This window comes from Triticum urartu, chromosome 7A (genome assembly GCF_056163025.1).
Source record: "Triticum urartu cultivar PI428250 chromosome 7A, HENAU_Tu73, whole genome shotgun sequence".
NCBI lineage: Eukaryota > Viridiplantae > Streptophyta > Magnoliopsida > Poales > Poaceae > Triticum > Triticum urartu.
The window spans coordinates 7,435,124-7,507,212 of record NC_141879.1 but is presented as its reverse complement, the minus strand read 5'-3'; the positions used below and the strand labels follow the sequence as shown (position 1 = coordinate 7,507,212).

The 72,089-nt window shown below is 46.7% G+C and overlaps 1 protein-coding gene and 1 pseudogene across 1 annotated transcript; both read left to right on the top strand.

Annotated features, from left to right (window-relative positions):
• Window positions 1–30,501: 30,501 nt before the first annotated feature.
• Window positions 30,502–32,989, top strand: LOC125525029 (sucrose:sucrose 1-fructosyltransferase-like). The gene is made up of 4 exons (XM_048690053.2): window positions 30,502–30,793; window positions 30,925–30,933; window positions 31,017–31,861; window positions 32,300–32,989. The coding sequence occupies exons 1-4, from the start codon at window positions 30,508–30,510 to the stop codon at window positions 32,987–32,989; spliced, it is 1,830 nt and encodes a 609-aa protein (XP_048546010.2). The 5' UTR covers window positions 30,502–30,507.
• A 580-nt stretch (window positions 32,990–33,569) lies between these two features.
• LOC125518032 (sucrose:sucrose 1-fructosyltransferase-like) lies at window positions 33,570–56,364 on the top strand (annotated as a pseudogene).
• The last annotated feature ends 15,725 nt before the right edge of the window (window positions 56,365–72,089 follow it).

Below are 72,089 nucleotides of genomic sequence, written 5' to 3'. Positions count from 1 at the left end.
AAAATATGCAAGCTCTAGCGATCCATCTATGGACTGGTGCAAGCATCTCGGAGTTGGAATATACGCTTTGATAAGTTGATCAAAGCATATAGTTTTATATAGACTTGCGATGAAGCCTGTATTTACAAGAAAGTGAGTGGGAGCACTACAACATTTCTGATAAGTATATGTGAATGACATATTGTTGATCGGAAATAATGTAGAATTATTCTGCAAAGCATAAAGGAGTGTTTGAAAGGAATTTTCCAAAGAAAGACCTCGGTGAAGCTACTGACATATTGAACATCAAGATCTATAGAGATAGATCAAGACGCTTGATAAGTTTTTTTCAATGAGTACATACCTTGACAAGATTTTGAAGTAGTTCAAAATAGAACAGTCAAAGAAAGAGTTCTTGTCTGTGTTACAAGGTGTGAAATTGAGTAAGACTCAAAACCCGACCACGACAGAAGATAGAAAGAGAATGAAAGTCATTCCCTATGACTCAGCCATAGGTTCTATAAAGTATGCCATGCTATGTACCAGATCTATTGTATACCCTACACTGATTTTGGCAAGGTAGTACAATAGTGATCTAGGAGTAGATCACTGGACAATGGTCAAAATTATCCTTAGTGGAATAAGGATATGTTTCTCGATTATGGAGGTGACAAAAAGGTTCGTCGTAAAGGGTTACGTCGATGCAAGTTTTGACACTAATCCAGATGACTCTAAGTCTCAATCTGGATACATATTGAAAGTGGGAGCAATTAGCTAGAGTAGCTCTGTGCAGAGCATTGTTGACATAGAAATTTGTAAAATACATAAGGATCTGAATGTGGCAGACCCGTTGACTAAACTTCTCTCACAAGCAAAACATGATCACACCTTAGTACTCTTTGGGTGTTAATCGCATAGCGATGTGAACTAGATTACTGAATCTAGTAAACCCTTTGGGTGTTGGTCACATGAAGATGTGAACTAATCACATAAAGATGTGAACTATTAGCGTTAAATCACATGGTGATGTGAACTAGATTATTGACTCTAGTGCAAGTGGGAGACTGAAGGAAATATGCCCTAGAGGCAATAATAAAGTTATTATTTATTTCCTTATATCATGATAAATGTTTATTATTCATGCTAGAATTGTATTAACCGGAAACATAATACATGTGTGAATACATAGACAAACAGAGTGTCACTAGTATGCCTCTACTTGACTAGCTCGTTAATCAAAGATGGTTATGTTTCCTAACCATGGACAAAGAGTTGTTATTTGATTAACGGGATCACATCATTAGGTGAATGATCTGATTGACATGACCCATTCCATTAGCTTAGCACCCGATCGTTTAGTATGTTGCTATTGCTTTCTTCATGACTTATACATGTTCCTATGACTATGAGATTATGCAACTCCCGTTTGCCAGAGGAACACTTTGTGTGCTACCAAACGTCACAACGTAACTGGGTGATTATAAAGGTGCTCTACAGGTGTCTCCAAAGGTACATGTTGGGTTGGCGTATTTCGAGATTAGGATTTGTCACTCCGATTGTCGGAGAGGTATCTCTGGGCCCTCTCGGTAATGCACATCACATAAGCCTTGCAAGCATTGCAACTAATGAGTTAGTTGTGAGATGATGTATCACGGAACGAGTAAAGAGACTTGCCGGTAACGAGATTGAACTAGGTATTGAGATACCGACGATCGAATCTCGGGCAAGTAACATACCGATGACAAAGGGAACAACGTATGTTGTTATGCGGTCTAACCGATAAAGATCTTCGTAGAATATGTAGGAGCCAATATGAGCATCCAGGTTCCGCTATTGGTTATTGACCGGAGACATGTCTCGGTCATGTCTACATTGTTCTCGAACCGTAGGGTCCGCACGCTTAAGGTTTCGATGACAGTTATATTATGAGTTTATGAGTTTTGATGTACCGAAGGATTTCGGAGTCCCGGATGAGATCGGAGACATGACGAGGAGTCTCAAAATGGTCGAGACGTAAAGATCGATATATTGGACGACTATATTCGGACATCGGAAAGGTTCCGAGTGATTCGGGTATTTTTTAGAGTACCGGAGAGTTACGGGAATTCGCCGGGGAGTATATGGGCCTTATTGGGCCATACGGGAATAGAGGAGAGAGGCCAAAAGGAAGGAGGCCTGTGCCCCCCCTCTGGTCCGAATTGGACAAGGGGCGCAGCCCCCTTTTCCTTCTTCCTCTCCCCCTCTTTCCCCTTCTCCTACTCCAACAAGGAAGGAAGGAGTCCTACTCCCGGTGGGAGTAGGACTCCCCTTGGCGCGCCCCCTTCTAGGCCGGCCGCCCCCTCGCCCTTGCTCCTTTATATACGGAGGCAGGGGGCACCTCTAGACACACAAGTTGATCTTCGTGATTGTTCCTTAGCCGTGTGCGGTGCCCCCCTCCACCATATTCCACCTCGGTCATATTGTAGCGGTGCTTAGGCGAAGCCCTGCGACAGTAGAACATCAAAATCGTCACCACGCCGTCGTGCTGACGGAACTCCTCCCCGACGCTTTGCTGGATCGGAGCCCGTGGATCGTCATCGAGCTGAACATGTGCCAAGAACTCGGAGGTGCCGGAGTAACGGTGCTTGGATCGGTCGGATCGTGAAGACGTACGACTACATCAACCGCGTTGTCACAACGCTTCCGCTGTCGGTCTACAAGGGTACGTAGATCACACTCTCCCCTCTCGTTGCTATGCATCACCATGATCTTGCGTGTGCATAGGAATTTTTTTGAAATTACTATGTTCCCCAACAAGTAAGCACCGTGATTTGTCTTTCGAGATCGGAGATCATGTTTACCTCCGTGTCTCTCCTATGAAAGGTACTCGTCGCTTCGGTATCAAAGGGAAGCTTGCCCCTAGATACGTGGGACCTTTGAAGATTGTCAGCAAGAGAGGCGATCTCGCCTATCAACTCGAGCTTCCTTCAAACTTTGCAAATGTTCATGATGTGTTCCATGTCTCTCAGCTCCGAAAGTTCTTCAAGACTCCTGACCACACCGTCAACTTCGCGGACATTGAGCTCCAAGAAGATCTATCCTATCGTGAGCACCCCGTTGCTATTCTCGAAGAGACTGAACGCAAGACTCGCAACAAGTCAATCAAATTCCTCAAAGTCAAGTGGTCACACCATTCCGACCGTGAAGCTACCTGGGAACGCGAGGATCACCTCCGTTCTGAATACCTGGCATTCTTTCAGTCCTAGATCTCGGGACGAGATCCTTTCGTAGTGGTGGAGTGTTGTAACACCCCGGATATGACTTTCCCTATATGTAATACAACTCTTGCCGTTTCCGGCCTTAAGTTATTTTATTTTCTCGGGTTCGGGTCTTTGTCTCCGTGTGTTGTTATCGTTGTCATGCATCTCATATCATGTCATCATGTGCATTGCATTTGCATACGTGTTCATCTCATGCATTCGAGCATTTTCCCCGTTGTCCGTTTTGCATTCCGGCGCTTCGTTCTCCTCCGATGGTCATTTCTACCTTTCTTTCGTGTGTGGGGATTAAACATTTTCGGATTGGACCGAGACTTGCCAAGCGGCCTTGGTTTACTACCGGTAGACCGCCTGTCAAGTTTCGTACCATTTGGACTTCGTGTGATGCTCCAACGGTTAACCGAGGGACCGAAAAGGCCTCGTGTGTGTTGCAGCCCAACACCCCTCCAAGTTGTCCCAAAACCCACCAAAACCCTCTCCATCATCTAGAGCGTTCGATCATGATCGCGTGGCCGAAAACCCCACTCCATTTGGAGCCCCCTAGCTCCTTCTATGTATAAATAGGCCTTCCCCATCCAAATCTCGGATCAAATCCACCCCTAACCCTAGTCTCCCCTTCCTCCGCGCGCCGGACACGTCCGCCCGACGCCGGACGCGTCCGCGCCGCCGCCCGCGTCCAACCGCTAGCCACTACGTGTCGCCGCCGCCGTCCCCGCGCCGCCGGCCCGCCGCAACCCGCAGCAGGCCCACGGGGCCCGAAGACTGCCGCCCGCGCCCGCCTGCGCCACCGCGTGCCTTGGTCGTCGCCAGGTCACCGCCCGCGCCCGCCTGCGTCGCCGCGCACCTCGGTCGTCGCCGACCACCACGCCTCCTCGCCGCCACCTCGGCGGCCATCGCTGCCTCGCCGCCGCGGGTCTCGGCGACCGCGCCGACCCCGGCCATCGCCGGCCCGCGCCGCCCCGGCGAGCTCCACTGCCGGATCCGGCCTCTCCTTCCTCAACTCCGACCTCCGGCGAGCTTCCTCCCTCCGGTGAGCAGTGATTCCGGCGGACCTCGGGAAACGTGCCCTGGATCTCAGATCTGGAATTCAAACCCTAGGGTTGACCTTTTTTCTCCTAAGTCTGCAGATTATTTGCTCCTGTTCATCGTGTTATAACTTTGCGTCCGTAGCTCCGTTTTGGGCATATAGCATATAAAAATGTTCGTCTCAGAGAGCACATCATTTCATTCCATTGCATCATTTTCATTTGAGTTCATCTTGATGCCCTAAATGCTGTTAGAAGAGTGCTACTTGAGATAATTGTCAGATCTGCTGCTCCATTTAGATATTTGTCATTTTTGCCATGATTATTGTGTGCATGATATGCCCATGAGCTCTACATATGTTTTGTTAAGGGTTTTTCCATCTTACCAGAGGTGCAACCCATGTATTTTTGTGATGTGTGTGGTGACTAGCACAAGCTTGCAAAGTGAGGCACTTGGTAATGCTGATTTCAGGGACTTAGCATTTCCACTAAGTCCTTGAGCTGTTTATCTCATATGGCCATATGTTCATGTTGTTTCCTTGTGATCCGTGCCTCTTTTGAGGATGATCCGTAAGGATGTTTTGTTAATATTGTAGTGCTCTATCCATCCATGTCTTTGTTTGCAATTATGGAGCACCCTAGCTTAAGTCAATCGAGCTCTACTTTTGCTACTTCGTGAATCTGGGCAGATTGTCTACTTGTTAGCGATTTTGCCGAGGATGTTGTAGTTGATCCATGCATACTATGCTATTGTTCTTGCCATGTCTAGCTTGCATTTTGTGTATTCTTGATGGGTGTATGATTAGATTATTATGACTTGCTCCGTAGTGTGTGCATCGAGCTCGTAAACATGCCTACTTGATATCTGTTTCAGCATGCTCCAGTTTTCACCAAGTCTGAGAACTGATTATGTTTTTGCCATGTTCACATGCTTGCAATTGTATTTTCTGATCCCTTTTGGCTCAAAGTCACTAAGGGACTTTTGTTAAGCTCTTTGAGTAGCTCCATGCAATGCTTTACTTTGCCATGTTCAGGTCCTGTAGCATGTAGTTTTGTTGCTCCAAAGAGTGCTACCCGATCTGAAATTCCAGACAAGTGTTAATTTCACCAAGTCTGAAATCTGTTCGTCAAATGCATTTTTGCCATGCTTGTTTGAACCTGTTAATGGATGAATTGGCCATAGCTCAGTGCTACACTTTTGTTAAGCATCTTGAATGCATCCCTGCCATGTATTTTTTTGTCATGTTTGGGTGCTGTAGCATGTTCATCTCATTGCATTTAGATGGCTACTTGCTGTAAATCGCAGAACGTGGTCATATTTGAATCGCTTGCCATTTCCAAACCGTAACTCCGATTCCGGCGTTCTTTATATCGTTTTCAAGAAATTTCATCTCATCGTTTCAGTGGCACACTTGGATTCCCAAGTTGAGGCCAGGTTCATGCATTCCTTGTCACATCTTGCATATGCATCCCGCATCGCATCCCGCATAGCATACCATTCTTGCATCATATTGTTTGAGCTTTGCACATGGTTGATTGTGTTCCGTTTTCTTGTTTTTCTTGTTTGGGTAGAGCCGGGAGACGAGTTCGCTAACGAGGAGCCCGTTGAGTTTGCTTTCGAGGATCCAGTCAACTCTGACAACTTTGCAGGCAAGATGATCATACCCTCGAAATCACTACTATCTTTGCTATGCTAGATGCTCGCTCTTTTGCTATGCCATGCTACGATGCCTACCACTTTCTTTCAAGCCTCCCAAATTGCCATGTCAAACCTCTAACCCACCATGTCATAGCAAACCGTTGATTGGCTATGTTACCGCTTTGCTCAGCCCCTCTTATAGCGTTGCTAGTTGCAGGTGAAGATTGGAGACCGTTCCTTGTTGGATCATTATTTACTTGTTGGGATATCATTATATTGCCATGTTATCTTAATGCATCTATATACTTGGTAAAGGGTGGAAGGCTCAGCCTCTCGCCTAGTGTTTTGTTCCACTCTTGCCGCCCTAGTTTCTGTCATATCGGTGTTATGTTCCCGGATTTTGCGTTCCTTACACGGTTGGGTTATAATGGGAACCCCTTGATAGTTCGCCTTGATTGAAGCTTTTACAGCAATGCCCAACCTTGGTTTTACCATTTGCCACCTAGCCTCTTTTTCCCTTGGGTTTCCGGAGCCCGAGGGTCATCTTATTTTAAACCCCCTGGGCCAGTGCTCCTCTGAGTGTTGGTCCACCTGTCAGCTGCCGGTGGCCACCAGGGGCAACTCTGGGCTGGCCTACCCGTATCTAGGACAATCTGAGTGTGCCCTGAGAAAGAGATATGTGCAGCTCCTATCGGGATTTGTCGGCACATTCGGGCGGTGTTGCTGGATTAGTTTTAACCTGTCGAAGTGTCTTGAAGAACCGAGGTACCGAGTCTGATCGGAACGTCTCGGGAGGAGGTCTATTCCTTCGTTGACCGTGAGAGCTTGTCATGGGCTAAGTTGGGACTCCCCTACAGGGATTTGAACTTTCGAAAGCCATGCCCGCGGTTATGGGAAGATGGGAATTTGTTAATGTCCGGTTGTAGATAACTTGAACCTTAACTTAATTAAAATGAATCAACAGTGTGAGTTACCGTGATGGCCTCTTCTCGGCGGAGTCCGGGAAGTGGACACGGTGTTGGAGTAATGTTTGCGCAGGTTGTCCTCTAGTTTCTCGCTCACGCTTTGCCTTCTCTTCTCGCACTCTTTTGCGAACAGGATAGCCACCATATATGCTAGTCGCTTGCTGTAGCTCCACTTATATTTACCTTGCCTTACCTATAAGCTTAAATAGTCTTGATCGTGAGGGAGCGAGATTGCTGAGTCCCTGTGGCTCACAGATTACTATTACACCAGATGTAGGGCCTGATGATTCCGCTCCAGGTGACGCACTTGAGCTCAAGTGGGAGTTCGACAAGGACTCTCAACGATACTACGTGTCTTTTCCTGATGATCAGTAGTGGTGCCCAGTTGGGGTGATCGGGACCGTGTCGCATGTTGGGTTGTATTTTATTTTGGCGCCGTAGTCGGGCCATGAGTGTTTGGATGATGTAATGCTATTTATGTACTTGATTGACGTGGCGAGTGTAAGCCAACTATGCTATCTCCCCTTTTATTATCTATATTACATGGGATGTTGTGAAGATTGCCTAACTTGCGACATATGCCTTCAATGCGATTATGCCTCTAAGTCGTGCCTCGACATGTGGGAGATATAGTCGCATCGAGGGTGTTACACCGCAGTAATCGGATGGGATAGGGCAGAGCCTCCTTGATCTCCGTGCCACCTTTTTCGCCACATATCGCGTGCGCGACTGTTGCGGGATTTGACAGGATCGTACGGGCCTACCAGTCAGCCACTCGGAAGTAACCTCATATAAGGCGTCGGACCAGGGTTTCTTGAACAGTGCATTCTCATTTCCTCTCCTCCTCTTCAGGCTTCTTCGTCGCGCTCGCTCTCGCCCCGCGCCGCCGCTCCGTACGTGTCTCTCCGGCGATGATGGGGAAGGAGAAGACGCCGGCTCTGGAGCGGGCGAAGAAGGCGACGGCAAGGGCGAAGGGGAAGGCGACCAGTCGGGGTGGATCTTCCTCACGAGCCGGCTTGCCGAAGGGCTGGATCCAGGGCGACTAGATCCGCTCGACGATCCTCCAAGAAGACCTCGACAACCTAGCCGACGGAGGACTGATCCCCCATGGATCGGCGCGGCTTCCGGGGAAGGAATCCGAGCCGCAACCTCGAGAGGGTGAGCGCGTTCTCCTTGCCACTCACGTCGACCGTGGGTTTTCCTTGCCTCCTCACCCTTTCTTTCGGGGATTTCTGAATTTCTTTGGGGCACAACTCCACCACTTCACTCCCAACACAATCGTGTATCTCGCTGCTTTCGTGTCTTTGTGCGAGAATTTCTTGGGTTGTCGGCCTCACTGGGGTCTTTTCAAGCACATTTTCACCTGTCGTTCTCAGACGGTGAAAAAGGCCAATCCGAGTGATGAGAGAACACAAGTGATTCAGATGTGTGGGGGTCTTGGTGTTCAGATGAGAGGGAAAAGTTCCTTCCCGGCCATGATTCTTCCCAACTCGGTCCGCGGATGGCAGTCGACCTGGTTTTACTGCAAAGACTAGCCGACGCCAGGGCAGTCGACTGGCCTCCCTCCTTTTACCATGGACCTAGTGAGGAAACCCTCCTCTTTGAAGGTGATCCCGGAGGAGAAGGCGCAAGTTAGGGTGCTGGTCGAACGAGTGGTCCAGCTTATCCGTGACTGGGTCACTGGTATGGACCTCTTGGAGGTTTTCCTTCGGCGGCGCATCCAGCCTCTTCAAGCTCGAGACCATCCGATGTGGATGTATTCGGGTCTTGACGACACCACTCGGATTCACCCGGAGGAGGTCGATGACAACACACTAGAGGGGTGGCTGTCGGGCATCACCGGAAACAAGGACAACCCCAGGGGAGCCAGGAGAGTTCCTCCATTCGACCAGTCCCATGAACCAGAAAAGGTCCGATTCTGAGCTTTTGATTATAATCTGAATTCACTCGCGCAACTGTCTATACTGCGTCGACTGACTTTATTCTTCATGCTTTCTTTCAGGCCCTTATCGGAATGTGCTTAGTGCCCAACGGAGAGCAAGAGCAAGACCCGGAAGGAGAGGCGAGCGGCGGCGATAGTGGCGAATGGCATTCTGACGGAGAAGGGGACGAAGAAAGCGACGACTTAAGTGACGAAGAAGAAGTCGAGTCGCCTCCTCGCAGGGAGAGGCGATCCAAGCTTGACCAAGAACGACCGAGCGCCCGTGAAAAGGCGATTGCTCAGACTGGTCAGTCTTTAAAGCATCCTCGGACATCTTCACCAACCCCAACTGAAAAAGCGTCAAAGAATCCCAAAGTTGCAGAGCAGAAGCCTCGGAAGGCGCTGCCGAAGATTAAGATTGATATCCCCGTCGCTTTTGCGTGAGTGTCTCCCTTTGTATCCCCTCGATGCTCTGTGCTATTTATTTTTTCTTGATTTAACCAGACGAACTTTGGAACTGGCAGCATTGCTACTTCCAGGACCTCAGATTACAGGGATGAGGATGAGGTAATGGAAGATGCAGTCACTTCCAATCTGGGTATGATTTCTGTCATTCTGTCTTTACTTGCTCGACTCAACTGCAATGTGTACCATTGGGTGATGTGATTTTGGCGATTGATCTTTGAACAACTCCTATCATTATGGACCTCCCCGATGATGATGACGAAGAGCCTGAGAGGCCTTTGACGAGGAAAAATAGGAAAGCTCCTGCCGGCAAGGTGCCATAGTCGACGCCGATGGCGGAACTAGTCGTTCAGGATGCTGGTGATGCCAATCGGGGTTCTGTTACCTTCGTCGTACCATTGTCGAGTGCCCTGCCTTCTTCGTCGACTGCTCAAGCTCCTGCCGACCCACCTTCAGTCTTTGCGATCCATCATGTCCCAGAGGACGAAGTGAATGCTGCCAAGGAAGCCATATGCCAGGCGGGCATTATGATGGAGAAGATAAAGGCGGTGCGGGACGCCAGTCAGGCCGCCTATGACGCCAACTCGGCTCTTCAAAGCAATGTTCAGGTTAGTTGGTCACCGCTTGTTCTGTTAGGATATGCTATCTGAAGACTCTCTTTCCGAAAATCTTTGCATCTGTACACCCACTGGGTGCATCGATTGAATTTTTGGACTAGTGGGGGCACGCTGAGTGCACCCACTGGGTGTAGTCCCCGAGACTACGGTGGACTGCTGGCAGTCGACTGTAGTCTTTGTATTTTGCTGTCGTTTTTGGTAGTTTCGCTCTTCCACTCGGTCTGGGCGAGTGGGATCAGAACCGGTGGGGGCATGCCAAGTGCACCCACTAGGTGTAGTCCCCGAGACCGCGGTCAACTGCTGGTAGTCGACTGTGGTTTGAGTTCTGTGGTCTGAGTTCTTCTTTCTTGATGGCGCAATTGTTCTTTCTCTCTCTTTTTTTTACTCCCTGCACTCGACTCCGGCAGGCCGGTCGAGTGGGATCAGAACCGGTGGGGGCACACAAAGTGCACCCACTGGGTGTAGTCCCCGAGACTATGGTGGGCTGCGGGCAGTCGACCGTAGTCTTAGTATTTATTGTCTTTGTCATTTTTCACTGTAAAATAACTTCTCCTCCCTGATTGCAGAAATCTTGTGATCTTGGAGCTCGCTTTGCTGACTTGGAGAAACATCAGATCCAGCTAAACCTTGACTTGGAATTGGCTTAGCAAAATCTGAAAAAAGCTCAAGACGAGGCCGCTGGTATGGAAGGTAACTGATTGCCGACCGAAATTCAATATATCTCTTTGGTCTCTTTTTTGATTCGATTATTTCTTTTGCAGAGAAAATGAAGTTGGCTCTGGACAAGAAGGACTCGGACCTCGCCGCCGCGCAAAAAGCAGCCCGAGACAAAACAGTTCTCGCAGAAGAGAAGCTTGCTTCAGTCGGAACGCTTGAAGGAGAGGTGACTAGACTGACATCTTGTCTTAATGAAGCTAACCGCGAAGTGACCAGCCTGAAGAAGGATAAGGTCGCCCTGAACGAAAAGTTGGAGTCTGCAATCCGCAAGAGGAACGACACAGAAGCTTATCTGAGGACCCTTGCCAAGAAGCTTTATCTCGTGCTGGGAGGTATTTCTTTTAATCCGACTGTGTTGATGCTTGCCATCGGATTTTGCTCGGTTGATTGAACTGACTTTTGGCTGCAGAACTTTGTCAAGACTTTGATGAAGAAACTGGAAGGGTCGAGACGGGTCTGGACCCTATCGCTTCCCCGGTCTGCGACGAAACTGGGATGAACATGCTCCGACTAGAGTCCCGTATCGCCAGCACCACAAGCTACCTCGCACGCCTGAAGGAGGTTGTCTCTCGGATCGACTCGACGCTTTGGCCGGGGCGACGCTTCAGAACGATCTGGAATCTCTGATGACTCGACTCAACGAGATCCCTGGCCGAGTGCAAGAATGGAATAAATCCTCCGCCCGGTGTGGTGCTGATGTGGCGCTGTCCCTGGTGCGAGTCCATTGCAAGGAGGCTTGTGAGGACAAGCTGGCTGTGATCAAAGTCGCTAACACCAAAAAGCACGACTTCCAGTCCTCCATGGAGACTTTCATTGCTGCCGCTACTCGGATCGCTGATGGGATCGATCTGGACTCGTTCGTGGAGCCTGCCAGCCCTCCTCCGGCCGAGTGAACAATCTTATGAAACTTGGATATGCTTTAAATTTGCCTCGGAATGCCTAGTGGTTTCTGTAACCGTTAAACTCCTTCGGGCATGGTGCCCGAGTACCTTTGATTCGCTGCTTGGAACCATTTAGTATTTATTTGAACTTGGTTTATCGTTGAATATCTTCATGAATTCTCCATCGAGTGGAACTCGTTCTTCACTCGAGACAACTTTTGTATTTGTGGCGCAGCTCCGAAGGAGAAGGTAGCAGTCGTCCTGCACCTCGTCGTCCTTGTGGGTCGGGATGGAGCACACGTTGTATTTGTGGCGAAGCTCCGAAGGAGAAGGTGGCAGTCGACCTGCACCTCGTCGTCCTTGCAGATTGGGATGTGCTTCGTACTTAGGCGAGTACTGGACTGCAGCTAAGCCTCCGAGTGGGAGGGTCGCTGAGGGAGTCCTGGATTAGGGGGTGTCCGGATGGCTGGACTATACCTTCAGCCGGACTCCTGGACTATGAAGATACAAGATTGAAGACTTCGTCCCGTGTCTGGAAGGGACTTTCCTTGGCGTGGAAGGCAAGCTTGGCGATACGGATATACAGATCTCCTACCATTGTAACCGACTTTGTGTAACCCTAACCCTCTCCGGTGTCTATATAAACCGGAGGGTTTTTAGTCCGTAGGACAACATAGACAACAACAATCATACCATTGGCTAGCTTCTAGGGTTTAGCCTCTCCGATCTCGTGGTAGATCTACTCTTGTACTACCCATATCATCAATATTAATCAAGCAGGATGTAGGGTTTTACCTCCATCGAGAGGGCCCGAACCTGGGTAAAACTTCATGTCCCTTGCCTCCTGTTACCATCCGGCCTAGACGGACAGTTCGGGACCCCCTACCCGAGATCCGCCGGTTTTGACACCGACATTGGTGCTTTCATTGAGAGTTCCTCTGTGTCGTCGCCGTCAGGCTCGATGGTGAAGGAAATATGCCCTAGAGGCAATAATAAAGTTATTATTTATTTCCTTATATCATGATAAATGTTTATTATTCATGCTAGAATTGTATTAACCGGAAACATAATACATGTGTGAATACATAGACAAACAAAGTGTCACTAGTATGCCTCTACTTGACTAGCTCGTTAATCAAAGATGGTTATGTTTCCTAACCATGAACAATGAGTTGTTATTTGATTAACGGGATCACATCATTAAGTGAATGATCTAATTGACATGACCCATTCCATTAGCTTAGCACCCAATCGTTTAGTATGTTGCTATTGCTTTCTTCATGACTTATACATGTTCCTATAACTATGAGATTATGCAACTCCCATTTGCCGGAGGAACACTTTGGGTGCTACCAAACGTCACAACGTAACTGGGTGATTATAAAGGAGTACTACAGGTGTCTCCAAAGGTACATGTTGGGTTGGCGTATTTCGAGATTAGGATTTGTCACTCCGATTGTCGGAGAAGTATCTCTGGGCCCTCTCGGTAATACACATCACTTAAGCCTTGCAAGCATTGCAACTAATAAGTTAGTTGTGGGATGATGTATTACAGAACGAGTAAAGAGACTTGCCGGTAACGAGATTGGTTATTGACCGTAGACGTGTCTCGGTCATTTCTACATTGTTCTCGAACCCGTAGGGTCCGCACGCTTAAGGTTACGATGACAGTTATATTATGAGTTTATGCATTTTGATGTACCGAAGGTTGTTCGGGGTCCCGGATGTGATCACGGACATGACGAGGAGTCTCGAAATGGTCGAGACATAAAGATTGATATATTGGAAGCCTATGTTTGGATATCGGAAGTGTTCCGGGTGAAATCGGGATTTTACCGGAGTACCGGGAGGTTACCAGAACCCCCCGGGAGCTATATGGGCCTTAGTGGGCTTTAGTGGAAAAGAGAAGGGGCAGCCCAAGATGGGCCACGCACCTCCCCCCTCCCCTAGTCCTATTAGGACAAGGAGAGGTGGCCAGCCCCCCCTCTCTCTTTTCCCCCTCCGCGAATCCTATTCCAACTAGGATTGGGGGGGGGGATCCTACTCCCAGAGGGAGTAGGACTCTCCTGGCGCACCCTCCTTGGCCGGCCAGCCTCCCCCCCTTAGTCCTTTATATATGGAGGCAGGGGCACCCCAGAGACACACAAGTTGATCCACGTGATCTATTCCTTAGCCGTGTGCGGTGCCCCCAGCCACCATAGTCCTCGATAATATTGTAGCGGAGTTTAGGCGAAGCCCTGCTGCTGTAGTACATCAAGATCGTCACCACGCCGTCGTGCTGACGGAACTCTTCCCCGACACTTTGTTGGATCGGAGTCCGGGGATCGTCATCGAGATGAACGTGTGCCAGAACTCGGAGGTGCCGTAGTTTCGGTGCTTGATCGGTCGGATCGTGAAGACGTACGACTACATCAACCAAACACTTCCGTTGTCGATCTACTAGGTATGTAGATCATACTCTCCCCTCTCGTTGCTATGCATCACATGATCTTGCGTGTGCGTAGGAATTTTTTTGAAATTACTACGAAACCCATCAGATGGGTCCTACGATCGTCAATAGCGATGCAGTCCAGGGTGAGACCTTCCTCCCCGGACAGATCTTCGTCTTCGGCGGCTTCGCACTGCGGGCCAATTCACTTGGCCATCAGGAGCAGATCGAAAGCTACACCCCTGGCCATCAGGTCAGATTTGGAAGTTTAAACTACACGGCTGACATCCGCGGGGACTTGATCTTCGACGGATTCAAGCCACTGCCGAGCGCGTCGCACTGTCCCAACGAGCATGATCTAGCTCTGCCGCCGAACAGTGCCCTAGAGGCCGCACCCGCGTCGGCTTCGACCCTTAATTCAGAGCCAACTGCGCCGATCGAGGATGGGCAGTTGGACGCCGCCTCGGGGGCTGCGATCCCAACAGTGATTGAGCCGAACACCAGCCCCGCACTCCGCGAGACTCGTGACTCCAAGGAGCCGGACTCCGAACCCTCCGCGCCCCCGCCGATCGAATCCGATTGGGCGCCGATCATGGAGTTTACTGCCACGGACATCTTTCAGCACTCGCCTTTTGGCGATATTCTGAAGACAATGAAGTCTCTCTCTTTATCAGGAGAGTCCTGGCCGGACTACGATCAGCAAGGTTGGGATTCGGACGATGAAGAAATTCAAAGCCCACCCACCACCCACTTTGTAGCCACTGTCGACGATCTAAACGACATGCTCGACTTCGACTCCGAAGACATCGACGGTATGGACGCCGATGAAGGAGATGATGAAGAACCAGCGCCTAGTAGGCCCTGGAAAGCCACCTCGTTATATGGCATATACATGGTGGACACCCTAAAAGAAGGAGATGGCGATGGAACAGCGGAGGATGACCCCTCCAAGAAACAGCCTAAGCGCCGGCGTCAGCGGTGCCGCTCAAAATCCCGCCAAAACAAATACGGCGATTCCAGCATGGGAGATAATAATACTCCGGAAAGCGCCGAAGAAAACCCCCTCCAGCAAGATTTAGCACAGGAGGATGGAGAAACTAGCCCTCATGAGAAGGTGGCTGACACAGAGGTCGAGGGCGATAATTATATGCCTCCCTCCGAAGACGAGGCAAGCCTCGACGACGACGAATTCGTCGTGCTAGAGGATCCCGTCGAGCAAGAGCGTTTTCAACGCAGGCTTATTGCCATGACAAGAAGCCTCAAGAAAAAGCAGCAATAGCTTAGAGCTGATCAAGATTTGCTAGTCGACAGATGGACCGAAGTCCTTGTGGCCGAAGAGCATAAACTCGAACGCCCCTCCAAGAGCTACCCAAAACGCAGGTTGCTACCCTGATTAGAGGAGGAAGCACTTGATGCGGCCGACCGACCACCTCGTGGCCGTGACAGAGAGGCCTCTCGGCCCTCCACTCAAGCCGCACCCCGCACCAAGGCACGGGAATATGCGCCGGACTTATGAGATATGTTGGAGGACAAGGCAAGGCAAACAAGATCGATCTACGGATCGCGTGGGCGCCCCACGGCTCGAGACGATAACCGTCACGCCGGCCACAAATTCGGCAGGGCCGAACACAGTAAACAAAGCTCATTGGAGCTACGTCGTGATATAGCCCAGTACAGAGGCGCCGCACACCCACTATGCCTCACAGACGAAATAATGGATCATAAAATCCCTGAGGGTTTCAAACCCGTAAACATCGAATCATATGATGGCACAACAGATCCTGCGGTATGGATCGAGGATTATCTCCTTCATATCCACATGGCCCGCGGTGATGATTTCCACGCCATCAAGTACCTCCCACTCAAGCTTAAAGGACCAGCTCGGCATTGGCTTAACAGCTTGCCAACAGGATCAATCAGTTGTTGGGAGGACCTGGAAGCCGCATTCCTCGACAATTTCCAGGGCACTTATGTGCGACCCCCAGACAGCGATGACCTAAGCCACGTAATTCAGCAGCCAGAGGAATCGGCCAGGCAATTCTGGACACGGTTCCTAACAAAGAAAAATCAAATAGTCGACTGTCCAGACGCGGAGGCCCCAGCAGCCTTCAAGCACAATATCCGTGACGAGTGGCTGGCCCGGCACCTTGGACAGGAAAAACCGAAATCTATGGCAGCACTCACGACACTCATGACCCGCTTTTGCGCGGGAGAAGACAGCTGGCTCGCTCGTAGCAACAACATGACCAAAAACCCTGGTAATTCGGACACCAGGGACAGCAGTGGCAGGTCGCGTCGCAACAAGCAGAAGCGCCGCATTAACAGCGACAATGCTGAGGATACAACAGTTAATGCCGGATTCAGAGGCTCTAAATCCGGTCAATGGAAAAAGCCATTCAAAAGGAATCCCAGGGGCCCGTCCAGTTTGGACCGAATACTCGACCGCTTGTGCCAGATACATGGCACCCCCGAAAACCCGTCCAATCACACCAACAGGGATTGTTGGGTGTTCAAGCAGGCAGGTAAGTTAAATGTCGAAAACGAAGACAAGGGGCCGCATAGCGATGAGGACGAGGAGCCCCGGCCGCCGAACAACAGTGGACAGAAGGGTTTTCCCCCACAAGTGCGGACGGTGAACATGATATACGCAACCCACGTCCCCAAAAGGGAACGGAAGCGCGCACTAAGGGATGTATATGCAGTAGAGCCAGTCGCCCCAAAGTTCAACCCATGGTCCTCCTGCCCGATCACCTTTGATCGAAGGGACCATCCCACTAGCATCCGTCATGGCGGATTTGCCGCATTGGTTCCAGACCCAATTATTGACGAATTTCATCTCACTAGAGTCCTTATGGACGGCGGCAGCAGCCTGAACCTGCTTTACCAGGATACAGTGCGGAAAATGGGCATAGATCCCTCGAGGATTAAGCCCACCAAAATGACCTTTAAAGGCGTAATACTAGGTGTAGAGGCCAACTGCACAGGCTCAGTCACACTTGAAGTGGTCTTCGGATAATTTCCGAAGCGAGGAGTTAATCTTCGACATAGTCCCGTTCCATAGTGGTTATCACGCACTGCTCGGGCGTACCGCATTCGCCAAGTTCAATGCGGTACCGCACTAAGCATACCTTAAGCTCAAGATGCCAGGCCCTCGAGGAGTAATTATGGTCAATGGAAACACCGAACGCTCCCTCTGAACGGAGGAGCACACGGCGGCCCTTGCAGCGGAAGTACAAAGCAACCTCTCCAGGCAGTTCTCCAGTCCAGCCATTAAACGACCGGACACCGTCAAGCGCGCCCGGAGTAACCTACAACAAGACCGCCTGGCATGTTCCGAGCAGGTGTAGCAATGCGGCCCCAACCCCAACCCTCGTAAAAAGGCGACATCAGTGCTTCGCGTACATAACTACGCTCTAAAAATACCATGGGTACAGGGGGAGGGGCACCATCACGGCACGCCCAAAACGCGGCTTAAACCACACCAGGGGCTGCTGATATTTTAATTTTCTCTTACTTTCAGGACTCCATTCTTTGGAAGGCCTGTTCGGCAGTTCAATTGCCGCACAAACGATGCAAGAACCAGGGAGGCAGACAAGCCACGCCGCATTACGGAACTCACAGGTGGTCTCTATCACGAGCAGTATACCCGTTTCGCACACTATTCCGCAGCTTGCCCCTGGAGCAGACATGTTAAATAGTCCAACTTTTTGTTTATCGCATTATTTGTATCGTTCTGCTTTGATCGCAGCTATTTTTAATAAACAATGCATAGCTTTTATCTATTTTTGCATTACCTTTTCATAAATATATGTTCCTTAACGACATGTTGCACCCGTACAATTTGGTACAGCCAAAATACGCCAGGGGCTTTAGTACCCCTCAATATGGTGTGAGAAGTCCGAACACTTTCACAAGTGCGGCACCCCGAACTTATAGCATTATATGCATCGGCTCCGAATCATGACTTGGGTCAATAGTTGGGTTTGCCCGGCTCCTATGTTTTGGTGCCTTACGTTCCGCTATATCGGCTAAGGTAGCACTAAGAGAACCACTGCGATTGTGCCCCAGTTGAGCTGGGCCGAGCACCTTAGTGGAGAAAGCTAAAACTGACTGTCATGATGAAGCGAGAGATGGTCTCTGTTCGAGAGGTTTTTTCGAGTCCCTAAAGACTTATGCCGCTTAGGGCGAGGAGTCGGCTCTGTCCGGCCAAGGCGTGGATAGCGCCCCGAACTCGGTCTTCCGAATACTAGGGGCTTCGCCGAAATTTAAAATTATAGAATTCTATGGCTAAGTGAGAGTGTTCACGCGTTATTGTCCGATTGCCTTGTTCGTTGGGCTGAGCGCCTCCCTCGAAGGACCCAAACATGGGAAAAAGAGCGCTCAGGTTTATCCCCGAACACCCCAGCACTAGCGGCATGGGGGCAGAAGCCGACGACTCGCCATCTCTCAGAATTGATAAACAGCCGCAGAGAAGGTAATATTTTAAATTCCAACAACATTGCTCAGCGCATATGAACAAGTTTAGCGCACAGGACAAAAACGAGCGAGTTTTACTCAAAAATTACATCCCTAGAATATTCATCCGCCACAAGGCGGGCACCCTTCAGAACATCCTTATAATAATTTTCGGGCTTGCGATGCTCCTTCCTCGGCAGCGGCCCGTCCTTCACAAGCTTCTCGGCATCCAGCTTGCCCCAGTGCACCTTAGCACGGGCAAGGGCCCTACGGGCACCTTCAATGCAGACGGAGCGCTTGATGACTTCGAGCCTTGGACAGGCCTCCACCAGCCGCCGCACCAGCCCGAAATAGCTCCTAGGCGAAGCCTCTCCAGGCCATAGCCGGACCAAGAGGCCCTTCATGGCCTGTTCGGCCGCCTTGTGGAGATCGACCAGCTGCTTCAACTGGTCGCTCAGGGGTACGGGGTGTCCGGCCTCAGCATACTGAGACCAGAACACCTTCTCGGTCGAGCTGCCCTCCTCGGCTCGATAGAATGCGGCGGCATCGGACACACTCCGGGGAAGATCTGCGAACGCTCCTGGAGAGCTCCGGATTCGGGTAAGTAACAAGTAACTCATGTTTATATGTTTTCTTTGCATAAAGAATGCCTTACCCGCCGCTATGTTCTTCACCTCATCCAACTCCTGGAGGGTCTTCTGGGATTCGGTCTTGGCAGACTTGGCATTTTCAATAGCCGCCGCGAGCTCGGACGCTCGCGTCTTCGAGTCAAGCTCCAAACTCTCATGTTTCTTCATGAGAACCTGGAGCTCTTGCCGCACTTTGCCAACCTCGGCCTCATACTTCTCCCGCTCGGTGCGCTCCGTGGCCGCCCTCTTCTCGGCCTCAGCCAGCGCCTGCTTCAGGTTCGCCACCTCAGACGTGGCCCCTACAATAGCAACGATAGTCCTGTCATTTTTTGCAATTGCACCTTTTTTATACATATTCAAACAAGGTATTTCTTACCTTTCTTCTCCTCAAGCTGCTTCTTGGCACGCCCGAGCTCTTGCTCGGACTTCTCGAGGCTCTGCTTCAGCGTGTCCACTTCCGCAGTCAGTGCGGCGGACGCCAGCAGAGAAGCCTGCGTACGCATATTGACTCCTTTTGTTAGACTCCTGCGAATTCTTTGATCCTCTATTTGGCTTTTCTTCCCGAACGCCCAACAGAGAATCAGGGGCTACTGTCTATGCGGTAATATTATTCACACATCCTTTACTTACCTCAAAGCCTGTTAAAAGGCTAGTACAAGCTTCAGTCAGTCCGCTCTTAGCGGACTGAACCTTCTGGACAACCGCACTCATAATAGTGCGGTGCCCCTCGTCGATGGAGGCGCCTTCGAGCACCTCCAGCAGATTGTCCGGCGCCCCCGGTTGGACGGGGGTCACCGGCACGGTAGGCTTGCTCCTCTTGGAAGGAGGTCGCCTGCCGGACTCTGGAACCTTTGAAGGTTTCGGAGCGGGGTCCGGCCCTGAGTCGGACTTGGAGCCCTGGGGGGTTTCATCCCCTTTACTCCTGGAGTCCGGGAGGTCGCCTTGCGGCGCCTCCCGGACCACCTCCTCCCGGCTAGGAACCTGCTGGGACAACACTCCGGTGTCGTCCGTAGGGCGGGGGGAGGAAGCCGTCGGAAGCGAGTTCACGTCCGACGAGTCCAGTGAGCCGCTCGATGACGCGTTGAGCTGGTCTTTGGGTGGGCTGCATAAACATATTCGACATAAGGGAAAGCTGTGCAAAAAACGAATACTATGAATTACTCCGGCATCCGGATACTTACGATCTCGCCAGGGGCTTGGCCCTGGGCTGGGTTTTCCCCTTCTTGGATCCTCCGGCCTCCCTAGAGAGGGCGGCCTTCCTTTTCTTCTCTCCTCCCGCTGGAGGGGGAGAGGTTTCTTCTTCTTCCTTCTCGTCTTCACGGGAGGAATGCGCCTCGGAACCGCCGGATGATGAATCCGACACCTCCTGGCACCGGGCACTCTTTCGAGTCCCCGTGGCCCTTTTCGCGGCCTTCTTCTCCGGCACCACATAGGGTGCCGGAGCCAGCAGCTTCGCCAAGCGAGCGTCCGCTGGGCCTTCGGGCAAGGGAGCTGGACAGTTGATCTGTCCGGACGTCACCTGCCAATCCTATCAAAGGTAAGGGAGCTTAGATCCCGCATGGAGTCAAACTATGAAAAACTAGTACCCTGTAAAAGGAAATAAACAGCTTACCGCATGAGCGTGATGCTGTGTACTGAATCCGCGATCCTCGGTAGCGGATACGGGGGCCTCGGCGCCCTTGAAAAGCACCCTCTAGGCATCTTCGTACGTCGTGTCGAAGAGCCTGTTCAGAGTTTGGTGCCGTGCTGGATCGAACTCCCACAGGTTGAAAGCCCGTCGTTGACACGGGAGGATCAGGCGGATGAGCATAACCTGGACTACGTTGACAAGTTTGAGCTTCTTGTCCACCAGGGTTTGGATGCATGTTTGGAGTCCGGTCAGCTCTCCTTTCTTACCCCACGACAGGCCCGTCTCCTTCCAGGAGGTGAGCCGCGTAGGGGGTCTGGATCGAAACTCGGGGGGTGCGACCCATTCAGGGTCGCGTGGCTCGGTGATGTAAAACCACCCCACTTGCCACCCCTTTAGGGTCTCCACAAAGGAGCCCTCGAGCCATAAGATGTTGGCCATCTTGCCAACCATAGAGCCTCCGCACTCCGCCTGGTTGCCGCGCACCACCTTCGGCTTGACGTTGAAAGTCTTGAGCCATAGGCCGAAATGGGGGCGGATGCGGAGGAAGGCCTCGCACACGACGATAAACGCCGAGATGTTGAGGACGAAGTTCGGGGCTAGATCGTGGAAATCCAGGCCGTAGTAGAACATGAGCCCCCGGACAAACGGGTGGAGAGGGAAGCCCAGTCCGCGGAGGAAATGGGGGAGGAACACCACCCTCTCATGGGGCCTAGGGGTGGGGATGAGCTGCCCCTTTTCGGGAAGCCGGTGCGCGATGTCGTTTGACAGGTATCCGACCTTCCTTAGCTTTTTGATATGTCCCTCCGTGATGGAGGAGACCATCCACTTGCCTCCCGCTTTAGACATGGCTGGAGAAGGTTGAGGTGGGAGTGCGGACTTGGGCGCTGGAGCTCGAGTGCGTGAGAATGGATAGGCAAAGGAGGAAGAAGGCATAGGTGAAAAGGCGGATCCTTATCCCCTTATATGGGTGGACGCGACTACGTGTCCCCACCAGCTTGGTAAAACTCGCTTATCTCCAAGCGCCGTAATCAATGGCGTGGTTGGGTTACCCACGCCCGTATTGATGAGAATCCCGGAATCAGGGGACACGATCTCTGCTTGGACAAGACGTGCCAAGGAAACCGCCTCGCATGACGCGCTGAGGTGGGATAATGAAACGACTCGAATGAAGGCTTGGCCGTGGTGTGTCACACTACGGAATACGTCAGCAGATTAGATTTGTGTAAATATTATTCTCTCTATGGCAATATGTGGAAACTTATTTTGCAGAGTCGGACACTATCTTTGTGTTCAAAATCTTCTATGAACTACTTGGAGGAGGAACCCGCCTTGCAATGCCGAATACAATCTGCACGTCGGACTCGTCGTCATTGAAGCCTGGTTCAGGGGCTACTGAGGGAGTCCTAGATTAGGGGGTGTCCGGATGGCCGGACTATACCTTCAGCCGGACTCCTGGACTATGAAGATACAAGATTGAAGACTTCGTCCCGTGTCCGGAAGGGACTTTCCTTGGCGTGGAAGGCAAGCTTGGCGATACGGATATACAGATCTCCTACCATTGTAACCGACTTTGTGTAACCCTAACCCTCTCCGGTGTCTATATAAACTGGAGGGTTTTTAGTCCGTAGGACAACATAGACAACAACAATCATACCATAGGCTAGCTTCTAGGGTTGAGCCTCTCCGATCTCGTGGTAGATCTACTCTTGTACTACCCATATCATCAATATTAATCAAGCAGGACGTAGGGTTTTACCTCCATCGAGAGGGCCCGAACCTGGGTAAAACTTCGTGTCCCTTGCCTCCTGTTACCATCCGTCCTAGACGCACAGTTCGGGACCCCCTACCCGAGATCCGCCGGTTTTGACACCGATAGTCGCTCTCCACTCGGTAGGATTTTTCAAACTTAGGCGAGTACTGGACTGTAGCTAAGCCCCCGAGTGGGAGGGTCGCTCTCCACTCGGTAGGATTTTTCAAACTTAGGCGAGTACTGGACTGCAGCTAAGCCCCCCGAGTGGGAGGGTCGCTCTCCACTCGGTAGGATTTTTCAAACTTAGGCGAGTACTGGACTGCAGCTAAGCCCCCGAGTGGGAGGCTGGCTCACCACTCGGTAGGATTTTCAAACACTTAGGCGAAACGGGTTCGCAGCTAAGCCCCCGAGTGGGAGGCTGGCTCACCACTCGGTATGAAATTATTTTTACAAACTTAGGTGAAACAGATTCGCAGCTAAGCCACCCACTGGGGGATTTCTCACGCAAACAAAAACAATAACAATCACTGGGAAAATTATAACGCTCTTGTCTTTGATAGATAGACTACAGAAGTTTTTCTTATTACATCTCATCCGAGTGAGAATTCAAGTATAAAAGGGGCGGAGCAGCTCCGCATTCCAGGCTCATGGCTCATCAATCTGGCGATCGACATTATAAAGGTGGTACGCTCCATTGTGGAGGACTCTGGTGACTATGAAGGGGCCTTCCCAAGTAGGAGCGAGTTTGTGTTGTTTCTGTTGATCCACTCGGAGGACCAAGTCTCCTTCTTGGAAGGCTCGACTCTTCACATTTCTGGCATGGAATCGACGCAAGTCTTGCTGATAGATGGTCGATCGGATCATGGCCATTTCTCTTTCTTCTTCCAGGAGGTCGACTGCGTCCTGCCGGGCTTGTTCTGCTTCATCTTTAGAGTAGAGCTCGACTCGGGGTGCGTTGTGAAGAAGGTCACTCGGCAAAACTGCTTTGGCTCCGTAGACCAGAAAGAATGGGGTTCTTCCAGTCGATCGGTTCGGGGTTGTCCTCAATCCCCAAAGAACTGATGGAAACTCGTCGACCCATGCACCTGCTGCGTGCTTGAGATCGCGCATCAGTCGGGGTTTCAGTCCTTTGAGTATTAAGCCATTTGCTCTTTCCGCTTGTCCATTCGACTGGGGGTGAGCGACTGAAGCGTAGTCGACTCGTGTACCTTGAGAGGCGCAAAAGGCTCTGAATTTGTCAGAATCAAAGTTTGACCCATTGTCAGTGATGATGTTGTGCGGAACTCCATATCTGAATATCAACTCTGTGATGAAACTGATAGCAGTGCAAGCATCAAGGTTCTTGGTAGGCTTAGCTTCAATCCATTTGGTGAACTTGTCGACTGCTACTAGCACATGAGTGAAGCCGCTCCTGCCCGTTCTCAGTGGTCCAACCATGTCCAGTCCCCAAACAGTGAAGGGCCAGACGAGTGGAATGGTTTTCAGGGATGACGCGGGTTTGTGCGACATATTGGAGTAAAACTGACATCCTTCACATTTGTCGACTATCTCTTTCGCCATTTCATTCGCCCTTGACCAGTAGAATCCCGCTCGGTATGCTTTAGCCACAATGGTCCGAGAGGACGCATGATGACCACAGGTCCCCGAGTGGATATCATCAAGTATTATCTGACCTTCTTCTCGTGTTATACACTTCTGACTGACCCCAGTCGCGCTTTCTCTATACAACTGTCCCTTTATGACTGTAAAGGCCTTGGATCGACGGACGATCTGTCGAGCCTCTTCTTCGTCCCCTGGGAGTTCTTTCCTTAGTATGTACACGATGTACGGTACCGTCCAGTCGGGAGTGATGACCAAAACTTCCATGATCAGGTCGACCACAGCTGGAACTTCAACTTCAATCGGATCCGTGGCACTTTTTGGCTGCGGGGCTTCTTCAGTGAAGGGATCCTCCTGAACTAATGGTGTGTGGATGTGTTCCAAAAACACATTGCTGGGAATGGCTTCTCTTTTGGAACCTATTTTCGCCAAATCATCAGCTGCTTGATTTTTCAGTCGGGGTATGTGATGAAGTTCTAACCCCTCGAATTTCTTCTCCAGCTTTCTCACTGCATTGCAATAACCAGTCATGGCCGGACTTCTGACGTCACACTCCTTCATCACTTGATTAACCACCAAATCTGAGTTGCCATAGACCATGAGGCGACGAACGCCGAGTGAAATGGCCATGCGCAACCCGTATAAAAGTGCTTCATATTCTGCTTCGTTATTGGAGAAATCAAAGTGGATTTGAAGAACATATCTGAGCTTATCTCCTCGGGGGGAGACCAATACTACCCCGGCACCGGAACCATTCAGCATTTTAGAACCGTCGAAGAACATGGTCCAATGCTCCGAGTGAACCTGAGTCGGTAGTTGTTGTTCAATCCATCGTTGATTTTTTAACTCTCTTTTTGCACGCAGGTGGGATCGCGCGAGACGGTGATTTTTTTTTCCTTCGATCGATCATTGGTGTTACGAAGCGAAGCAAAACGAACACGACGTATAGACTTCCTCCAATGGTAAGGAATAGTAGACATAATAGAGATTTAATAATAGAGACATGCAGAAGATAAAAAAGATATTTACCAGCATATCAATCTTCTAAGCAATGTGACAAGATATCAATAATCTTCATCAATTCTATGGATGCTTGCTTGCTGTAGAACTTTGTCAAAGAGAAACATGTAAGAACTTGTTGCAAAGGGAAATATATAATGTAGCCACAAATATGCCCGTGTTTTGCATGGAATATCAAAAAAAAATTCATCATGTGAAAATTATTCTAATTTGGGAAATCATAGTCGAGCATGTATTTGACTTCCATTTATATAGCGACCAATGGAGATTCACTTTTCTTCTTGGCAGTCATCATGTCTCCGTAACCACACTCTCCTTGAAATTGTAAATGTCACAGTCCGTTTGCAATTCTAATGTTTTCAGTTGGCCCTCCTGGCGAGGTCCCTGTGCAACACTTTCTTTTTTGTGTTAGATTGAATAGCAATATTTCCACATTATGCACTGGATCTCATCATCTGCTGAGGTTCACCTCTGTTCTATATATAGATCTAAAGAGAATGAAATGTTGAAAGTGGGTGCATCAACTCTGTTTGTCATAGAAAATGCATGACGTACTGACATGCAGGCGGCGTCAGTATGTTTTGCTCATGCAATGGGAAACTATTTCCATTAAGGATAACTTATAGTTAATTTTGATTGAATTCCTATTGGAAGACAGAAGATTCGTATAAGAAAAGATGTCAATGCTTTTGAAACTAGCAAATATTTACAAAGTTAGTATCTTTCTTATCGATGTCATGGTCATGATCGTGGTCGTGGTCACGACGGGAGGTGTCGGGGTCTCCACACCGCCACCCCTCTCCTTCCGAATCTCCACCAAGTTCAGAGGTAGTGCGGTGGTGGCGGAACCGTCACCGGCCTTCAGGTCCGTCAGGTTTTACGCCGGCCAACTTCGGCCCAGGCTTCGATTTCAATGGTTGCACGATGGCCGATACCTCGCTCTCACTCGGAAAAACTGTGAAGGCCACCATTGACCATGCCCTACCCATTAGCATGGTCTCCATCGCTGGCATCACTTTCCAATCCAGCCCGTAGCCAGCCGTCCGCCTCTCCCGTGACCCCTCCACAACTGTGTGGCGGGTGCAGCCAGCCAACCAGTGATGGAGGGCAGAGCTAGCCACAGAGGGGGAAAAGGGGGAGGGCCAATGGCAGCCGGAGCATGACTGGTGGTGGAGTGTGTGTGAGGAGGGGACTCATACGGGGCGGCGGCGTGAGTGAGGCGGCGGTGTGGGGATGGAAGATTGGAAGGTGTTGATTGGAGAAAGGTTGCTCGAGGAATCGAGGGTGGAGTCGGCATGCATGTGTGGGCTTCCACCGTTGATTTTTTAACTCTCTTTTTGCACGCGGGTGGGATCGAGCGAGATGGTGATTTTTTTCCTTTAATCGATCATTAGTGTTATGAAGCGAAGCAAAACGAACATGATGTATATACTTCCTTCAATGGTAGGGAATAGTAGAGATAAGAGAGACATCCAGAAGATAAAAAAAGATCTTTATTAGAATATCATTCTTCTAAGCAATGTGACAAAATATCAATAATCTTCATCAATCTTATAGATGCTTGCTTGCTGTAGAACTTTGTCAAAGAGAAACATGTAAGAACTTGTTGCGAAAAGAAATATATAATGTAGCCACAAATATGCCCGTGTTTTGCATGGAATAACAAAAGAAAAATTCATCATGTGAAAACTATTATAATTCGGAAATCACAGTCGAGCATGTATTTGACTTCCATTTATATAGCGACTGATGGAAATTCACTTTCCTTCTTAACCGCACTCTCCACGCAATTGTAAATGCCACCATCCTTTTGCAATTCTAATGTTTTCGGTTGGCCCTCTAGGCGAGGTCCCTATGCAACACTTTCTTTTCCGTGTTAGATTGAATAGCACTATTTTCACATTATGCATTGGATCTCGTCACCTCCTGAGCTTCACCTCTGTTCTATATATCCAAAGATAATGAAATGTTGAAAGCGGGTACATCAGCTCTATTGTCATACAAAATGAACGACATGCCGACGTACCCGCGGCGTCATTATGTTTTGGTCAAGCAATGGGAAACTATTATCATTACATAGAAAGGATAACTTATAGTTAATTTTGATTGAATTGCTACTGGGAGACAGGAGATTCGTTGCACAACTTGGTAATATGGCACTAAGTTTGGCTCAATCTGCAGAACAAAATACCGATCCCTACGTAAACTAATATAAGATCTTTTAGATCACTAAAATAGTGATCTAAAAGATCTTATATTACTTTGCAGATGAAGTACTATTGTACATACCACCAAGATAATGTCAGCTATTATTGTATTGATTGATAGACCAATATATCTTGTTTAAGCAAATCATATTATTATGCACCCATCTTCTCAGAATAGTACAATCAATTTTAAACATTAATATCAATGCACCAATATTCACTACAACCTGCAAAACAAAATCACAATAGGAAAGAGATATAAGGGTAGTCCAAGTTATCGAGGGATTATCAATGAAAAAAACCTCTGCAATTTGAGATTGCCTAAACAATGTGATTTATAGCCCTCATCTGCAGATATATACATGCACCAGATATATGTGAAGTTAGTAAGCAAAATTAGATTTGAGGTATGGATGACTGAAGCACGAACTCTGCATTTTGTAATCAAAGCGAACGAAAGGAAGCCACGGGAAATTGGTAATACAAACTTATTATAAACAGATCTGGAGCATGTATGTTAGCACACAGACTATCTAAAATTATTTTGCATCTTCTTGGAGAAAATTTTGCCATGCATAATCAGCATAAATTAAGCTACAAGATTGTATGTTGGCAACACACAGCCACATGTACCTTGGATCTTCTCCGAACTTTTCAAGCTAGCCCACCTACAGCTCAGGAATTAGGCCGGACGCCGCCTACACGACGCACACATCCTCTCTGCCACGACCACGGTCACCGTCTGCCTCCATCAAATTTGTCGCCAACGTCACGTCCCCGGCCTTGCTGACGCGATAAAGCGGTGCAGCCCGTGCATGCACGCACGCTGGGCACGAACTGCACCTCCTTCTTGCCAGCGATATTGGCAAACACAGTTAAATAAATCTCAGGCCCCTGTCACGTTTTCAGTTATCTCAGTTAGAACTTCGGTTTCTCGTCAGGTTAGGCTCGAACGCTTTCTTTCTGTTAGCTAGTTTAGCTGGCGGGTCTAACAGCCTGAGCGACTCTCACACCTCGTCGGTATGCTCGTGGATCATGACGGCAAAAGCCGGGTGCGTGAAGCCCTGTTTCCGTTCTGTAAGTCCGAATAAATAGAAGAGAAATAGAACAGAAAAGCTCTGAAGTTTGTGAGCGAAAAATACATGTGTCTTCCTTCTTCCTCGAGCAATCTCTAGTTCGCGTGTGTTCGCTCGAAGGGCACTTCGGGTGCAGACAAACACGTCGGTGAACACATACACGTCGGTGTGCCGCATCTTGCTCCCCAGGAACTCGAAGTCGATTTCATCATGGTCGTCCCCCACAAACGATGTCTGAATTTGCAATCAATTGATGCACACACCGTTAGTATTATAGTCACCTTGATTGCAGTAAAAGCTCATCAGTAATTTGAAATTGGAAACGACGATGCACACACCTAGTATGTGCTGACAGTGACGGTGCCTGCGGGCGGCGGAGTTCCCCGGGACGAGCTTGATGTATGTAGAGAAGAGACGCTACCATAGATGAATTGGTTCTTCGTCAGGAAACTTCGGTCCGGTCCTGTCCAGACCGGTCGCGGCGCTCGGTCAGGGCGCCCGGACCGTGTCCACCCTGAGGAGGCCGCCGACCGCGTTCCCAATGACATCCACAGCCTCTCCCCAGCTCTTGGTCACGACTCACGACGCGGACAACATTCACAACCATGGTGCCGGCGCCACTCTTCGCGCTCCAACGATGCAGGCACACACATCCACTGCCCCATCAGCGTTGCCCCCGGTCAACCGCCCTATATCTCGATTTCGATCTGGAGAAAGAAAAGGGTGAGAGATAAACGACCCTGTGGGATAGACTTATACGGCCACCTTCTGCTTGCCGCCGCCGTCGTCCCATTGCTGGCACTCCCCTGCCGCTGCTGCTAGGAGGAGGGAAGGGAGAGTAGGACTGGGGCGGCGGTGGAATAGATCGCGTGTGTTTTCTTTTTCTTAACAGATCGTGCACGGGGGTCTGTACGAAAGAAAGGGGAGGAGGAACGGGTGGGGTGGGCTGATTTTCGGGAGTTCGCTTTGGCATAAAACCGAAGGAAAGATAAAAATGGGAGGTGGGCTATCTTTGGAAACCATCGATCGAGAGATCGGTCATTCGGTGGAAAGAAACAAACGAAACGAAACAAACAATTGAGCAATTTAAGGTAAGGTTAATTAATTTAGATTTGATCTTTAGAGATTGATTGTGATTGATTCTTTCACACAAAAACATTACTAAATAATTTGCGCCAGCATCGAAAGTTCTGATCCGTTCAATTTTTTTTATTGTGTGAGAGGGTGACACGAAACTAAACCGGTGGGGTGAGGGAGGGGACGAAAAAAACCAGTTGAAAGAAACCAGACGAAAGTGGTGGGACAAAAAAAACCTGGACGCAATCCTACCAACTGCTCCATTAGGAGTAGAGATAATTTGCGCCAACATGAAAAGTTCTGATCCGTTCATTTTTTTCGTTGTGTGAGAGGGTGATGCGAAACTAAATGGGGTGAGGGAGGGGACGAAAAAACTAGTTGAAAAAAACCAGACGAAAGTAGTTGGACGAAAAAAAATCTGGACGCAATCCTACCAACTGCTCCATTAGGAGTGGAGATTTGGATATTCTCTCAGGGTGGATCTTGAAAAGATATGAATGATCTCCCTCCAAACTGTGGGTACAACTTTTATCGAACACGGGTTTCTGTGGGATTCTATAGGGATCTATGAGATTGAGTATGGCTAGCATTCTTGTGGAGTTATTACAGTATCAAATCTCTCCTCATGTACTATTTATGATTTGGATATAATCTGATTAGATCATTAAAGATAGAAAGATTTTCCTCCATACCGTATGTACATATGACTATTGTCGAATACTCCCTCCGTTCCCTAATATAAGACATCTTAACTATTACATTTGAATAAAGCTCTCAAATATTTCCCTGCAAAAAAAAACTATTACAGAATATTGACTACATACATACTAAAATGAGTGGACATACATACTAATATGTGTCTAGATATACACGAATCAAGAAAAAGTTAAAAGGCCTTATATTAGGGAATGGAGGGAGAACCTTTTTTGACATAGTTTTTAGGGAGCTTGGCTACCCAGATTTGATTTGGTTGATCTCTCGATGGGCTTGCGGCATTGAAGAGAACGCGTTATCAATATTCGGTCTGGTCAAATCTATGGGCATTATTGCCCGTGCCCAAATCCACTATAAATCCCTCCGCTTGGCTGAGCGGCCCAACACATTGTCGGTTTGAGCTGAAGCAAGAGTGGAACAAATTCTCTTTGTTCCAACTGTTGTTCGCCTGCCGTGATGGAGTCACACGCCATGCCTTACCGGACCAGCGGTGGGTTTAGGTGGCGCGCATGCGCCGCCGTCTTGGCCATCTCGGCCGTGGCCGCGCTCCTTGTCGCCCACACGCTCACCGTGGCCAGGGTGTCCAGTGACGGGCATGTCAGGGCCCGTGTCCTGGCAGAGACGGAGAGTAGCACGGGGGAAGGCGGCGGCGGCAACAAGGACCGGTTCCCGTGGAGCAACGCCATGCTGCAGTGGCAGCGCACAGGGTTCCATTTCCAGCCGGACAAGCACTACATGAACGGTCGGTGACCAGTATTTCGGTTTATTTTTCTCAAGGGTTGATGTATCTATGGAGAACGAAGCTGACATGGCTGCTTTCTTGTTTGTCTGCTCACGGCCGGCGGCGTATGTACTCCGGCGACATGCATGCAGACCCCAACGGTTAGTACGTTCATCGATCATTTGCTCGCTGTCTATCTGTCTATAGCTGTGGAACTATTAGCTAATTCTAACACAACATGCAGCTCCGATGTACTACCGTGGATGGTACCACTTCTTCTACCAGTACAACCCGGGGGGTGAGACATGGGGCAACATCTCATGGGGCCACGCCGTGTCGCGGGACATGGTCAATTGGCGCAGCCTGCCCCTCGCCATGGTCCCCGAGCACTGGTACGAGAGCAACGGCGTCTTGACGGGCTCCGCCACCTTGCTCCCCAACAGCAAGGTCGTCGTGCTCTATACGGGCAACACGGACGACCTTGCCCAGGTTCAGTGCCTTGCCGAACCTGCGGACCCTAATGACCCCCTCCTCCGCAGCTGGACGAAGTACCCGGGCAATCCCGTCCTCTTCCCATCCCCTGGGACCTATAAAAAAGACTTCCGCGACCCTATGACTGCATGGTTCGATAAGTCTGATAACACGTGGCGCACCATGATTGGGTCCAAGGACGACCATGGTCATGCCGGCATAGCCCTCATGTACAAGACGAAAGACTTCATCAACTTCGAGCTCATTCCGCACCCGGTCCACCGCGTTGAAGGCACTGGCATGTGGGAGTGCGTCGACTTATACCCCGTCGGTGACAGCAAGAATTCATTAGAGAAGGAGTTGTATGTCTTGAAGGCGAGCATGGACGATGAACGGCACGACTACTACGCGCTGGGGAGGTTCGATGCGGCGGCCAACAAGTGGACGCCCTTGGACCCGGAATTGGATGTGGGGATCGGCCTGAGGTACAACTGGGGAAAGTTATTTGCGTCCACATCCTTCTATGATCCTGCGAAGCGGCGGCGCGTGAGCTGGGGGTATGTCGGTGAGACCGATTCCAACCTTACCGACATCGCCAAGGGATGGGCAAACCTCCAGGTATCTTTATCGTACATTTATATGATTGTTTTATCTTGTGTTTACCATCTATCAGTAGTTCTATTAGTCCGTTATGCATTTTTTTCCGATAAAGATCGGTTAGTTATGCATGCTCAAATAGATATATCATGCATTACCTCTTGAAGATTGAGTATATCACTGCATGCATATATCAATCGATCAATCAGTACATGTTAATTGAATACCTTTCGCGTCTTCCAACAGGTTATCTTTTCGAGTCCGTGCTAACATGGCCAAATCAGGACATTTTCCTTCCTCCCTATCTGCTGCAGTATATGCCACGCCATTGTTACTTATAAACAATAATCATTTTGGTCGTTTTTTTCCCAAAATATTATTGGCGTCAATGTGCATTCATACTTGAGGACATACTTGCTCGAAGAACTAACTAATGACTGGTGCATGTTGAGCGTGTAGGCGATTCCAAGGACAGTGGTGCTGGATGAAAAGACCCGGACGAACCTACTCCAATGGCCGGTGGAGGAGATCGACACCCTCCGCTATAACACAACCAATTTCGGTAGCATCACCGTCAGGACCGGCTCTGTCATCCCCCTCCGCCTGCACCAAGCTGCTCAACTCGACATCGAGGCCTTCTTCCGGCTCAATGCTTCCGCTGTCGCTGCCCTGAACGAGGCCGACGTCAGCTACAACTGCAGTACCAACGGCGGTGCTGCCAACCGTGGCGTGCTCGGACCCTTTGGCCTCCTAATCCATGCCACCAAGAGCCGCAGTGAACAAACGGCGGTGTACTTCTACGTGTCCAGGGGCCTCGATGGGGGCCTCCGGACCCACTTCTGCCACGACGAGTCGCGGTCATCTCGGGCCAAGGAGCCGGTGAAGCGGGTAGTCGGAAGCACCGTGCCGGTGCTCCATGGAGAGGCATTATCTGCTAGGGTGCTTGTGGATCATTCGATAGTGGAGAGCTTTGTGATGGGAGGGAGGTTGACTGCAATGTCGCGGGTGTACCCGACGGAGGCAAATAACGCGGCAGGTGGGGTATGTGTTTTCAACAATGCTACTGGCTCCACAGTTACCGTCGAGAAGCTCGTGGTGCAGGAGATGGCCTCATCGCCATTAAAGCCATATGTTGAAGGACGAGACTAAATTCTGAACTTTTTACTTTTTGAGTTTAGTGTCAAATTTGTTCCAGTTCCATCAGATAGATCTAGTTAGCAGATTACGATAGAGTTTTCATTCTCTTGAGTTTAATTTCAAATATGTTATACACACATTCGTGGTAATGTAATGGATCATTTGTATTGATATTATAGTACTTTGTGACATTTCCCAACAAGTATGCGAAACAATAAATACAACACCCAAACACGCAATGTGGGCACACATACACTAGATTCCTTGTTGTGTCCAATATGTTTGTCAAATAATTTTTCTTTGGATATTTGGTATCATCGGAGTGCTATTTAATTGGAGTATTCATAACCTCTCGATTACCAACATTGTGGAGTAGTAGTTTTTTAACCTAAGTGCTAATTTTTATTATTAGGATAATCCCTGGGCTAACAAATTGCGCTGTACTGTTTAAATGTATTCTTATTTTTTGTTTAGATGATCTCCCAGCTCAACATATTGTGGAGCACTATATATATAGACCTTTCGTGCCATCCCGCCGAAGCAAGATCCAAGCGCCACATTCTCTGTTTGAATTCTCCGCCGTCATGGAGTCATGTGCCACCCCAGCGGAACAGCGGACCAGAGGCGGCGTGCGTGTGCCGCCGTGCTCTCTGCCTTGGGCATGGTCGTGCTCCTCATCGCCCATGTTCTCGGAGGAGCCAGGGTGGACCCGACCGGCGATATAGGCAGGCTGCTGTCACACCGAGGCTCCTGGCAGCGACGGAGAAGACATCATTGGCGGCAGGGTGGCGGGCGCCCGCAAGCAAAGGACGGCGGCATCATTGATGGCGACGACTTCCTGTGGAGCAACACAATGCTGCAGTGGCAGCGGACAGGGTTCCATTTGGAGCCGGCCAAGAACTACATGTATGGACGGTGACCAATACCTCAATGTTCAATCGATTAATATTTGAGCCCCGCTTCAGTACATCCGCTCACAAAGCGTATAAAGAGCAATATAGACCTTTCATAAATTATATGGTAGTCTGTCATATATGTATTAATACATGCACGTAATAGTCTAGTTTTCGCTAAAGGTGGCGAGCAAACGGGCCGGCTCAATTCGAAAGAGCTGAATGAATGCCGGAATTTCCCGAAAAATATAAAAGCAGTTGAGACGGGAGTTGAACTCACAAGCTCGTCATGCATGCAACCGATGCTAACTAGACGACCTAGTGACTTAGGACAGCTTAAAGGCAGCGCTAATGTTTAAAGTACTAATTAAAGCGGCAGATCCCTTTTTTTAATACTTTTCAATATTTTTTGCAAAACAATGTGAACAAAATTTCTTGAAAATGCGAACAATGTTTCTATGTTATAAACAAATTTCGAATATTCTTTTCTTAAATGTGGTTTTTAAAGTGAATTTAATATACAGACTGAACATTTTCTTAGTATATGGTGAATTTTATTCAAATACAAACTACTCCCTCTGTCCCATAATATAAAAATGTTTTTATCACTATACTAGTGTCAAAAACATTCTTATATTATGGGACGGAGGGAGTAATTTTTTAAATATATGCTAATATATTTTGAAATGCACGCTGAATTAAATTTCTATACAGGATGAAAACTTTTTATACAAAGTGAACATTTTCCCAATGTACGGTGAATAGTTTCTTCAATACGATGAAATATTTTTAACATGACTATCTTTGGAAAATGAACAAATTGGAACTTTGAACTTTCAATGGAATTTGGTGTTCTGTACTTATTTTGAAACATGAATACATTTGAAAAACATGAACAAATTTTGAATATATGAGGAAATAAAAAGGAAATTCATAATTTTTTTTGAAAATTTTGAATTTATGGAAAACAAAAAGGAACCAAAAAAGAAACATTTCAAAAATATTTTGAAAATTTTGAAATTATGGAAAACAAAAAGGAGACGGAAATAACAAGGAAAAAAAGAAGGGAAAAGAAAAGGAACTAAAATTAAAAACATGAAGAAAACCGGAAAAAAGCTCATGGAACCTTCTAAAATGTTCCCAAAATCGATTGCTCGTTCAAAGTGTGCTGACTCGTATCATGTCGATCGCTCGCTTCACTTTGTATTTTCTGGAGTTTTCTCAGTCAAAAAAGGCCGATAAATGGTCGGATGTGTTGCAACTTGCATACAGTTTTGAAAAAATTTCAAACCTCGCATGGATACCTAACATGGGCATGCCCACCTAGCTGCAAAATTTGTGGTCAATCCTGAGATTTCCAAAAAAAATTATGTTCAACGGCGAGTGTTCGAGTGGGCGGGAAGGGTCTGTTGGGAGCACCTCAATTCTCGACATCTCTTAAATGACCCCAATTCTTTTTCCTGTCCTTGTAATACCAATTAAAGGTACCATAGAAAATTCATTGGGTTTTCAACAAGTTTTGTATTTTCTAAAGTTTTCTTCATAGAAAAAGGCCGATAAAATGGTTGGACATGCTGCAACTTGCATATGGTTTCGAAAGTTGTTCGAACCAGGCATGGATTCCTATCATGGGATGCCCACCTGCTCGCAGAAGTTGGGTTCATTTGAAGGATGTCCAAAAATGGACCATGTGTAACGGATGGTTTCCAGCTAGGGCGAGAGAAGCGCCCGTTTGAAAGTAAGTTGAAATACATCAAATGGCCTCAATTTTTTTCCACCAGCTTTCATGACCAATTCAAGGCATCATGCCAAGTTGTTCGGATTTTTGACAAGTTTTGCGTTTTCTGAAGTTTTCTCTGTGAAGAAGGACCGATAAATGGCCGGATGTGTCGTAACGTGCAAACGGTGTCAAAAGTCGTTCAAACCTGGCATGGGTGCCTCATATGTCTGTGCCAGGCTGCTGCAAGAAGCTGGAGTTATTTAGCATAGTCCAAAAAACCACCAGTTAGAAGGAGTGTGCTAGACTAGGCCAGACAGGTGCATCCGCGAGCATATAGTTTTTCCTAATTTAAATGCTTCGGTTATTTAAATTTCAGTCATTATTAATCAACATGAATGTTTTCTTATATCCTAACCATTTCTTGAAATTTTTCAACAATTTTGGAATTTTAAATTGTATGAAAATTTTATAAACTTGAACTCTTTTTTAAAATTTGTAAACAAATTCCCAACAATTGAGGTTGAACACAAATTACGAACCACATCATTTTAAAAAATATCAACTTTTAAAAAAATGCAAATTTCTTAAATTTGTGAAAATAATAATTTTAAAACTAGAGTGTTCTTAAAGGTCTTCAGAAGAGGAAAAAAGTGTAAAATGAGTAGGTCTAGGGAGGGGTAGTGCCACAGTGCTAGCCTTTTTTAGCGGTACAATGCTCGCTAAATTAGCAAGTAAGCACGCAAGCTGAACTTTCAAAAATAAACAAGCACACAAACTGCTTCATTGATTCCAGTCGTACCCAATGTCTTGCTGTAGACGTAGCCTCCAGGTGCCCAGGTCGTTCCCTGTGCGCCAGGCGACCCAAGCCTAGGCGCCAAGCGTGTCCCGCGTGCGCCAGCCTCTAGTGCAATGTGTAGTTTAGTACCACATCATTACGCGAGTTGCAGGTTGGTTGATGGAGGGCAACAAAAGGATGGGTGATGAATGGTTCAAATCATATATGCGGTTATTTTCCACACAATGAAGCTATTTTCGGTTATTTTGGTTTAATGAAAGAAGGTCATCGATTTTGAAGAAAATCACAAAATTAGAAAAAGATTCCTTGATTAAAAAATCATCAATTTTGGAAAAACTAATTCTTTGATTTGAGAAAAAGTTTATGAATTTGAGAAAAAGTTCACATCTTCTGAAAAAAGACGTGTATGTGAATTAAAAAAACTTGACAAATTTGAAGAGAAGTTCCTGGTTTGAATTTTTTTCACAAATTTGTTCCCATTTTTCAAAGTTAGCTCATATTTCCAAAAAAATTTCACTTTTCAAAATTTGTTTGAAAATTGATGAAACAAACATGCTTAGTTGGGATAGATATCCAATAGTGTGGGTGCGTTCAAGTTGAGAATTAAACTTGTGTGCGTGTATGCTTTGGCACGATGTGTATTAAGCAAAGACTCGAGCAGATACCTAGCGTGCGGACGCAAGGGGCAATGCATGTACGCTTAGTTTGGTGTTAGATAGATATCCATTTGACCATTGTTTGTGAGTTACAGCACATGCTATATTAGGCTAAATCGAGTTCGTCCGAGTCTGTACAGGATAGCCGAAGTATAAAGTGATTCCTTAATCATTTTCCATCCAATCTCTAGGAGTTAAGTAGAGTCCTAAACCAGATTGACTTGTGGTCTGGATCATGTCGTGTTGGGCAAGTTAGAAGGCCGTGTTGGACGTGAGATCGGTTCATTGAGCCATATATATAAAGTAAAGGAAACGAGATTGAAAAGCTGCGAATTTGGGCAGCACCAAAACCATCGTCTCTATCCTTATTTTCCTAAGCTAGCTACTTCATGTTTTGATCTGGGAACTAACAATTGGTAATCAGAGCTTCGGCCTGGAAGCAGCCAGCGTGTACGTATCTTCTCGGCGGAATGAACTCATCGACGAGGATCGTGCAGTCCGGGGCGGAAGGTACTCATCCAGGACGGGAGGAACTCATCCAGCACGGAAAGAACACGCCCAGGACAGGAGGAACTCGTCCAGAAGCAGCCTGCATCAGCGATGGGGGACAAGATGAAGAGCCCAGCAGCAGCGTCTGGCGCCGCTAAATTACTTGCAGTGCCCGGGTCGCAGTACCCACGATTCGATCGTGAGAATTTCAAGGTCTGGCGGGTCTTGATGGAGTGCGCCCTCCGAGCCAATGAGCTATGGGACGCCGTCGATCCCGGCGGTGATGCTTTCAAGAAAGATGGAGCAGAACATCGCAAGGATAGACAGGCAGCATCGGCAATTTACTCTGTGATGCCAATGGATGTCTTGCAGCATCTGATCTCAAAGGAAAGAGCCAAAGAAGCATGGGACGCCCTGAAGGTTCTGTACGAGGGGCATGCTCGTGTGAAGCAGGCCAACCTGCAAACTATGTTAAGGAATTACGAGACACTGGTGATGGCTGATGATGAAACCGTAGATGCGTTCGCGTCACGGGTGGTCACACTTGTCAACGGAATTCGTGCGCTTGGTGAAAATCTGACTGAAACATCTGTTGTCTAGAGATTCTTGCGCGCTGCGCCTCCTCGGTATATGCAGATCATGACTGCAATTGAGCAGTGCATCGATTTGGCGACGCTTAGTATCGATGACCTAGTCGGGCGCTACAAGGCGCACGACAAACATATGCGTTACAGCCAAGGAGATGCGAAGCATGATGAGCAAGTAATGCTCACCCTGGCACAGTGGCAAGCACTAAGCTTAAGGGAAAAGAAGGGAGGCAGCGAGGCATCCGGCAGCGGCTCGAAGCAGGACTGGGCACCACGAGATCAGAACAAGAAGGGCACCGGTGCCGACGGTGCTCCAAAGAAAAGGAAATTCGACAAGCGCAAGATAAAGTGCCACAATTGTGGCCTGATGGGGCACTTCAAGTCGGAGTGCCGGAAACCCGTAAAGGAGCGGGCATATGTTGCCAAGAAAGGCGACAAGGATGACAATCCGGCGAACCTCCTGTTATGTGAGATATGCGAGTACACGAAGGATGACACGCAGCCAGAGGAAGTCGAGACCGTCACACTTGTGGAGAAAAAAGTATATCTCCATGAGGAAGAAGAGAAGAGGGCCGGCAATGTTTGGTACTTGGACACAGGCACTAGCAACCATATGACAGGGGACAGTGCACAGTTCTCTGAGTTGAGTGCAACAGTCAACGGAACAGTCAGGTTTGGCGATGGCACGACGGTCCCAATCAAAGGTAAAGGGACTGTCATCTTCTAGTCAAAGAGTGGTGAGCACAAGGTGCTTACAGATGTGTATTACATCCCCCGTCTAAAGACAAACATTATAAGTCTAGGACAGCTTGAGGAGCGTGGGTGTAAAATTGTGCTCGAGGATGGATACCTATGGGGGTATGATCACAAGAGAAAATTGATGATGCGTGTGATCCGGTGTGTCTGTTGGCAAACTTTGATGAAGAAGCTTGGAGGTGGCACTCACGCTATGGGCATCTTAATTTTCATGCCCTACGACAGCTCGGCCAGAAGAATATGGTACGAGGGCTGCCATGTATAGATCATGTTGATCAGCTGTGCAATGGCTGCTTGCCAAAAGCGGCGAGCCGCTTTCCCGAGGGAGGCAAAGTTTAGAGCTTAGAAGGTACTGGAGCTTATTCATGGTGACTTGTGTGGACCAATCACACCAGCAACTCCTGCAGGGAAGAAGTATTTCTTGCTGATTGTTGATGATTTCAGTCGGTACATGTGGCTAGTACTACTGAAGACCAAAGATGAGGCTTTGGAAGCTTTCAGGAAAATCAAGACTGCCGCTGAAGTGTAGTCAGAAGAGAAGCTGAAAGCGTTACGTACAGATCGTGGTGGGGAATTTAACTCTAATGAGTTCAAGGCATACTGTGAGAAACATGACATCAAGCGGTACTTGACAGCACCCTATACTCCGCAGCAAAACGGCGTTGTGGAGCGCAGAAATCATACCATAGTTGCAATGGCAAGAAGTATGCTAAAAAGCAAGAAATTGCCAGGAAAATTCTGGGGAGAAGCCGTGACTACCGCAGTGTATTTACTCAATAGAGCTCCGACGAAGAGTGTTGTCGGAAGAACGCCGTATGAAGCATGGTGCGGCAGAAAACCCACAGTCGATCACCTCCGCATGTTCAGATGCATAGCACATGTGAAGACCGTGGGAGGGCATGTTGGCAAGTTGGCGGACAGGAGCTCCCCAACTATCCTACTCGGTTATGAGGCCGGGTCCAAAGCATATCGAGTCTACAATCCCGTGACGAAGAAAGTGCAAGTGTCACATGACATAGTATTTGATGAAGAAAAGGCATGGAATTGGGACGGCGCAGTAGTAGCAGATCGCCCCACGCAAGGTGATGATATTTTCGTTGTGACATATAATCACATCAACCATGCAGGCCATGACCATGACGACGACGGGCACGGAGATGGCCATGATGTCGACGATGACGACAACCTAGGTGACGGTGCGCCGGCTACTCCATCAGCACAAACAAAAGTGCCAAGTTATGGGTCGCTGAGCTGCTCCTCACCATGGGTGGACGATCCATGGTGGACTGAAGACGGCGACACATGATCAACTACTGGTGGTGCAACACCTAGTGCCACGGTCGACACGCAGCAGCCAAAAATGTCCACAACAGTAGATGAAGACTCTCCAAGTTCAGTGGGACAAAGCACGGTGGCTGGGTCCCCTGAGTGGACTCCGGGAAGAGCAACAACGCCGGTGAAACTCCGGTGAGTCCTAGATCTCTACCCTAAGGAGGCTCTTCGGAAGATCAATCCAGTGAGGATGAAAAAGGTCAGAAGGGAGTGTCTACTCATCACAGAAGAACCAGCCACGTTCGAGGAGGCGAACGAAGAAGAATCATGGCGTAAAGCTATGGATGACGAGCTTGGTTCAATCCAGGATAATGACACATGGAGTCTTGTTAATCTCCCTGATGGGCACAAAGCAATAGGTCTCAAGTGGGTCTTCAAAGTTAAAAAGGACTCAGAGGGTGCTGTGGTGAAGCATAAGGCTCGTTTGGCAGCCAAAGGATATGTCCAGCAGCAGGGTGTAGATTTTGAAGAAGTATTTGCTCCAGTTGCACGAATGGAATCAGTACGGTTGTTGATTGCTCTAGCAGCCCAAGAAGCTTGGTTTTTACACCATATGGATGTGAAGTCTGCGTTTCTGAATGGAGAACTAGAGGAAGAAGTGTACGTGAAGCAGCCCACTGGTTTTATCAAGAAGGGAGAAGAGCATAAAGTATTCAAATTGCATAAAGCTTTGTATGGCTTGCGGCAGGCACCTAGGGCATGGAATACCAAACTTGATAGCACCTTGATTTCACTCGGTTTTGTGAAGTGTCCGCTTGAGCACGCTATGTACAAGAGAGGCACCAGTTCAGACTGTCTCCTTATTGGCGTGTATGTAGATGATCTCTTGATCATAGGAGCTGATGAAAGGGAAATTGGAAGGTTCAAGAAGCAAATGAAGGAATTATTTAAAATGAGTTATCTGGGCTTGTTAAGCTATTACATCGAGATCGAGGTGCGTCAAAGTAAAGACGGGATCACGTTGTGCCAGGAGGCATATGCCTTGAAGATCTTGCAGAATTGTGGCATGCAGGATTGTAATCCTTCGCAAACGCCTATGGAGGCGAGGCTGAAGTTGAGCAAGAGGAGCAAGGCGCCGACTGTTGATTCAACCGAGTACCGAAGTTTTGTCGGAAGTTTACGATATCTTGTGAACACTAGGCCAGATTTGGCATAGTAAGCAGGTACATGGAGAACCCTACCAATGAGCATTTGACTGTTGTGAAACAGATTTTGAGATATGTGAAAGGGACTCTGAAGTATGGCTGCAAGTACACAAGGAAGAAGGAAGACAAATCACTTCTAGTGGGCTATAGCGATAGTGACTTGGCAGGGGATGTAGATGACCGAAAGAGTACATCGGGCGTTGCATACTTTCTGGGAGAAAATCTGATCACTTGTGTAGGATCGAAAGTATGTCTAGAGGGGGGGTGATTAGACTACTTGACCAAATAAAAGCTTAACCTTTTCCCAATTTTAGTTCTTGGCAGATTTTAGCTATTTTCGGACAAGTCAAGCAATCATCACACAATTCAAGCAAGCATGCAAAGAGTTTATGGGCAGCGGAAAGTAAAGCATGCAACTTGCAAGAATATAAAGGGAAGGGTTTGGAGAATTCAAACGCTATTGGAGACACGGATGTTTTTCCCGTGGTTCGGATAGGTGCTGCTATCCTACATCCACGTTGATGGAGACTTCAACCCACGAAGGGTAACGGTTGCGCGAGTCCACACAGGGCTCCACCCAAGGGCAACGGTTACGCGAGTCCACGAAGGGCTCCACCCACGAAGGTTCCAGGAAGAAGCAACCACCCACAAAGGGTCCACGAAGAAGCAACCTTGTCTATCCCACCATGGCCATCGCCCACGAAGGACTTGCCTCACTAGCGGTAGATCTTCACGAAGTAGGCGATCTCCTTGCCCTTACAAACTCCTTGGTTCAACTCCACAATCTTGTCAGAGGCTCCCAAGTGACACCTAGCCAATCTAGGAGACACCACTCTCCAAGAAGTAACAAATGGTGTGTAGGTAATGAACTCCTTGCTCTTGTGCTTCAAATGATAGTCTCCCCAACACTCAACTCTCTCTCATAGGATTTGGATTTGGTGGAAAGAAGATTTTGAGTGGAAAGCAACTTGGGAAGGCTAGAGATCAAGATTCATATGGTAGGAATGGAATGTCTTGGTCTCAACACATGAGTAGGTGGTTCTCTCTCAGAACATATGAGTTGGACTGATGTGTGTGTTCTGATGGCTCTCTCACTGAATGAGAAAGAGGTGGAGGGGTATATATAGCCTCCACACAAAATCCAACCGTTACACAGTTTTCAAATCTCGGTGGGACCGAATTAATAAACTCGGTCGGACCGAAATAGTAAACCTAGTGACCGTTAGGAATTTCGGTGGGACTAACATGCAACTCAGTAGGACCGATTCGGTTAGGGTTTGGGCATAACGTAATCTCGGTGAGACCGATTACACAAACTCGGTGAGACCGAATTTGGTAATTTACTAACCAGAGAGTTGGTCTGGCAAACTCGGTGGGACCGATTTGCTCTTTCAGTGAGACCGAGTGGAACTCGGTGAGACCGAAAAGTTACAAAGGGGAAACACTGAGTTTACATTGCAATCTCGGTGGGACCGATTCTCTCTTTCGGTGGGACCGAAAAGTTACGAAAGGGAAATAGAGAGTTTGCAACCCCATCTCGGTGAGACCGAGATCCTTATCGGTAGAACCGAATTGCTAGGGTTTGGCAGTGGCTAATGACAAGTGAAACTCGGTGGCGCCGGATAGGAAGAATCGGTAGGACCGAGTTTGCCTTAGAGTTTAGGTCATATGTGGATATGGGAAAGTAGTTGAGGGTTTTTGGAGCATATCACTAAGCACATGAAGCAAGAGGCTCATTAAGCAACACCTCATCCCTCCTTAATAGTATTGGCTTTTCCTATGGATTCAATGTGATCTTGGATCACTAAAATATAAAATGAAGAGTCTTGAGCTTTTGAGCTTGAGCCAATCCATTGTCCTTAGCATTTTGAGGGTTCCACTTTCACATCCATGCCATGCCAATCATTGAGCTTTCCTGAAATAATTATCTTGGAATAGTATTAGCTCAATGAGCTATATGTTGTTATGAATTACCAAAACCACCTAGGGATAGTTGCACTTTCAATCTCCCCCTTTTTGGTAATTGATGACAACATATAGATCAAAGCTTCGACAAAAGATAATAAGCATGAAATATATCGTCGCTTTGAGAAGTATGTGATAAGTAAGAGCTCCCCCTAAATTTGTGCATATTTAAAATTTGCTTTGGACTGCAAATGCACAAAGAGTTAGAGTCATGGGTTACTCTTCCATGTCACATACATCTTGGTGGAGCGCTCAAAATGATAAGATTGAAATGCATGCACTCATCACCAAGAATAGTGAATGATCACAAACGATAGATAGAATGATAATATTTAAGCAAGCATTAAGCAAACATTAAGTGTAGCTTATGATCAAACACATGATCATCGATGTCTCACAAGCATAAGGATGTAGTATCTCACACACAAGCAAACAAGGTTCGAAAAACCACCAAATAAAGCAAGAGAGAAAAGCAACACTCTCTCTCTCTCAGCCTATGATCTATACATCTTCTCCCCCTTTGGCAACAAGTTACCAAAAAGTTCCTAGAAAATGCATAGCACTAGATCGACGCTCAGGCTTGATCTTCAGGTGGTGGTGGAGTCCGGATCACTCCAAGGACGAAGCCTTCGGTAGACGTGGTCGGAGTCGAGGTTGAAGTGGATGCTGGAGCTGGTGGAACGGAGGCTGTGGCTGGTGCAGACGTTGTAGCTCTGCTGTCAGCAACTGGCAGTGCAGACGACCTCGGACCTCGTGGCACCCTCGCAAAAGCATGAGTCGTGGTCCTGCCTCTCCTCTCATTCATGTCGTCCTGGAGCTGTTCCACGGCAGTCTGTATCTCTGTCACCTTGATGTCCAAGTCATAGAATCTTTATTCCATGATCCTCTCTAAGCTCGCCTGGTTCTGAGTCAGGGTGGCTATACTCTGCTCAATCCGCAGGGTGGACGCAATCAAGTAACTGAGCTGCTCTTGTTTGGTTTTCAGGAAGTAATCAGATGCCTCCGCTTGAGTAGGCATCCTGGCAGCTTTCTCCTTCTTCGCCTTCTCCTTCTAAGCTTGTGCATGGGCAGATGATGGTTCATTCTCTGTCATCACAACTTCATTGTTCTCGAAATCTGGACGGATGGGCAGGTGTTCCTTATCCAACAAATATACGTCCATGCCCATCTTGGAGTTGATGAGCTCCTGAATCTGAGGGGCATATCCACAGCTCCTCTTCTGATCTGCTGCAGTCCTTTTGATCATTTCCACTATGAGGCTCATAACTTTGAATTTTTGAGGCACGTCAAAAACATGAAGCAAATTGATCGCGTGACCTCTGATCATCTTGTGATCTCCAGACTTGGGCAGAAGGGTGTGCCTAAGGATCCAGTTGATCGTAGGCAATCCTGAGAGCAGATAATGCACTGAGCCAAACTTGAACGTGTCAAGTGCTTCATTCGGAATCTCCTTGTACATGTTGGACATGGAGTTGTGGTCCATCTTTTTCTTGGCATAAATGTCCAAGTCATCTGCTTGCTCCTCTGGGGCATTGATCAGCTTCGCCCATTCCTCAACAGTAGAGTGGTACCTCATACCCTCAGACATCCATGTAATCCTCCCATCTGGATAAAAGTGAGCTGTGGAGTAGAACTGCATGATGAGTTCCTCGTTCCACTTTGTGAGCTTCTGCCCAACAAAATCCTCTACTCCACACGCCTTGAAGCTGTCCTGAACTCCTGGGTAGTACTCTTCATTATCCTTGATATAGGTCCAGTCGACCCATCTCATGTCACATACGATTGGCTTCTTGTCAAGTAGCACTGTCTCATAGAAATCTTGCTGCTCCTTGGTATGAAATCTGTAGTCCACTGCAGTCCTTCTCCTAGAAGCATATGGATCTGCTTCTCTCCACTTCCTGAGCCCTGAGTCTCTCCTGAGCTTCATATCCTCAGCCATAGGATGAGCATCGTTGTGGTCTGGGATCTTGGGCTTGAGCTTCCGAAGGACACTCTCTTCCTCTTCCTCTGCAACAGTCTCAGGCACTGGGGCCTTGTTCTTCTCAGTGGCTGGGATGCTTCTTGTGTTTCTCTTTGGTGCACTCTTAGGCTTAGATGCAGCCTTAGGTTCTTCCTTGGGCTTGGATGCAGCTCCCCCTGACCTTATGGCATCTCCCATAAGTTTGGCTGCCTTGGGCGCTGGTGCAGCTGCCTCTTCTTCCTCCTCCTCTTCTACCATGATGGAGGCTTTCCCAAGCACTCTGGCTACAATCTTCTTCACTCTTTCTTTCCTCTTCTTGCCCTCAGCTGCAACGGGCTCAATGGGAGCAGGCTTCTCAGTTGAGGCTCTAGCCTTTGACATGGGTTGCCTGCCTGCTGGCCTCTTGATTTTCAGGCCTGGCTTTGAGCCTTGAGCTAGCTCAACTCTCTTGGAGGTGGCCTCTTCCTCTGCCACATAGTCCTCATCTTCAGAATCTGAGGTTTTCTTCTTCCTTTGTCTCGTGGCAGCTTTAGGCAGGTTGCTGGGTGTGCTCCTACTGCCATCATCTGAGGAACTTGAGGGGCTAGTGCCCTCACTCAACTGCACTTGCTGCTCTGACAAGTTTTGGCTGTCACTCTGGTCTGACATGTTGCAAACTGACTGCTGACCCTGTGAATAGATTATAGAGGAGATAGAGTGGATGAGCATCACAAAATGCAAAGATTTTTGCAAAAAGAATGATCCAAAAACTTAGTTTTAGTTTCCCACTGAAATCATCTCGGATCTACCGATTTTCAAACTCGGTGATACCGAAGCAGTTTTGGAACCTAAACTAGTGAACTCGGTCAGACCGAGTCACAGTTCGGTGGCACCGAGACTGCTAGGGTTTCACTGAGTTCAAAAATCGGTCACACCGATAGTAATTCTCGGTCAGACCGAGTTTTACTTGTGCAATGGCATAAGCCAAATCGGTGGGACCGAGTTTTTCAACTCGGTGGGTCCGAGATGGTTTCGGTGGAAACCTAAACATAGAATTTTCGAACCAAACCTAATCTATGAGCGTTTTGAATGGATAGAAGTTTATCAAACGTGGCCAGAAACAATGTGATCACAATGTGCTAGGAATCAGATTGAGGAATAGCACAAAGATCAAGTCCCTACCCTAGTTCGGCGGGGACTTGCTACGACGGCAACGGCGGGGCAGAAATCCTGTTGACGGCGACGGAGACCAGCGACTGGAGGCTGCTGGCGGCGAGAAGACGATCCGGAGACCTCGGGGGAAGAGCAGGCTATCGCGCGGGCGAAGGGGTTCGGAGAAATTTCCAAATTTTGCCCGTGACTATATATAGCCCGACCCTGTCGGTGTGACCGAGTTGAACAACTCGGTGGCACCGAGATTCATAACTGCGTGCAGTTACTGAAACTCGGTGAGACCGAAAGGTTCAAATCGGTTGCACCGAGATTGAAAACTTAGATCAACTTAATGATCTCGGTAGGACTGAAAGTGGAGTATCGGTCAGACCGAGAATCATAAAGAGGTTTTGGAAGTTTAAGTATATGACAAATCGGGGACTCCGAGCGCTCCTCACACAGAGTGGTTCGAATCTGACTTGATCAAATTTTGTGATGCAGCATGAATAGAGTTTGAGACGAGAAAAGCATAGATAGCTAGAGGAGGTTCTTAGGCATTCTTATCCATCCACTTGGCAAAAGAAGATAAAGCCGAACAATCAAACCAACAAGTGGATGTCCTCGAATGAGTAAAATATGCAATCAGCATGCTCACACAATAAGATAGCAAATGAAATATGTGGCAAAGCATGCACAACCAATTCTAGCATCTATCAAGCAATTTGCGATGACTAGGTCATCTATATATGAGTATATTGACTTAGGAGTCAAGTGAGAACACTTGATCGTAGGTCATACTCATTGTTTAAGCTCAAGTGGGGTTACCACTTTTACATAAAGCATTGTTTTGTTCACATCTTTAGAGTTGCTTTAGCTCAGTCTTAGAGTAAAGCTCCCCCTAGATGTGATATCCCCCCTAAGAGGGATGAACTAACCTTGGGTTTTGTCGACGATGACTTCATGTAGACATTGAAGATGTGGATGCTCAATGTTGATGTAGATCTCTTGGAGCTATCCATTTGAGTGAATTGCACTTTCAATACCTACATGGGTTAGTCCCACAAGGAACAAACAAGGATATCCATAGACATAGAGTGATGCACACAAAAGATGATGTCCATGAAAACTTTTAGGTTACCTTGTCCCTTGTCTTACCAACAAGAGGGTTTGTGACTCCTTGAACTAGTGCAAGATGTGGAAGTTGATTGCATTTGTTCTTGCCAAAATGATAAGAGTGAAGTATGTTGGCGGAGTCACCCTCAAGAACTCTCTAGTTCTTCTTCTTTTGGATCCACATCATCTTGATGGGAATCCTTGGAGTTGTAGTCGTACTTGATGAAGTGGAACTTGAAGTAGTCTTGGGAATCCACTTGACTAAGGTCTTAGGAGCTTCTTCAAATGCATCAATTTCCTCTTGAAGCTTGTCCTTGCCTTTTTGCTCGTAGTCTTGTGGTGGAAGGTCATCTTGAGCTTGTGTCCCCTTGAAAAACTTCTCTTGTTGAGGGACAAACTTTGTCTTGGGGTATTGATCTTCTTCCCATTCAACTCCATTGGCATTGAACTTTCGTTCAAAACCAATACCTTGATTCTTCCAGTGCATTCCTTGCTTGCGCACAATTTCCTCGAATTGCTTACTCCCGGCAAGGCTTTTGTACACTCCTTTCTCTATAATTCCCTTCAATAAGCTATTTTCTTGATCAAGTGTAACTTGGCTAAGAGAATCATTAGTGGAATCAAGAGAACTACTAGAAGCAACAATATTGGATTTAGCATGATCATTGTTACTACTAGCGGAAGAATCTTTCTTGTTAGATTTGACTTGAGGCATGTAAGTGGATAAGAGTAAACGCTTGGCAATGTAAGAAGAACTTTTCTTGTGGAGATCATCATTGATTGCCTTTAAGAACTCATGCTCTTGCTCAAGATTGAGCTTTTCAAAGCATAGCTTCTCATGAGCTCTTAAAAGTTCTCGATGATCTTCGAAGATAGTGTCATGAGCTAACTTAAGAGTTTTTAGTTCTTTAGTTAGAGCCTCAATCTTCTCCTTATCATTGTCATTCGTTTTATCTTGATTAGCATGATTAATTGGTCTTTCATCATAGTATTCATCACTAGAGTTGTCACCAAGCAAATCATCACCTAACAAGTCATCTTCATCACTATTGAAATCAACATACTCGGGGTGTGTTACCTTAGGACCTTTGGCCATGAAGCATCTTCCAATTCCTTCATTTGGTGAGTCAAATATGTTGTAGGAGTTGGTTGACACAAGTGCTAGACCGGCAACACCTTCATCTTGAGTATCTTCGGAGTCGGAGTGATAACTTCTCTCGGAGTGGCTGTCGGAGTCGGAGCCGGATACCCATTCACCAACATGAGCTTGATGTCTTCGTCTTGTGTAGCTCCTTGATGATTTTTCCTTCCTTTCCGAATCCTTGTTTCTCCGTGAGTATCTTCGTTCATAACGATCATCTCTACTCCTTCTCTCTCTTGGTGGTGATCCTTTGCTTCTTCTTTTTGAAGAATATTCTCTTCTCTTGTAGGGAGCCGTACACTCGTTGGAATAGTGTCCGGATCTTCCACAATTGTAACAGTTTCTCTCTCGACTAGAAGATCTTTTGTCATTGTAGGACCTTGACTTGGAGCTTCTATCTTTGCTTCTACTCCTGTAGAACTTGTTGAAGTTCTTCACCATTAAGCTCAATTCTTCATTGAAGTCTTGTTTCTCACTTGATGATGTAGGGGCTTCACATGAGGCTTTATAGGCACCACTTGACTTGTTGTGAAGTTCCTCTTTATCCTTAAGTGACATCTCATGAGCAACAATTCTTCCAATCACTTCCGTTGGCTTGAGATCTTTGTAATTGGGCATCATTTGGATCAATGTGCACACGGTATCATATTTTCCATCCAAGGCTCTTAGGATCTTCTTGATGATGAATCTATCGGTCATCTCTTCACTTCCTAAGCCGGCAATCTCATTTGTGATGAGAGCAAGCCTAGAGTACATTTCAGCGACACCTTCACCATCCTTCATCTTGAACTTGTCAAGTTGGCTTTGAAGCACATCCAACTTGGATTCCTTGACGGAGTCGGTACCTTCGTGCATATCAATCAAAGTGTCCCAAATTTCCTTTGCATTCTCAAGGCGGCTGATTTTGTTGAATTCTTCGGGGCATAATCCGTTGAAGAGGATATCACAAGCTTGAGCATTGTATTGCAACATCTTCAACTCATCCGCGGTAGCTTCACGGTTTGGTTATCTCCCATCAAAGAATTCACCTTGCAAACCAACACACACAATAGCCCAAACAGCGGGGTTATGTCCAAGAATATGCATTTTCATTTTATGCTTCCAAATAGCAAAATTAGTACCATCAAAGTAAGGACCTCTACGGTGATAATTTCCCTCGCTAGACGCCATACTCTCCTAGGTTGTGAAACCAAGGCTATGACCACCAAAAGCTAGATCAAGCAAATGGAGACCAAAGCTCTGATACCACTTGTAGGATCGAAAGTATGTCTAGAGGGGGGGTGATTAGACTACTTGACCAAATAAAAGCTTAACCTTTTCCCAATTTTAGTTCTTGGCAGATTTTAGCTATTTTCGGACAAGTCAAGCAATCATCACACAATTCAAGCAAGCATGCAAAGAGTTTTATGGGCAGCGGAAAGTAAAGCATGCAACTTGCAAGAATATAAAGGGAAGGGTTTGGAGAATTCAAACGCTATTGGAGACATGGATGTTTTTCCCGTGGTTCGGATAGGTGGTGCTATCCTACATCCACGTTGATGGAGACTTCAACCCACGAAGGGTAACGGTTGCGCGAGTCCACACAGGGCTCCACCCAAGGGCAACGGTTGCGCGAGTCCACGAAGGGCTCCACCCACGAAGGTTCCAGGAAGAAGCAACCACCCACAAAGGGTCCACGAAGAAGCAACCTTGTCTATCCCACCATGGCCATCGCCCACGAAGGACTTGCCTCACTAGCGGTAGATCTTCACGAAGTAGGCGATCTCCTTGCCCTTACAAACTCCTTGGTTCAACTCCACAATCTTGTCGGAGGCTCCCAAGTGACACCTAGCCAATCTAGGAGACACCACTCTCCAAGAAGTAACAAATGGTGTGTAGGTAATGAACTCCTTGCTCTTGTGCTTCAAATGATAGTCTCCCCAACACTCAACTCTCTCTCATAGGATTTGGATTTGGTGGAAAGAAGATTTTGAGTGGAAAGCAACTTGGGAAGGCTAGAGATCAAGATTCATATGGTAGGAATGGAATGTCTTGGTCTCAACACATGAGTATGGTTTTTGGAGCATATCACTAAGCACATGAAGCAAGAGGCTCATTAAGCAACACCTCATCCCTCCTTAATAGTATTGGCTTTTCCTATGGACTCAATGTGATCTTGGATCACTAAAATATAAAATGAAGAGTCTTGAGCTTTTGAGCTTGAGCCAATCCATTGTCCTTAGCATTTTGAGGGTTCCACTTTCACATCCATGCCATGCCAATCATTGAGCTTTCCTGAAATAATTATCTTGGAATAGTATTAGCTCAATGAGCTATATGTTGTTATGAATTACCAAAACCACCTAGGGCTAGTTGCACTTTCAACTTGGTTATCGCAGAAGCAAAAGGTGGTTGCCCTCTCATCTTGTGAAGCCGAATACATTGCAGCGGCGACAGCGGCGTGTCAAGGAGTGTGGCTCAGTAGACTCCTTGCTGATTTGACGAACCAGCAGCCAGAACAAGTAAATCTTAGAGTTGATAACAAATCCACAATATCATTGTGCAAAAACCCCATTCATCATGATCGCAACAAGCACATTGATATAAGGTACCATTACATCAGAGAATGTGTAGAAGAAGGCAAGGTGGAGGTGGATTATGTCAACACTAAATATCAACTCGCAGATATACTAACAAAGTCGTTGGCAAGACTGAAGTTTCAGGAGATGCGCCAGAATATTGGAGTCGTGGCTGTTAAGTAGTCTCATTTGTGCTTAGGAGGGTGAATGTGAGTTACAGCACATGCTATATTAGGCTAAATCGAGTTCGTCCGAGTCTGTACAGGATAGCCGAAGTATAAGGTGATTCCTTAGTCGTTTTCCATCCAATCTCTTGGAGTTAAGTAGAGTCCTAAACCAGATTGACTTGTGGTCTGGGTCACGTCGTGTTGGGCAAGTTAGAAGGCCGTGTTGGACGTGAGGTCGGTTCATTGAGCCATATATATAAAGTAAAGGAAACGAGATTGAAAAGCTGCGAATTTGGGCAGCACCAAAACCATCGTCTTTGTCCTTATTTTCCTAAGCTAGCTACTTCACGTTTTGATCTGGGAACTAACATTGTTGTGCCTGCCTGCCGTCCAGTGTGTTTGTGTGTGCGTGATAGCAAAAGACCGAGAGACTTGATCGGGTAGACGTGCGTCCATGTGTTCTTATATATCTCCTCCTTTTTAGTATCACCAGGAGGACGAGGATACATGTTCGATTCCTCATCTACACTAGTAGAAAAAGGCCCATTTATCCCGGTTCTAGAGGGCCTTTAGTTCCGGTTCTTAACCGGGACTAAAAGCCCTCCACGTGGCTGCTGTCTGGAGCTACCAACCGGGACTAAAGAAAATTTTACGATTTTTTAATTTTTTTCTGAATTTCAAATTTCCGAATTATTTTACAATTTAATCTCTAATCATCCCTCATCACTGCTCAATTTAACCTCTAACTCTAATCACCCCTCATCATTCTAAATCATCTAACTTCCCGGCCGGTCACCCATCCTCTCACTACTCCAGCCTGAGGACGCTTAACTTCTGGGTTCTATTCCCCCTCGTTTCCAAGTTTGCACTTGTTGTTTTTCTGGCAATAGTAAGATGACAATCCTATTAACCCTTAGGAGTTTAGCTTGAACATGAAGTCACACGTTTCACTGTTTGAGTTTGAAACTATTATTCTAAAAAACAATAATTATTTAGTAACACTAATATTTCTCGAGTAAGTAGTTTGACCACAGTTTGACCAGATTTGACCAAAATTCAAAAAATTGAATTAATTATTTAGTAACACTAATATTATTGAATAATTATGTAGTAACACTAATACTTCTTGAATAAGTAGTTTGACCAGATTTAACCAAAATTAAAACAAACTGAAATTTGAGCATATCTTTTTTTCCTTTTGGAATTTGAGGATTCTAAAAATTTGCAAACAGGCCGTAGGCTAAAGATTAGACCTTTAGTCCCGGTTTGAGACACGAACCGGGACTAAAGGGTGCGATGCCCTTTTGTCCCGGTTCGTGTCTCAAACCAGGACTAAGGGGCCCATTTGAACCGGAACTAATGCCTTTAGCCGCTCGAACCAGGACTAATGCTCAAGTTAGTCCCGGTTCGTAATGCAACTGGGACTAATGTGTATATTGCACTGTGAGAAAAGCCATGTTTTCTACTAGTGCTTAACTTATTCCTTTTCTCGGGAATTTTATTGCACTTTGAAATAGGCCTTACGCACGGTGGGCCGGCCCAGTCGAGTGTAAAAGTCTATCTCACCCTTTATTATTATGAAGGAGTATTGGGTATCTCAGCCATCGATGTATTTAGGGGGTGTGCGCAATATCGTGATCGCTATCATCGCAAGCTCGATTCCACCGATTATTATTTTGCTTCTCTTGAAAATCGTATACGCCAATAGTAAATCGCTAGTGGTTTTTCCGGTTTTTGGCTACACAATATGGAAAGAAAATAAGTGTGCTAGATAGGGGACTTGAACCAAGGTCTATTCATTAGAAATTGAGCCCCATAACCAACAAAGCCACCTTTAGTTGTTGTCTATTGTATATAAACAAGGTTATTTGAACCTTTCTTTTTTCTGACATATCAACAATAATAATATTTTTTGCTTGGTAACTTTGGCATGACCAGCGTGATAACTATGACATGAGTAACATGATAACTATACTATAATAACCCCGATAACTACATTATGAGAAAGTTAATGACTATATCATGAGAAGCGTCATAACTTTAGCATGGGGCAGTGGTAACTTCACACTGGGGTATGTTTCGACAAATTTTTTTCTTGGATGAAAGTTACCATGGTGTTTAAACTTAAGTTATTAGGTCTGTGGTCTGCAAAATTACCATAAATTTACATAAAAATTACGGGAGAAGTTATGTTTCAACATTTTTTCCTCGAAGTCAAAGTTACCATGGTGGTTGAATGTAAGTTATGAGGTCCACAGGGCATAAACGACCATTGATATTTACACAGTAGTTACCGAGGCATGTTTCAACAATTTTTTCCCATGGGTAAAAAGTTATCAATAGGTTGTATGTAAGTTAGTGGGTGTATGTTGCATAAATTACCATGCTATTTACACTTAAATTTTCTGGGTATATTTCTGCAACCTTTTTCGCCTATGGTTAAAAGTTATCAATGTGTTTATATGTAAGTTATCAGGTCTATTGTGTATAAATTATCATCTTATTTACACATAAATTACCGGGTATGTTTCAAAAACTTTTGGTGACTGGATAAAAAGTTATCAATTTGTTTAGATGTACATTATCAGATCTACAATGCATAAATTGTTATGATATTAACACAAAAATTTGCCGGGGATGTTTCAACAAAAGAAATCTCTGGGTGAAAGTTAACATGTTGTTTGTATGTAATTACACAAGAGTTGTCGAGGGTACGTTTAGAACAAAAAAAATCTCATTCCACAATTACCATGGTGTTTATACGTAAATTATCAGATGTATGTTTCAATAAAAAAATCCAAGACAAGAAAATTATGACGTCTGGACTATGTAAGTTATCAGGTCTATTGTACGTCTATACCAAGTTATTTATACATGAGTTACCGGGTGTGTTTTTCAAGAAAAAAAATCTCTGGCTCAAAAGTTACCATGTTTCGGCTAAGTAAGTTATCAGCTCTGCATGTGCAAATTATCACGATATTAACACAGTAGTTACCGGGGGTATGTTTTCAACAGAAGAAAAATCCGTTTAAAGTTAACACCCTTTTTGCATGTAAGTTGTTGGATTTGCGATGCATAAATTATCATGCTATTCACAACAGAAAGTTGCGAAGAATGTTTTAACAAGTTTTTAAGGGTCAAAGTTATGACATGAGGACTTAGATTTGATTCTCACTCACCGCAACAATTTTTGTTCATTTAAAATCTATGAAAAATATGGTAGAACGTATGAGATGCAGGCCTTAGTTTTTCTCAGAAAAATCATTCGAGGGCAGCGACTCGATCCATGTTGAAGGGGAGTAGAATCAACTTTTACAAATGTACAAAATCAACTTAAATACTAATCAACCACAACAACTACTTAGTAGATGGTTACTACACTACGTTTCCACTCATGAGGTCAAGGGAGCGAATCCTAGTTCTGTCATTTTTTGGCTTAGCGAGCGCGGAAAATAAAAATGACGGGAGCGGTATTGGGCCTGAATCTCGCCAAGCGAATGTGGGCGTGCGGGGAGGGAAAGGAGCGAATCCGACCAAGCGGGAATCATTCGTCTCTGTCGCTAATGTCGAGTTGACAGGAAGTAAGCTTTCTGGATATCAATATGCAGGTCTGATGTACTACCGTGGATGGTATCACTTCTTCTACCAGCATAACCCACATGGCGTGGTGTGGGGCCATGCCGTGTCCCGTGACATGTTCCACTGGCACCACCTATCCTTCGCCATGGTCCCCAACCGCTGGTACGACATCAACGACGTCTTCACAGGCTCCGCCACCGTGCTACCCGATGGCAAGGTCATCTTGCTTTACACACGGAACTCCAACAACTCCACGCAGGTCTAGTGTCTAGCCCACCCCAATGGCCCTCTCCTCCGCAACTGCACCAAGCACCCTACAAACCCTGTAATTCTCCCGCCATCCGGCGTCCACGAGTATGACTTTCGCGACCACACCAACGCCTGGTTTGAGAATTCCGACAAGACGTGGCGCACCGTCATCGGGTCCAAGGACAACCAAGTCCATGCCGACATCGCCTTCATGTACAAGACAAAAGGTTTCATCAAGTACGAGCTGATCCCCGGCTAGTATGGATGATGAAAGGCATGAAAACTATGCATTGGGGAGGTACAACAAGACGACTAATAGGTGGACGTCATTGGAACCGGAGGCGGATGTGATTGGCTGAGGTACAACTGGGGAAAGCTTTTTGCGTCCACAACATTCTATGATTCGTCGAAGCAGCGGGAAGTGTTGTGGGGTATGTCGGTGAGACCGACTCCAAGAGGAGTAACGTCACCAAGGGCTGGGCATCCCTCCAGGTACGTTTAGTAAGCATAGATATGATTGTTTTGTTTTACCTTGCATTTATCATCAATAGTTCCACTCCTGCATTATGCATGCTTGACAGATAGATGATACATCATGTGTCACCATTATTACTTAAATAAGAATCATTGGAGTCATGTGTTTTTAAATTATTGATGTTAATGTGCATTCCTAATGAGGGATTGGATTGGTGACTTACCTATTCAGTGACTTTGGCACTGGCCATTCGAAAAACGATCGATGGACTTGCCTATCTTAACTATTGAACTTTTTTTTTTGAAAATTAGCTTAACTATTGAACTAACTAGTTAATGATGTATGATTGCGGCAGATAATTCCAAGAACCGTGACACTTGACAAGAAGACCCGAACGAACCTCCTGCAATGGCCGGTGGAAGAGATTGAAACCCTTCGTCGCAATTCCATGGACTTCAGAAACATCACACTAGACACTGACTCCGTCTCCCCCACCTCCGCCAAGCTGATCAACTCGACATTGAGGTGTCACTCTGCCTCAACGCTTCTGCCATCTCCGCCCTCAGCGAGGCCGATGTCAGCTCCAACTGCAGCAGCGGCAGTGGTGCTGCCAACCACGGCGCGCTCGGTCCCTTTGGCATCCTCGTCCTCAGCAATATTAGCCAGAGCAAATGACCTCATTTACAACCACATCGCCTACTTTCAAAACATCCACAGATGGACCCACAGAAAGTGACAGGCCTGCCCTCGAATGGCCCCATTTACAACCATACCTACTTTGAAACATCAAATACATGCATGTCGATCATCATGGCCAAACAATGAGTAGTGCACAAAAATACAAATAATTCGTATTTAAGAATACATAATCGAACAATAGTGCAAGCATAAAAATTGTTCATAGTGCATAGTTGAAAAATTAAAAGCAAACTTTACTGATTTCTAGCATGGATTCATATATGCTCCACAAGATCAATCAGAAGTACCATATGCACTGGTTGAGCTACAGTTATCAATAAAGTTGGCAATATGCTCGCCCTCTTGTTTCAGGAGGCGGACCTGAACACCGGGCTTCTCAAAATCATGCGTGCGGGCTTCCCCTTCACCCTCATCGCCGGCAATTGATACGTCGCCAACGTATCTATAATTTTTGATTGCTCCATGCTATATTATCTACTATTTTGGACATTATTGGGCTTTATTATCCACTTTTATATTATTTTTGGGACTAACCTATTAACCGGAGGCCCAGCCCAGAATTCCTGTTTTTTGCCTGTTTTAGGGTTTCGAAAAAAAGGAATATCAAGCGGAGTCCAAATGGAATGAAACCTTCGGGAACGTGATTTTCTCAACGAACAAGACCCAGGAGACTTGGACCCTACGTCAAGACACAAAAGAGGAGGCCATGAGGTAGGGGGGCACGCCCTCCACCCTCGTGGCCCCCCTGTTGCTCCACCGACGTACTCCTTCCTCCTATATATACCTACGTACTCCCAAATGATCAGATACGGAGCCAAAACCCTAATTCCGCCGCCGCAACTTTCTGTATCCACGAGATCCCATCTTGGGGCCTGTTCCGGAGCTCCGCCGGAGGGGGCATCGATCACGGAGGGCTTCTACATCAACACCATAACACCTCCGATGAAGTGTGAGTAGTTCACCTCAGACCTACGGGTCCATAGTTAGTAGCTAGATGGCTTCTTCTCTCTTTTTGGATCTCAACACAATGTTCTCCCCCTCTCTTGTGGAGATCTATTCGATGTAGTCTTCTTTTTGCGGTGTGTTTGTTGAGACTGATGAATTGTGGGTTTATGATCAAGTCTATCTATGAACAATATTTGAATGTTCTCTAAATTCTTTTATGTATGATTGGTTATCTTTGCAAGTCTCTTCGAATTATCAGTTTGGTTTGTCCTACTAGATTAATCTTTCTTGCAATGGGAGAAGTGCTTAGCTTTGTGTTCAATCTTGCGGTGTCCTTTCCCGGTGACAGTAAGGGCAGCAAGGCACGTATTTTATTGTTGCCATCGAGGATAACAAGATGGGGTTTTCTTCATATTGCATGAGTCTATCCCTCTACATCATGTCATCTTTCTTAAGGCGTTACTCTGTTTTCATTAACTTAATACTCTAGATGCATGCTGGATAGCGGTCGATGAGTGGAGTAATAGTAGTAGATGCAGGCAGGAGTCGGTCTACTTGTCTCGAACGTGATGCCTATATACATGATCATACCTAGATATTCTGATAACTATGCTCAATTCTGTCAATTGCTCAACAGTAATTTGTTCACCCACCGTAGAATACTTATGCTCTCGAGAGAAGCCACTAGTGAAACCTATGGCCCCCGGGTCTATATTCATCATATTAATCTCCCAATACTTAGTTATTTCCTTTGCTTTTTTTACTTTGCTTTTATTTTACTTCGCATCTTTATCACAAAAATATCAAAAATATTATCTTATCATATCTATCAGATCTCACTCTCGTAAGTGGCCGTGTAGGGATTGACAACCCCATATCGCGTTGGTTGTGAGGATTTATTTGTTTTGTGCAGGTGCGAGGGACTCGCGCGTAGCCTCCTACTGGATTGATACCTTGGTTCTAAAAAATTGAGGGAAATACTTACGCTACTTTGCTGCATCATCCCTTCCTCTTCGAGGAAAACCAACGCAGTGCTCAAGAGGTAGCAAGAAGGTTTTCTGGCGCCGTTGCCGGGGAGGTCTACGCAAAAGTCAATATACCAAGTACTCATCACATACCCTTATCTCCCACATTACATTATTTGCCATTTGCCTCTCGTTTTCCTCTCCCCCACTTCACCCTTGCCGTTTTATTCTCTCTCTCTCTCTATCCTCCCTCTCTTTCTCTATTTGCCTGTTTTTGCCCGCTTGCTTTTTGTTTGCTTGTGTTTTAGTTTGCTTGCTTGTCACGATGGCTCAAGATAACACTAAATTGTGTGACTTCACCAATACCAACAATAATGATTTTATTAGCACTCCGATTGCTCCTCTTACCTATGCTGAATCTTGTGAAATTAATATTGCTTGGCTGAATCTTGTCATGAAAGATCCGTTTTCCGGCCTTCCAAGTGAAGATGTCGCTACCCATCTAAATAGCTTTGTTGATTTGTGTGATATGCAAAAGAAGAAAGATGTGGATAATGATATTGTTAAATTGAAGCTATTTCCTTTTTCGCTTAGAGATCGTGCTAAAGCTTGGTTTTCGTCTTTGCCTAAAAATAGTATTGATTCATGGAACAAGTGCAAAGATGCTTTTATCTCTAAGTATTTTCCTCCTACTAAGATCATCTCTCTTAGAAACGATACTTTGAATTTTAAGCAACTTGATCATGAACATGTTGCACAAGCTTGGGAGAGAATGAAACTAATGATACGTAATTGCCCTACTCATGGTTTAAATTTGTGGATGATTATACAAATTTTTTATGCCGGATTGAATTTTGCTTCTAGTAATCTTTTAGATTCGGCTGCGGGAGGCACTTTTATGGAAATCACTTTAGGAGAAGCTACTAAACTCCTAGATAATATTATGGTTAATTATTCTCAATGGCATACTAAAAGATCTACTAATAAAAAGGTGCATGCGATAGAAGAAATTAATGTTTTGAGTGGAAAGATGAATGAAATTATGAAATTATTTGCTAGTAAGAGTGTTTCTTCCGATCCTAATGATTTGCCCTTGTCTACTTTGATTGAGAATAATAATGAATCTATGGATGTGAATTTTGTTGGTAGGAACAATTTTGGTAACAACGCATATAGAGGAAATTTCAATCCTAGGCCTTATCCTAGTAATCCCTCTAATAATTATGGTAATTCCTACAACAATTTTTATGGAAATTATAATAAGATGCCCTCTGATTTTGAATCGAATATTAAAGAATTTATTACTTCGCAAAAGAGTTTCAATGCTATGATTGAAGAAAAATTTCTTAAGATTGATGAGTTGGCTAGGAACGTTGATAGGATTTCTCTTGATGTTGATTCTTTGAAACTTAGATCTATTCCACCTAAGCATGATATCAATGAGTCTCTCAAAGCCATGAGAATTTCCATTGATGAGTGCAAAGAAAGAACCGCTAGGATGCATGCTAAGAAAGATGCCTTTATAAGAGCGTGTTCTTCTAGTTCCTATGAAAATAAAGATGGAGATCTAAAAGTTATTGATGTGTCCCCTATTAAATCTTTGTTTTGAAATATGAATCTTGATAATGATGGGACTGAATATGATCCACCTTTACCTAGAAGGCGTTCCAAGAATTCGGAATTTTTTGATCTTGATGCTAAAATTGATAAAAGTGGGATTGAAGAAATTAAAACCCTAGATGTTGCTAAACCCACTATTATGGATTTCAAGGAATTTAACTATGAAAATTGCTCTTTGATTGATTGTATTTCCTTGTTGCAATCCGTGCTAAATTCTCCTCACGCTTATAGTCAAAATAAAGCGTTTACTAAACATATCGTTGATGCCTTGATGCAATCTTATGAAGAAAAACTTGAATTGGAAGTTTCTATCCCTAGAAAACTCTATGATGAGTGGGAACCAACTATTAAAATTAAAATTAAAGATCATGAATGCTATGCTTTATGTGACTTGGGTGCTAGTGTTTCCACGATTCCAAAGACTTTGTGTGATTTGTTAGGTTTCCGTGATTTTGATGATTGCTCTCTAAACTTGCACCTTGCGGATTCCACTATTAAGAAACCTATGGGAAGAATTAATGATGTTCTGATTGTTGCAAATAGGAATTATGTGCCCGTAGATTTTGTTGTTCTTGACATAGATTGCAATCCTTCATGTCCTATTATTATTGGTAGACCTTTCCTTAGAACGATTGGTGCAATTATTGATATGAAGGAAGGAAATATTAGATTCCAATTTCAATTAAGGAAAGGCATGGAACACTTTCCTAGAAAGAAAATTAAATTACCTTATGAATCTATTATGAGAGCCACTTATGGATTGCCTACCAAAGATGGCAATACCTAGATCTATCCTTGCTTGTTATGACTAGCTAGGTGCGTTAAACGATAGCGCTTGTTGGGAGGCAACCCAATTTTATTTTTATTCCTTGCCTTTTGCTCCTGTTTAGTAATAAATAATTTATCTAGCCTCTGCTTAGGTTGTGTTTTTTGTGTTTAGTTAGTGTTTGTGCCAAGTAGAACCGTTGGGAAGACTGGGGGAAAGTCTTGTTACACTTGCTGTAAAAAACAGAAACTTTAGCGCTCACGAGAACTGCTGCCATTTTTATTTGGAAAGTGATATTTGGTTAATTCGTTTTGCATATGATTAATAGATAAATTCCACACGTCCAGAAATTTATTTTAGAATTTTGGGGTTCCAGATCTTAAGCTAGCTACAGATTACTACAGACTGTTCTGTTTTTGACAGATTCTGTTTTTCGTGTGTTGTTTGCTTATTTTGATGAATCTATGGCTAGTAAAATAGTTTATAAACCATAGAGAAGTTGGAATACAGTAGGTTTGGCACCAATATAAATAAAGAATGAGTTAATTACAATACTTTGAAGTGGTCTTTTGTTTTCTTTCGCTAACGGAGCTCACGAGATTTTCTACTTTGAGTTTTGTGTTGTGAAGTTTTCAAGTTTTGGGTAAAGATTTGATGGATTATGGAACAAGGAGTGGCAAGAGCCTAAGCTTGGGGATGCCCATGGCACCCCCAAGATAATCTAAGGACACCTAAAAGACAAAGCTTGGGGATGCCCCGGAAGGCATCCCCTCTTTCGTCTACTTCTATCGGTAACTTTACTTGGAGCTATATTTTTATTCACCACATGATATGTGTTTTGCTTGGAGCGTCTTGTATGATTTGAGTCTTTAATTTTAGTTTACCACAATCATCCTTGCTGTACACACCTTTTGAGAGAGCCATACATGATTTGGAATTTGTTAGAATACTCTATGTGCTTCGCTTATATCTTTTGAGTTATATAGTTTTGCTCTAGTACTTCACTTATATCTTTTAGAGCACGGTGGTGGATTTGTTTTATAGAAACTATTGATCTCTCATGCTTCACTTAGATTATTTTGAGAGTCTTAAATAGCATGGTAATTTGCTTAAAATCCTAATATGCTAGGTATTCAAGATTAGTAAAATTTTCTTATGAGTGTTTTGAATACTAAGAGAAGTTTGATGCTTCATGATTGTTTTGAGATATGGAGGTAATAATATCAAAGTCATGCTAGTTGAGTAGTTGTGAAATTGAGAAATGCTTGTGTTGAAATTTGCAAGTCCCGTAGCATGCACGTATGGTAAACGTTATGTAACAAATTTGAAACATGAGGTGTTATTTGATTGTCCTCCTTATGAGTGGTTATCGGGGACGAGCGATGGTCTTTTCCTACCAATCTACCCCACTAGGAGCATGTGAGTAGTGCCGAGGTTTTTGATGACTTGTAGATTTTTGCAATAAGTATGTGAGTTCTTTATGACTAACATTGAGTCCATGGATTATATGCACTCTCACCCTTCCATCCTTGCTAGCCTCTTCGGTATCGTCCATTGCCCTTTCTCACATTGAGAGTTGGCGCAAACTTTGCCGGTGCATCCAAACCCCGTGATACGATATGCTCTTTCACACATAAACCTCCTTATATCTTCCTCAAAACAGCCACCATACCTACCTGTTATGGCATTTCCATAGCCATTCTGAGATATATTGCCATGCAACTTTCCACCATTCCGTTTATCATGACACATTCATTATTGTCATATTGATTAGCATGATCATGTAGTTGACATAGTATTTGTGGCAAAGCCACCGTTCATAATTCTTTCATACATGTCACTCTTGGTCCATTGCATATCTCGGTACACCGCCGGAGGCATTCATATAGAGTCATCTTTTGTTCTAGTATCGAGTTGTAATCATTGAGTTGTATATAAATAGAAGTGTGATGATCATCATTTTCTAGAGAATTGTCCCAAGTGAGGAATTATAAAAAAAGGGAGAGAAAGGACATATATAAAAAAAGAAAGGCCAAAAAAATGAGAGAAAAAGAGAGAAGGGACAATGTTACTATCCTTTTCCACACTTGTGCTTCAAAGTAGCACCGTAATATTCATGATAGAGAGTCTCTTATTTTGTCACTTTCATATACTAATGGGAATTTTCATTATAGAACTTGGCTTGTATATTCCAACAATGGGCCTCCTCAAGTTCCCTAGGTCTTCGTGAGCAAGCAAGTTGGATGCACACCCACTTAGTTTCTTTTGTTGAGCTTTCATACATTTATAGCTCTAGTGCATCCATTGCATGGCAATCCCTACTCCTTGCATCAACATCAATCGGTGGGCATCTCCATAGCCCATTGATTAGCTTCGTTGATGTGAGACTTTCTCCTTTTTGTCTTCTCCACATAACCCCCCTCACTATATTCTATTCCACCAATAGTGCTATGTCCATGGCTCGCGCTCATATATTGCGTGAAAGTTTATAGGTTTGAGATTACTAAAGTATGAAACAATTGCTTGGCTTGTCATCGGGGTTGTGCATGATGAGAGCATTCTTGTGTGACGAAAATGGAGCATGACTAAACTATATGATTTTGTAGGGATGGACTTTGTTTGGCCATGTTATTTTGAGAAGACATAATTGCTTTGTTAGTATGCTTGAAGTATTATTATTTTTATGTCAATATGAACTTTTGTCTTGAATCTTTCGGATGTGAATATTCATACCACAATTAAGAAGAATTACATTAAAATTATGCCAAGTAGCACTCCGCATCAAAAATTCTGTTTTTATCATTTACCTACTCGAGGACGAGGAGGAATGAAGCTTGGGGATGCTTGATACGTCTCCAACGTATCTATAATTTTTGATGGCTCCATGCTATATTATCTACTGTTTTGGACATTATTGGGCTTTATTATCCACTTTTATATTATTTTTGGGACTAACCTATTAACCGGAGGCTCAGCCCAGAATTGCTGTTTTTTGCCTGTTTTAGGGTTTCGAAGAAAAGGAATATCAAACGGAGTCCAAACGGAATGAAACCTTCGGGAACGTGATTTTCTCATCGAATACAACTTAGGAGACTTGGACCCTACGCCAAGGCACGTAACAGGAGGCCACGAGGTAGGGGGCGCGCCCTACCGTACCAGGCGCGGCCCCCACCCTCGTGGGCCCCCTGTTGCTCCACCGACGTACTTCTTCCTCCTATATATACCCATGATACGTCCATTTTGCATCATGCTTTTATATCGATATTTACTGCATTATGGGCTGTTATTTCACATTATGTCACAATACTTATGGCTATTCTCTCTTATTTTACAAGGTTTACATAAGGAGGGAGAATGCCAGCAGCTGGAATTCTGGGCTGGAAAAGGAGCAAATATTAGACACCTATTCTGCACAACTCCAAAAGTCCTAAAACTCCACGGAATACCTTATAATAAATAATGAAAAATCCTCGCCAAAGATGAAGACCAGGGGGCCCACACCCTTTCCACGAGGGTGGGGGGCGCCCCCCCTAGGGCGCACCCCCTACCTCGTGGGCCCCCTGGTGGATCTCCGATGACCATCTTCTCCTATATGAAGTCTTTCGTCGAGAAAAAATAAGAAGCAACCTTTCGGGACGAAACTCCGCCGCCACGAGGCGGAACCTTGGCGGATCCAATCTAGAGCTCCGGCAGAGCTGTTCTGTCAGGGAAACTTTTCTCCCAGAGGGTGAAATCATCGCCATCGTCATCACCAACGCTCCTCTCATCGGGAGAGGGCAATCTCCATCAACATCTTCATCAGCACCATCTCATCTCAAAACCCTAGTTCATCTATTATATCCAATTCTTGTCTCCAAGTCCGGGATTGGTGCTAGTAGGTTGCTAGTAGTGTTAATTACTCCTTGTAGTTGATGCTAATTGGTTTAATTGGTGGAAGATCATATGTTCAGATCCTTTATGCATATTATTACCCCTCTGATTATGAACATGTTTATGCTTTGTGAGTAGTTACTTTTGTTCCCGAGGACATGGGAGAAGTCTTGCTATTAGTAGTCATGTGAATTTCGTATTCGTTCGATATTTTGATGAGATGTATCTTGTCTAGCCTCTAGTGGTGTTATGTGAACGTCGACTATATAACACTTCACCATTATTTGGGCCTAGAGGAAGGCATTGGGAAGTAATAAGTAGATGATGGGTTGCTAGAGTGACAGAAGCTTAAACCCTAGTTTATGCGTTGCTTCGTAAGGGGCTGATTTGGATCCATATGTTTCATGCTATGGTTAGGTTTACCTTAATACTTTTGTTGTAGTTGCGGATGCTTGCAATAGAGGTTAATCATAAGTGGGATGCCTGTTCAAGTAAGAACAGCACCCAAGCACCGGTCCACCCACATGTCAAATTATCAAAGTACCAAACGCGAATCATATGAACATGATGAAAACTAGCTTGACGATATTCCCATGTGTCCTCGGGAGCGCTTTTCCTTATATAAGATTTTGTCCAGGCTTGTCCTTTGCTACAAAAAGGATTGGGCCACATTGCTGCACTTTATTTACTTTTGTTACTTGTTGCTCGTTACAAATGATCTTATCACAAAATTATCTGTTACCACTTATGTCAGTACTTGCAGAGAATACCTTGCTGAAAACCGCTTAGCATTTCCTTCTGCTCCTCGTTGGGTTCGACACTCTTACTTATCGAAAGGACTACTATCGGTGTCAAAACCGGCGGATCTCGGGTAGGGGGTCCCGAACTGTGCGTCTAGGCCGGATGGTAACAGGAGGCAGGGGACATGATGTTTTACCCAGGTTCGGGCCCTCTTGATGGAGGTAAAACCCTACGTCCTGCTTGATTAGTATTGATGATATGGGTAGTACAAGAGTATATCTACCACGAGATCGGAGAGGCTAAACCCTAGAAGCTAGCCTATGGTATGATTGTATGTTGTGGTTGTTGTCCTACGGACTAAAACCCTTCGGTTTATATAGACACTGGAGAGGGTTAGGGTTACACAAGGTCGGTTACAAAGGAGGAGATATCCATATCCGTATTGCCTAGCTTGCCTTCCACGCCAGTAGAGTCCCATCCGGACACGAGACGAAGTCTTCAATCTTGTATCTTCATAGTCCAACAGTCCGGCCAAAGGATATAGTCCGGCTGTCCGGAGACCCCCTAATCCAGGACTCTCATAGTAGCCCCTGAACCAGGCTTCAATGACGATGAGTCCGGCACGCAGTATTGTCTTCGGCATTGCAAGGCGGTTTCCTTCTCCGAATACATCACAGAAGAATTTGAATACAAGGATAGTGTCCAACCCTGCAAAATAAGTTCCACATTCCATCGTAGAGAGAATAATATTTTCGCAGATCTAATTTGCTGGCTTGTTTTGGCAGCATGACGTTATGTCATGGCCCGGTGATTATTCGAACCGTTTCCTTTAACCAGCCCCGCACATAACGCGAGGCAGCTTTTCGACACGTCTTGTCAAAGCAGAGATCGTGTCCCTTTATTACGGGATTCTCATCAATACGGGCATGGGTAACCCAACCACGCCATCAATTACGGTGCTTGGGGGATAAGCGAGTTTTACCAGGCAAGTGGGGATGCTTAGCTTCGTCCGCCATATAAAGGGATAAGGATTCACCTTTCTATCCACGCCTTCTTCCTCCTTCGCTAGTCCGTTTTCGCACACTCGAACTCTAGCGCCCAAGTCCGCTCTTTCCACCTCAACCTTCTCCAACCATGTCCGGAGCGGGAGGCAGGTGGATGGTCTCCTCCATCACGGAGGGAGACATCACAAAGCTGCGCGGAGCCGGATACTTAGCGCAAACATCGTGCATCGGCTGCCCGCTGCGGGGCAGATCGTCCCTACCCCGGAACCTCACAAGAGGGTAGTTTTCCTTCACCACTTCCTGCGCGGACTAGAGTTTCCCCTCCATCCATTCGTCCGTGGTCTCATGTTCTACTACGGGCTGGACTTTCATGATCTGGCCCCGAACTTCATCCTCAACATTTCGGCGTTCATTGTCGTGTGTGAGGCTTTCCTCCGCATCCGGCCCCACTTCGGCCTGTGGTTAAAGACCTTCAATATCAAGCCGAAGGTAGTACGAGGCCAACAAGAAGAATGCGGCGGAGCCATGGTGGGCAAGATGCCCAACGTCACATGGCTCGAAGGCTCCTTCGTGGAGACAATAAAGGGATGGCAATCGGCGTGGTTCTACATCACCGAGTCGCGCGACGCCAAATGGGCGGCAGCCCCTGAGTTTCGATCCGGATTCCCAACACGGCTCACTTCCTGGAAAGATAAGGGCTTGTCGTGGGGTTCATCGGTGGAGCTGGATGGACTCCAGAAATGTATCCGGAGCATGGCGAGCAAGAAGCTCAAGCTTGTCAACATAGTCCAAGTTATGCTCATCCGCCGGATCCTCCCGTGTCAACAACGGGATTTTACCTTGTGGGAGTTCGACCCGGCCCAGCACCAGACTCTGAGCGAGCTCTTCGATACGACGCACAAGGATGTCTGGAAGGTGCTGTTCAAGGGCGCCGAGGTCCCCCCTTCTCTCACCGAGGATCGCAGACTAAGCGCAAAGCGCCTAGCGCGTTCGGTGAGTTCAATACGTCCCGTAGGACATTTATTTTCCCTAGCTTAATTATGCGCGGGGTATAATCTCCATGCCTTTGATAGGACTGGGTGGAGATGTCGGGGCAGATTAACTGTCCGGCCCCTTTTCCCGAAGAGACTGCGGGCGCTCTCCTGACGGAGATGCTGGCTCCGGCTCCTTACAAGGTGCCGGAGAAGACCAAGAAAGCCAAGGGAACCCGAAAGAGTTCCCGGTGCCAGGTGTTATCGGACTTATCGTACGATAACTCTGCGGCACACTCTTCCCCCGAAGACGAGGAGGAAAAGAAGATGCTCCCCCTCTAGGCGGGGGAGACAAGAAAAGGAAGGCTGCCCCAACTGGGGAGGCCGAAGGGTCCAAGAAGGGAAGGACTCTCCTTCCGGATAGTTCCACTGCCGCCGACGAAGGCGAAGACAAGTGGTTGCCCAGGGCCAAGCCCCGGGGAGATGGTAAGTATTTGGTTACCAGAGTAACTCATAGAATTCCTTTGTCGCACTGTTTTCCCTGACGCCGAACATAATTATGCAGGCCACCACGAGCCAATATCGAGGTATCATCGGACGGCTCCCTGGGCTCGTCGGACATGGACAGCGACCCAGTCCCGACCGCCACCTCCCCTCATCCTGCCGACGACGCCGAGGTGCTGTCTCAAGAGGCACCAGACCGAGGGGAGACAGTCCCGGAGGTGCCTCAAGGAGACCTTCCGGACTCCGGGAGCCGAGGGGACGGGGCCCCTGAGAGCTCTGAGTTCGGCCCTCAGCCAAACACTGCGCCGGAACCTCCAGCGGTTCTAGGCTCGGGCAGGCGGCCTCCTTCTAAGAGGGGCAAGACGCCTGTGCCAGTGACCTCTGTCCATCCAGAGGCGCCGGACAATCTGCTAGAAGCGCTTCGCAGCGCTTCCATCGATGAGGAGCACCGCACTATCATGAGTGCGGTGATCCAGAAGGTTCAGTCCGCCAAGAGCGGATTGACTGAAGCCTGTGCCAGCCTTCTAACATGCTTTGAGGTAAGTGTTTTAAAATGTAGTAGAAATATTACCGCATAGACAGTAGCCCCTGATGCTTTGTTCGGTGTTCACAAAGAAAAGACGAACAGAGGATCAAATAATATCGCAGGAGTCTAATATAAGTGTGTCAATATGAATATGCAGGCTTCGCTGCTGGCGTCCGCCGCACTGACTGCGGAGGTCGCTGTACTGAAGCAGGACCTCGAGGGGTCTAGGAAAGAGCTCGGCCTTGCCAAGAGCCAGCTCGAGGAGAACAAGGGTAAGTAATACCCTATCTATAGATATGTATATATAAAAGAAGATGCGATTGCAAAATGACAGGATCATCGTATATTTACCAGGGGCCACGACCGAGGTGGCTACCCTGAAGCAAGAGCTAACCAAGGCCGAAGATAAAGCAGCCAAGGAGCGCGCCGAGCGAGAGAAGCATGAGGCTCGGGTGGGCGAGGTGCAGTAAGAGCTCCAAGCTCTCGTGGCGAAGCACGAGGCATTGGAGCTTGACTCAAAGACGCGGGTGTCGGTGTAAAAACCGGCGGATCTCGGGTAGGGGGTCCCAAACTGTGCGTCTAGGCCCGATGGTAACAGGAGGTAGGGGACACAATGTTTTACCCAGGTTCGGGCCCTCTTGATGGAGGTAAAACCCTATGTCCTGCTTGATTGATATTGATGATATGTGTAGTACAAGAGTAGATCTACCACGAGATCAGAGAGGCTAAACCCTAGAAGCTAGCCTATGGTATGATTGTATGTTATGGTTGTTGTTGTCCAACGGACTAAAACCCTTTGGTTTATATAGACACCGGAGAGGGTTAGGGTTACACAAGGTCGGTTACAAAGGAGGAGATATGCATATCCGTATTGCCTAGCTTGCCTTCCACGCCAAGTAGAGTCCCATCCGGACACGAGACGAATTCTTCAATCTTGTATCTTCATAGTCTAACAATCCGGCCGATGGAGATAGTCCGGCTGTCAGGAGACCCCTTAATGCAGGACTCCCTCAGTAGCCCCTGAACCAGGCTTCAATGATGATGAGTCTGACACGCAGTATTGTCTTTGGCATTGCAAGGCGGGTTCCTTCTCCGAATACATCACAGAAGAATTTGAATACGAGGATAGTGTCCGACCCTGCAAAATAAGTTCCACATACCGCCGTAGAGAGAATAATATTTTCGCAAATCCAATCCGCTGACTTGTTTTGGCAGCATGACGTTATGTCATGGCCCGGTGATTATTCGAACCATTTTTCTTCAACCAGCTCCACACACAACGCGAGGCGGTTTCTTGACACGTCTTGTCAAAGCAGAGATCGTGCTCCCCCAATTACGGGATTCTCATTAATGCGGTCATGGGTAACCCAACCCTGTCTAGGACTCCTTGATTATAGGCAAGTCCTAAACGGCTACGGAGAGGACGCTTGATATTCACCCTCTTTATAAAGGGACAAGATTTTTGCTTTTTCCCTCTCGTGCTCAATCGATCCCTTCCCCCGCCTCGAGTTCTAACACCCAAAGCCCAGGTTAGGTGCTCCGGATCTTCAATCATGTCCGGATCCAGCCTTCAAGGCCGATGGATGCCCTCCTCCGTTACGGAAGAGGACATCAAGAAGTTGAGGGAGGCCAGATACCTGACTGCCGAGGTTTCGCATCAGCTGCCTGCTCGAGGGCAGGTCGTCCCTACTCCCAAACCCAACGAGAACGTCGTGTTCGTCTCCCACTTCCTCCGAGGCCTAGGCCTCACTCTGGATCCCTTCGTCAGGGGTTTGATGTTCTATTACGGGCTAGATTTGCACGATCTAGCTCCGGACTCCTTTCTCCACATCTCGACATTTATTGTTGTGTGTGAGGCCTTCCTCCGCATTACCCCTCACTTCGGCCTGTGGCTCAAGACCTTTGAAGTGAAGCCGAAGATGATCGAGGGGCAAAATGAAGTGTGCGGAGGTGCATCAATAGGCAAGATGGCAGGAGCCCCATGGCCGAAAGGTTCCTTTCCAGATGTGTCTTAATTATGGCAACGGGAGTGGTTTTACGTCACGGCTCCCAGAAGTGCCAAGTGGGCGGCTGCCCCCGCTTTCCGCTCGGGCCCCCCACCACAACTGATGTCATGGATTAGCAGAGGTCTGAGCTGGGGTCCAGCCAAGGACGTGCCTATACTGCAAAGCCGCATTCGAGATCTCTTCGAGGGAGATTTTAATTTGGTTGTGGTAATACGAGTTATGTTGGTTCGTCAAGTCCAGCCTTGCAAACGCCGGCCCCTTCACTTGTGGGAGTTCAACCCAGAGGGACCGCGTGCCATTCAAAGTTTCCTCGGCCTGATGCATGAGGAGATGTACAAGTCGTTCTTCTGACCTCAAGTAGAGTGTCCGGATATTACCGAGGACGTGGGCCTGAGCAGTAACCGCGCCGCCGAACAAGTAAGAAATCCTCCGGCCGAACACACTGTCTTTTATTCATCATGAAGTTATTTCCGAGAGTTCGCTCTTTGACCAGGACTAGCTAACAAAGGCAAAGATGATTCGGTGTTTGGCCCCCCTCCCTGAGGGTTTGGAAAATCCGGTATTGGAAAAGATGCTCGAGGTCGCAGCTTGCCCGGAGCCCTCGAAGGAAGATACGGGAGGGGGGGGGATAATACGGGCGGACGCGGGCCCCCATCGCTGCCAGTTCCAACCGAGGGAATGAGCGTCTCCATGAAGGAGGATAACCGGGGGAGAAAAAGGACTGCTTCCGAGGATCCGAAAGCTGAGGCCTCCAAACGGGAGAAGAAGTCTCCCACAGAGGGTCCTGCCTCGGGGGGTGCTTTTGCCTCACAAAGTCCATGGGGGGATCAGCCCTCCAACGAGTCATAAGTGATCCAAAATACTTTAATAGTGAAGGTATGCTATCTTTTTTCTGAGAAAATAACCACCGCATATATCTTGCAGTTCGGGCCTTAGCGCCTCTCAGCTGAGCTCGTCTTCGGGGGATCTTCTTCCAGAGATGATGGAGAGCGAAACGCCTCCCCCGGACTCCTCCGCTCAAGAAGCGGGCGACCCCGAAGTGTCGTCACGGAGGGCCTCTCCGGATCCGGTGAGGCCAGAAGATAATCCTATAGACCCCCGAAGTCCCCAGCGTCCGGCTCCCGAAGAGAGCAAACAAAAGAGTCCAACACCATCTGGTATGCGGTCGGACGTGCTGAGGGAGCTGGTGGGGCGAGCGGCCATCTCAGAAGAACACCGTAAGCTGATGGGTACGGTGATGGAGAGAATTTCGTCCGCCGAAAGCGGATTACATGAAGCCTTTATGAGTCTACTGACAGGCTTTGAGGTACGTGAGATAATATGTGATAGTACTACACATGTTAGGTGTGCCCTGTGTAGATAGTAGCCCCTGAGACTCTGGTTGTCGTCGAGAATGGCGGCGAACAGAGGATCATAGTCCCATGCAATAACCAGACTGCCCTTATGTGCAGGTGGTGGAAGCTCCGGTGGCTAGCCGGACTGGTGAGTTTGCCGAATTAAAACGGCAACTGGATGCGGCAGACGCCGACATCGGGCTTGTTAACAAGAGGCTTGACGAGGCACGGGGTAATGCGGCTGCTTTGAAGGCGGCCGAAGAGTTGAGAGCCGAGAAGGCCGCACATTGCAAGAGCCAAGAGAAGATGGCCATGATAGCCGTAGATTTAAAAGACACTGCCGATTGTTGCCGGCTCCTAGAAAAAGAAAACCGAGCGAAGGCAACGGACCTTGAGAAGGCCACGATGGCGGACAAAGACACCCGTTCTGCTATGAGAGTGAAGAAGGA

Excerpts from the sequence above, each read along its gene's own strand:
- LOC125525029 (XM_048690053.2), top strand. The coding sequence starts at position 30,508 with ATGGAGTCACACGCCATGCCTTACCGGACCAGCGGTGGGTTTAGGTGG. Across the intron at positions 31,862-32,299 it reads AGGGATGGGCAAACCTCCAG|GCGATTCCAAGGACAGTGGT; the intron begins GTATCTTTATCG and ends TTGAGCGTGTAG.